Here is a 59,585-nt window from a genome sequence, read left to right on the forward strand (position 1 = left end):
CCCCGGCCCCCTCCCTCGATTGTGTGGCATCTTCTTCAACACTCCTGTGCATCACGCAGCCATGACACAACTCAAACCCGTGGCCGGGACGGACTACTACCTCTGGAAGTACCTCCCGTCAGTCCCAGCTTCAGCCGCAGCCATCATCTTGTTCGCAGGCGCCACCGCCGCTCTTTGCTTGCGCATACACAGGACGCGGACTTGGTTCTGCATCCCCTTCGCCGTTGGTGGACTGTGTAAGTTTATCTGCCCAATTTGGCATGTCTGTATCCATGGTTGACCCTCATGTATGGATGGGGGGAAAATCTCACCTGGGAAAAGAAGACATTTTTGGTTCTTGCTCACCTTCTTTCTCTCCAGTTCAAGTAATCGGCTTTGGTGTTCGCATATTCGCTCATTACCGTACCGATCTCATTGCGCCGTACGCAGTCCAGAGCTCCTTCATCCTATTGGCGCCGGTCTTATATGCCGCCTCCATCTACATGGTCCTCGGTCGGCTCATTCGCAGCGTACACGGCGAGCGCTTCTCCGTCATTCGGCCCGCCAGGATGACCAAGCTATTCGTCGTGGCGGATATTCTGTCTCTGAACGTGCAGGGAAACGGTGCCGGGTTGACAGCCAAGGACAAGACTCAAAAGATTGGGCAGTACATAGTGATCGCCGGTCTGTTTATCCAGTTGATTGCCTTTGGATGCTTCGTCGCAGTCGCGTGGGTATTCCACGCGAGGATGCGGAGGTCCGGTGGGAAAGACACAAGCTCATGGCCAAATATCCCATGGAAACAAGGGTTGAGGATGATATACTTCTGCAGTGCGTTGATCATGGTGCGATCAGTCTTTCGGGTGGTCGAGTACATCATGGGAGTGGATTCGTATCTGCTGTCCCATGATTGGCCGGCCTACGTCTTTGATGCGATCCCTATGTGGATTGTGCAGATGACTTTCTTTCTTTGGTTCCCAGACAAGTTCAAACCCGGGCGACGTGTTGGCAGTGAAGATGGGCATGTACTCGTGGAGAATGAGACGCCGATGCGGTAGGGACAGGGGCTCTCGCAAAGTTCTTCAGGCTAGGCGCAGGTTCTGGGAGCTCCATTGGAGTGCTGTGTTGTTGGAAAAGTGAGGATTTCAAGTACATTTTTGGTTTGAGGAAGTCTGTATACCCGTCCGAGGGAGTTCTATTGGCCCTGTGTAATAGTGAGAAGCATGCTTCGGCGTTGAGATGTGAATGGAAATGGTCTTGTGTCTCTCGACACCCGAGTTTCAAGTATTGAATTGTTTTCAGTCCGAGGTACTTGTAGTGATGTGAGACGCCCGAACGGCAATGCTCCAAAAGTCTGGAAGCAGTGACGCTGTTTTTACAATCTAGTTCTCCATCGACCCCGAATTTTGTGTTAAAATATCACGTGAGTTTCAGGATGATTTGGGCTAGCTCATGAATATTAAAAAGCAGCGCCACTGCTATCGGATCGGAATAAGTGCGACATAAAGTTACCGAGTTCTTGGCCAAAATTTTGGAAAATTTATGTGGTCCGTGGCTAAAAAGTTGTCGAAGCGTAGAACTTTTGCAGTGGTAGGCTGTTTCCACCTTTTTGCCTACAACACCCTCGCATCTTCCTTTTCCTCTTGTGTCCTCCTGCAGTCTTGGTTGAGGGGAAATATCTTATCATACCGTCAATATGGCAGACGAAGTCTATGAGGGTGCCATCGGCATCGATCTTGGTATGCTGCTTGCTCCCCGCTCTCACCGACGTCTGCGGCCTCTAACAAAGAATTCCTACAGGTACCACTTACTCCTGTGTCGCCGTCTACGAAGGCACAAATGTCGAAATCAGTAAGCCCACCTCTTCTACCTAGCTGCGAAGCCGAGTGATATGCTAACAGTCGCCGCAGTCGCCAATGAGCAAGGTAGCTTCACCACCCCTTCCTTCGTCTCCTTCACCGATGAGGAGCGCCTCATCGGCGAGGCTGCAAAAAACCAGGCGGCCATGAACCCGGAAAACACAGTCTTTGACGTCAAGTCAGTGGGAGCTATCCATAATATACTGAATTCTTCTTAACCTCGGCGCAGGCGATTGATCGGAAGACGGTTTGATGACCCAACGGTCAAGAAGGATATCGAATCATGGCCGTTCAAGGTCGTTGACCAGGGCGGCAACCCCATGGTTCAGGTCCAATACCTCGGGGAAACCAAGACTTTCTCACCCCAGGAAATCTCCTCCATGGTCTTGATGAAGGTGAGAGCCCTCATTTTTCCGCGCACCAGACCGCACACCACTAAAGCATTGCGCTACAGATGAAGGAGGTTGCAGAGACCAAGCTGGGCAAGAAAGTTTCCAAGGCCGTTGTCACGGTGCCTGCTTATTTCAATGACAATCAGCGACAAGCCACCAAGGACGCTGGTGCCATTTCCGGCCTCAACGTCCTCCGTATCATCAACGAGCCCACTGCTGCCGCCATCGCCTACGGTCTTGGATCTGGCAAGTCAGACAAGGAGCGAAACGTCCTCATCTACGATCTTGGTGGTGGTACCTTCGATGTTTCTCTCCTAAACATCCAAGGTGGTGTCTTCACCGTCAAGGCTACTGCTGGAGATACCCATTTGGGTGGTCAGGACTTTGACACCAACCTTCTCGAGCACTTCAAGAAAGAGTTCACGAGGAAGACCAAGAAGGATTTGTCTGGTGACGCCCGTGCTCTTCGACGACTTCGGACCGCCTGCGAACGCGCTAAGAGAACACTGTCGAATGGTACCCAGGCTACAGTTGAGATTGATTCGCTGTTCGATGGAGAAGATTTCAATGCTACCATCACCCGTGCTCGATTTGAGGATCTCAATGCCAAGATCTTCAATGGTACCCTGGACCCTGTTCAACAAGTCCTGAAAGACGCCAACATCGAGAAATCAAAGGTGGACGAGATTGTGCTTGTTGGTGGTTCAACCCGTATCCCTCGTATCCAGAAATTGCTGAGCGATTTCTTCGACGGCAAGAAGCTGGAGAAGGTTCGTTACACCTTAGACTGACTTGGATTTTTGCTAACACTGGAATAGAGTATTAACCCTGACGAAGCCGTTGCCTACGGAGCCGCCGTGCAGGCAGGTATCCTGTCCGGCAAAGCCACCTCTGCTGAGACTGCCGACCTTCTCCTGCTCGATGTCGTTCCTCTATCTCTCGGTGTGGCTATGGAAGGCAACATTTTCGCTCCCGTTGTTCCTCGCGGCAACACGGTGCCTTGCGTTAAGAAGAGGTCAGTTCATCTCATTTTCTTTGTCCTTCATTTTTGTTTTATCGTCAATCTCCTCCCCACCGGACTCGGCAATGGCACCTGCCAGACCTAATCACCAACCGTCATTTGCACACCCATCATCTCTCATTCGTCACTTTACCTGGATGCAATGTGTTACCTGATTCACATTGCCATGTCTGCACCTGGACTCATCGTTCTGCATCTTCCATCTACATAATTGTTTTGTTCGCGACTATTGGTATTTACTGACAAATTTCATGTCTGACAGAACCTTCACCACTGTGGTTGAGTAAGTAGCTTCCCGTCGTTGAATTACCTTGCGCGCTGACAAGTGCTCTAGCAACCAGCAAACCGTCCAGTTCCCCGTCTACCAAGGAGAGCGGACCAACTGCGAGGACAACACTTCTCTGGGCGAGTTTACTCTGTCTCCGATCCCCCCACAACGTGCTGGAGATGCTGCTCTCGAAGTTGTGTTCGAAGTAGATGTCAATGGTATTCTTAAAGTCACTGCGACCGAGAAATCCTCCGGTCGAAGCGCCAACATTACCATCTCCAACGCCGTCGGCAAACTCTCCACCACTGAGATCGAAAAGATGGTTGAGGACGCTGCTAAATTCAAAACCAGCGACGAGGCATTCACCAAGAAATTCGAGGCCAAGCAGCAACTCGAGTCATACATTGGTCGTGTGGAGGAACTGATCAACGACCCGGGATTGTCGATGAAGATGAAGCGTGGCAACAAGGCCAAGATCGAGGAGGCCTTGAGTGACGCTATGCAACAGCTTGAGGTGGATGATTCGACTCCGGATGATTTGAAGAAGAAGGAATTGGCTCTGAAGAGAGCTATGACCAAGGCCATGGCTACGAGGTAGACGGCCATCTCGTCGACGATCGGTTGAGCCTATCAAGCTACTCTTGGGTAGGCCACCAAGTCAACCGAAAACCTCTCGGAGCGCTACCTCTCCCCATCCTCATGACAGTATGCATGGCATTTTCAAAAGAAATGTGGCTGGCGTCGTTTTCGGATAGTTGTCAGGCGGGTCAATCGGACCAGCAGCTGCTGGTTGGGCTCGTCAATAGGCTAGGAAAATGTTATTGCCTTAGTATGTTTAAGATAGAGCGGCAATCTCGTTTCTCGGCCATGAAATCAGAATGAAGATAGTGTTTGGTTTGCCGCAACTGTGCTTCTTACACGGCTTAAGCGCAGGGACATTTTGTTTTCGCCTACTCGGGAGCAAAATAAAAAGCACTTGGTTTATTTGGTTTCTTGTCCGGTTGCAGTCACAGACACATTGAGTATGCGATTCGCTATCTCGAAGCTCAGCAGACCCATGTCCAGCGAGGTCTGACTTCTCAAGCTTTGTAGCACCTATGCAAATGGTCTACTAGACCCCCTTAAGCCTTCAGCCTCGTGCTATGCAGAATTGCCAAATGTTAGCGCGAAGTGGGTCGCGCACCTGGAGCTTCTCCAACTTTCGCATCACAACTGAATCAACCGGGCGAGCAAAAGAAAATCTACGTTCCAAAATCCAATCAACTCGACGTGTGGCGGACTGTCAAGCTCGTCGCTCGTCCTTCGCAACATACAGATACCAAAATGCCTCCACGGAGCAGAGAGACGGCACAGGCCATTCAGCAACTGCTGCTCCCTGCGCATCGGCAACTGCGCCCTTCCTCATTGTCGCAACAGCAGCAATCTCTATGCTTCCAATGCCAGACCCGACTACTTCGGTCCTACGTACCTAGACGGATACTCCCAGTGAGAGTGCCAACACAAGCACGTCAAGTCCCCGCTCGAACACTCTCGACCTCGACATCCCTGCTCAAGAAGTCGTCGGGCTCGTCCAAATCGTCGCGAAAATCCCCCTCGGTCGACTCCCTCCGGCACAAGGACGACGTGCACATCCCGGACAACAAAGCCACGCGCAACCGCGACAGTGAGATTGACCCGTACGACTTCTCCGAGCTCGAGGCGGCGATCGCAAAGGCTGTGGCGCGCCTCAAGGAGGCGCTGGTCAAGACCAAGGACGCCGGCAGGGTCACGCCGGAGATGATCGAGGCATTGCCCGTGGAGATCAACGTCAAAGGGGCGGAGACGGGGAGAGGGAGCCCGCACAAGGAAAAAGTCAAGGTCGGGGATCTGGCCAGTGTGGTTGCAAAGGGTGGGAGGAGTGTGCAGATATTCTGCGCCGAGGAATCTGTGAGTGCCCATCTTTCCGTGTATTTGCTTCGTCTCCCTTTTTTCTATATTCAGGGCCATGGGTGTCCCATCCTCGGAATGTGGCTTTTTGGGGGGGCGTTGAGGAATTACAGAGTCAAGAAGCGCGTGAAACTAACGGGATTTTATTTTCGGTTCTTTTATAGCACGTCAAACCAATCGCATCAGCCCTCCTCGCAAGCCCGTACAGTCTCGTCCCGCAGACGACCGCTCCACACACCCCAGGCACGACCTCAGTCTCCCAGTCGAACCCGCCGACCGCCTCTAACCCCTTGCTGATCACGGTACCCGTTCCGCCCATCACGGCGGAGACGCGCAACCTCGCGCGTGCCGAGGCCAAGAAGATGTTCGACCGGGCGTCCCAGGACGTTCGCAACGCGAGGGGCGACGCGCAAAAGCGGTTCCGGAAGATGGAGCTGGGGAAGCTGGTCATCCAGGACGAACTGCGCAAGGCGCACAAGCAGATGGAGGAGGTGGTGAAGAAGGGTCAGGACGAGGTCAAGAAGGTCTACGAGGCGAGCTTGAAGGCTTTGGAGGGGTGAAAATGTATCTCGGACGAAGCGAGGGCGGACGGTCCATTAGAATCTGTGCTGCTGGCGGTAACGAGACGGGAATCTGTGAGGTGAAGGGAGAGAGAGAGAGAGAGAGAGAACCATACAGGTGTATCACTACCTTGGGTCCGTGGAATCTGGTGTACATGGGTATCAGGAGAAAAAGTTGAGACGAAAAGCAACCCGGAATAGGTCATGGGAAAAAAAAAGTCATATCGTGTGCCAGTATCCCCCTTTGTGGGCCATTCACCATCAATCTATTAGCTCTTCGAATATGGAAGGGGAAGCACGGACCGAGTACCTCGAACTCGGTATCTACATCGAAAATACGTAGAAGCCAGCCTCCGCTTTCCGCCAGTTTTCCTTTGAGGATGCTGTGCCATGATTCGGAAACCCAAGCTTTCAGCGAGTGAGGCAGACAGACAGTCGCTTGGTCGCAAGGCGAATCTCTTGTTCTGGGCCTGTTCTTGCCCTCGGACGATGGCCAGCCTCGCTTGTCCATATCAGACACTCCCATCCCGACGCGACGCATGGTAGCAAGTTCGATCGAACGGGAGCGATTTGCATCAAACAGGTCACACGATGATAGCTGAACATGGCTTCTCTAATCCTGCCTCCGCTTTGTTCCAACCGAGTCGATCCCCCGATGGTATTACTCTTCGAACCTACTTTCGATCGGTGAGACTGTTTTCACAGCTGGAGCTGCAGCCCCCTCCCTATCCAACCCAGCCTCGTTTCTCAGAGACGGCGTCATCTCCCACCGAATCCCGTCTTTGTCTCCGCTTCGTCCGTGCGCTGGCAAAGGCGTACCAAATCCCTCCGACGGTCGTGATCAGGGAACCCACGATGACGGTGTTCTCTCTGGCGCGGCGGTCGTGTGCGTTGTTGGTCGCCCCGGTGACGTCGCGGAGGCATATCACCATGAGGAGAATGACGACTTGTTTCATGTTGGTGGCGATGGCCATGGTCAGAGGGCCGCAGCGCTTGTTGGCCTCGAAGGACGCGAGGTTCAGCATCGCGGCGGCGAGGGCGTTGAGCAGCCACAGCCACGGCCACGGCACTGCGACTCGATGCGATCGACCCCTGAGCCTGAGCGTCAGGGTGGGCGGTGGCCCATGGTCCACGTTGGTCGTCAGCCCCTTGATCTCACCGGCCCAGCTTGCGAGGAGCACCGCCTGATTCACGGCGTAGAGTGCGAGATATTGCACAAGTCTCGTCGAGGGCAGACCCAACCCCCAACGACTGGCGCGAGGCGGGCGCTGCAGTTCATTGGTAAAGATGGTTTTGAGCACGGCCAAGACGGCGCTGAGCAACGTGACCGTGAAGCCGGATGCGGTTGTCCGTGATGGGTCGACAACGAGACCTGCTCTGTCGTCGCCGACGCCTTTGGTCGACGACGCAGCGTTGGTCGCGATGATCACGCCGCAGATGGTCAGACCCGTCGCGCCGTACACTCCTGCCGGGTATTCTCTCCACGTGCTTCCAAGCCACACGATAGAGACCAGCACGGTGATGACCGGGGCTGTCGCGCGGATGGTCTGGTGCATGGACAACGTCACCAGCCCCAAGGCCAGGTTGGACAGGGCGATGTTCAGCGTGTAGAGGAGAGAAAAGGGGAGAAGAACTCGTAGGTGCACGCGTAGACTGAGATTGGTGCCATCTCCTTCTCTAACTCGGTACCTGTGGTCATCCTCGTCGTCATCATCGCCCTCTTCTTCAAGGCGTCCATCGTTGACCAGAGAACGTGACACAAAGCTCGACGTGGTCGTAGTTGTCGAGGGTGCGAAGGCGGATTTGGGTCTCTGGAGCCGCGAAATCGCCCCCGTAGTGACAAACGTAGTGAATGCGTGCGACGCCGTGAGGAGCCAGGGACACGCAGTCCGGGACACGATCTGCTTGTTCGTGACCGTGACGAGCATGTTGAGGACAAAGTAGAGCCAGACGGAGACGACGCTGGATCTGAGGCTGTGTCCCAGCATTGTCACAGGAGGAGTTTACACTGTGGCACGAGTTCCAAACTTCAAGGTTCCCTTGCTGTAGAATGGCAGTGTCAGCGTGCTGGGCCTGGATGAGACTGAGCCAAAGAAAGGAAAGACATGGGAGAGGGAGAGTGATTGAAATGAATTCACTACTAACACTTTTTAAGAAGTCGCTCGCACGAAGCAGATGATAACTTTCAGGAAGCAGCCTCTGCCAACACTCGGGTCAAAATATCATGGCACAAACATCATCTCAAGAAGTCCATCAGAATTGCCCTAAGCTCCAGATCATGAGCAACGCCTTGCGCTGTGCATAAAGCAAGGGGATATCAAATCATTTCTCGCTATCCTTCTCTTCATTTTCTTCGGCCGAAGGAGGCTTTCCCGCCGTCCGTGCTTCATCAGGTTCTGTCGAAGGTTTCAGAGTGTCTTGAGCAATCAACTTCGTCTCTTCTTGTCTTTCAGCCTGCGGCAGACCCTTGCCCTCGGCCTTGGCCGTTTTGTCTTCCACCCACTTCGCTCGGTCTGGGACAACATACGCATGTTTGAGGAGGGGTGGACCGATGAGAGAATCGGTCTCAGGAGAGTATACCGCCACGGCGTGCACAAAAAGCGTCCCCCTATCCCCCACGAATGCTATCTCTCCGACCATAAGTAGGCTGTCTCGAGTGTACGATTGCATAACCTTTTCTTGCCCATGTATCCAATATGCTCGGAACACTGCACACCCTGACTCGATTGCACCCTGGTACGTCATGGACTTGACCAGATCGCGGTAAGCCCGTCTTGAGTCGTGCTCACCGTAATCACCACGAAGAAAAGGTAACCAGACTGTCTTTTCTTCTTCAGATACTTTCCCAAAACTCAACCGTTTGTGGGCCTTCTCGTCTTCGCTGAGGGTTTGCTGCTGCGTGGTCGAGTCTTTAAGGCTCGCGCTGAGGGAATTGAGTCGATCCACGAGACGGGCCCGGGTGATCAAATATGAAGCCCAGGCAAATTCCCCAAAACCATGGATAAAGGCCTTGGCCAGCACAATTGGATGGAAGACGCGGTCCATCTTTCCCCCCATACTATTCGGTAGCTGCCTCCAGCCATAGCTGATCTTGTCGGGCTCTAAGAAGATGCATGGGACTTCGTACGCTGTCGGAGCATACAGAGGCGGAGCCAGTCTCCATCCGGCGTGGAAGGCGAAATTTCCTCCGAGCTCTACCATGACACGACCATACTTTTTGACGACCTCTTGTTTCAGTGATTCTTGGATCGCCCTTGTGATTTCACGCAGGCGTTTCGTATCTTCCTGGAGAGCTTGGAACGACTTCCAGGTTGGATCATCGGGTTCCCATGGTTGGGGCTTTGCTCGCCGAATCCAGATCGGCAGCATCAAATGGATGGCTTCGGGAGAAGTCGTTACGCCACTCGCTTTGGCCTTCTCCAAGTATTCTTGCCATAATCTCTCGTGATCTTCAGATTCGTGCGTCTTCTTGACAGACTCAACATGGGGCCTAGATCCGTGCGCACTGTTCGGGAAGTAGTGATTGATTGTCTTCGCAGCACAGTAGGTAAGTGCAATCGTCGTGAAAAATCGGTAAAGGATAGGGCTGTCGACTGTTAGCAATATTCAACATCTGGAAGGCTTTCAGATGCGACACCACGCACGTTGATCTAGATCTCCTGGTTATTGCGACCCTCTGAAGATCGACTGGCCCATTCTGGAGTGGCACGCGAACGCTCCGCGGGCTACGGAATAGATACCGAAGCATGTGGAGGGGCAGCTCGAGGCATCAGTTGGTTTCATGGTAGCGAGGAGGAATTAATGTGTGGTCGACAAGTGGCCGTGCTCGGTGACATTGAACCTATGCGCAATATTCTCTCCCTAGGAAGCGCGGAAGTACGTCGGAGCAGTGACCCCGTACGGGAAAGGAAGAATATGGCTCGTAATAGATGAAATCAAATGCTGCGCGGCCAACGAAGAGAGGAAGACTGGAATTTCACGGCCTTGAATTGGAAATATCGTGATGGGACGAGGGGTTGCTGCACGCTGCACGTGTCAGGGTCCAGTCCTTCGCTAGCTCAGGCCGAAACAATTATCCGTGCCTTTGCCCCCATACGTATTGCTGCTCTCTGTCTTCTGTAGTGCCGCCAGCTTCAATCAACAGCTCAATATTGGGCTCTCAGCTGGCTACACTGACCATGAAGCCCCTATCGGTCTTCCTGCCCTGTGCAGCACTCGCACATTATGTCGCTGCTCAAGGCGCATACCTCTTCACCATCGACCGCTCCATCGCCGCCCCTTCGACTGGCATGATCGATTCAGAAATGGCCAGCGCTGTTATCGCGAGAAGAAGAGCCCTTACTGCGGATCGATACCTCGGGATCACAGACTCAATGCTTCTTGAAGATCTCAATACCTATGGCGGATACCAAGCACCCCTGTTTGGAGAGAGCCATCCCAAAGATGCGCCAGGAAAGCTATTCATCAGAATAACGGGGGTGGATATGCAGATCAGTGACTTTGATATGGCCATGCCTGATCTATGGATCTCGGATCCGACAAAAGACCTGCTCAGTGACTTCAAGGCGGTATCTGACGGAAGCCGAAAAGAGAAAGACGGGCTCTGCGAGTATGCAGTTCCGCCGTCTCGCAATGCTCCCCAAAGCAAGGGTGTCGAGGTGGTCTTCACCTATCCAGCCGAAAATGGAAGATGCCTGGCGGCCTCAGAGATCCCAAATATCCCAATCATTCTCTCCCTCCATAGCTTTCTGCCCACGGACCCGTCGGGTGTCAAAACCCAGCTGAACGGCCTGGTGCGCATCCTGAAGCACTTCTCCGCCACAGACAACGTCGAATCCACCATTCTCCTGCTTCCCTCCGCGAAGAAACTGAAGAATCCCAAGAAGAAAAATGCCAACAACCACAAGCACGTTGCCCGCTCCGCACAAACGTCCGAAGAGGAACGCCTGGACCTGCCATCTACGTCGCCCACCCCATCCTCCGTCTCTGGATTTGACACAATCACACCGGCCAACACTTCCTCAAACTTCACCCTTCCCTCTGTGATCCCCGCCTGTTTTGCTTCACAGTCCGCGTGCGAGAACACCACAAACTCGTGCTCCGGCCACGGCTCCTGCTACAAAGCCCACACCAATTGCTTCAAGTGCCGCTGCACGTCTACTCTTGTCCGGATCAACGAAGACGGGACCAAGAAGACGGTGACATGGGGCGGAAACGCGTGTCAAAAGAAAGACATCTCCGTGCCTTTCGTCATGTTCGCTACCTTCGGCGTGGTTATGACTGCATTGGTAGCCGGGGCCATCGGAATGCTCTACAGCATGGGTTCGCAAGAACTACCCAGTGTGATTGGGGCTGGTGTCGCGGGGCCCAGGGCCGCGAAGTAGGACAGGGAACCTGTTATACTGTTGTTTGTACTCTATCATTTTCACGAGATGGGCTTTCAATTCAGAAAGAAGGGGGGAGTTCGGTTGAAGATCGGGTCGAGCCAGCTTGAACACACACATCCGAAGACTCTGTATAGATGGTTCAATCATATGAAGGAAACAGGTACGACATTAGTGTGCGGTCTGATGGTCGTCGTTCCATTGCCCTTTGGTCCAAAGAAATATTCGAGTGGGTGCTTACCGGACAAGAGAAACAGCGGTAGGATTTGTGAGTTTCAAGGCATTTTTTCAATCTCATTGATAAAACACTGGCGCTGAAGCCCCTAGAACGCACGTACTTAAATGCAACTCCATGCATGTGTCAAGCTCGTTGAAAGCAGTTCGCCGCACTGCCAATTCCTTTTTCCGAGTCATTTGAACCGAGACATGTCTTTCCTAATCTCATTGCAAACCCTTCCCTTATGTTAGGCTGTGTTGAGATGTACAATCAAGGTGCACCTCTCAAAGTCAAATTGCAATTGACTGGGTGCATACGTCTTCTTCTCTCCCTCCCTCAGATCTGCCAACACCTCCACAACAAGAACATTCTCTCCTGGAACGAGCCTGACCTCAAAAGCCCCTTCCACATGATTACTGTTGCTCTCTTTGTAAACAGTTGAGTTATGCATGAAAAAAATGCGATGACGGCGACGATTTGCTAGTTCGGGAGTGGTCGAGGGGATGATGCGAAGATCGCGGTAATGTGCAGGTAAAGCGATGAAGCCACTTGTCTGGGTCTTGGTGGCCGAGCCGTAACGGACCAGTTTCCAGCGTGGGTCATTCGGTAAAGAAGGGTTGGTCATGAATGTCACAGAGGCGAGTAACGCGTGGGACCAGCCTGAGAGTGTAGCGGACTCAGTGTCAGCAGGATGACGCCAATGAAAAGATTAGATGAGAAGAGTGAGATTGAACTTACCTCTGCCTGGGTCACGGTAACGTCGCTCCATGGGAATCACAGATTGATTCAAGTAATTGTCATTGGGTGCCGATGGATTCGTGCTCACTGTAGGGCTAGATGGCTGCTGCACAGAGGACTCGATATGCCCGTTTCCATTTGTGAGAGGCAGTGTATTCGGGAGGTCAATGTCGACTTCTTGAACAGGGGTTGGCAGCTGCTGTGCTGGGGTTTGCACAGGGGGTTGTGAGGCTTTCACAGCTTCTTGAGCTTGGGGTGTGCTTGCGATACCGTTGACTTTGACGTCGTTCGCGATTGCATCAGGTTGCTCAGTAGTTGTAGCCAGTGAGGCGCTTCGACGAACGCTGGGAGCGGCGCTTGATGGCACTGGGGTTGAACCATTGGTTTGTGCCACCTTCGAAGTTGCCCTCTGCGCTTTGCTCAAGGCTTGACCCATCTCTTCCTTCTGTCGTCGGAGTGACTCGCTGTCGATCGTACCACCGACCACGTTGGGTGTAGGCGTAGACGAACCCATTGTCAGTCGCAGAGCCTTTGGTTTTGGTTGTGACAAAGAAAGCTTGAGATTGCGTCTTGGTTGAGCACCAAGTGACTGCATCTTGGATTCCGACCAGACCTGTTAACACGATAAAGGATATTAGCGCGTTGTCACGTTACGCGATTCACGCCTAGAAGTCAACATACCTCGAGTTTTTCTGCCATCAGGTAGATGTCGGACCCTTCTTGATTGTAATCTTTTGCGTTGTCCCAGATGAGTCGCACTTCTTTTGCCAACGCGTCCCAATCCTGGATCGTATCCCTCTCTACCATCGCCCGCACGTCTGATATAGACGTCGGCTTCTTGACCAACCTGTAATAGTCGGGATAGTCCTTTTTGGAGACTTTTTCCTCAAAGTTGCTGCGCAACAAAAGAAATGTCAGTCTGTGTGGTCACCATCAACAGGGTCTTCAATGGAGTGAGTTACATTGCATCGTCTTGTTCAGACAGTTCCCGCAGAAACTTCAACTGTTCTTGCCTCATATCTTCCCTCGTGTCGGTGAGGGTGTCAGTGGATGGCGTTGCCTGACTTTGGCGTCGCCTCACCGCAGGATTGGGAAAGACCAGCTTGACCCTCTCTGGAGCCATTGTCCCCTCTGATGAGACGGACTGCTGTCGCACCCGATCAAGCAGGTCTTGTGGAATCGGAGTCGGATAAGCACGATAATCTTGTCGCAAATACGCCGGATTGTGCTTTGGCATGAAATTGGACAAAGCCTTGCGTATGCGCTCGGCATCCTCGAAGATTGAGGATCGACTATTGTTATAGTCCTTTGCATTTTGTACCATTCTCTTCAGGTCTGACTCCAGAGCCTCCAGGTTTTCATATTCATAATTCTCCAGCCGCTGCTCGATCATGTTGAGGGAGAGAGGCATGGCAATTTGCTGATAATAGTCAGGGTAATCGGCCCTGCTGGGCAGGTCCAGAAAATGGATTGCGACGTTGCGGCCATTCTTGTCTTGCGACTTCTTCAACTGCCTGACGAGTCTCAAGCCAATGTCTGCGGTGGTCTCTCGGGTTTCTACCTCAGGAAAATGGGTATCCTACATACGACTGGATTAGCAAATCTCTGTCCAGATGCATCAACCATTGCGAATGCGGTCGATGCAGAGCACTGCGGTCATCTCAAGTGCAGGCGACGCTGCACGTAGCATGAGGTGCACAAGGCGGGGGTTCCGCAACTCTGCGCACGGTCGAGAAGTGCAGTGGTAAGTGGGAAGTGGGAGTTGAGCGAGTGAGAGAGGATTATTTTAATACTTACGTCGCTCCGCTTGCGTCGCTTGGGATCAGGCGTGGCTAGAAAGTCGTCGGGGTCGCCTGCATGGCCGCTTCTGCGCTTCGAGCTCATGATTTCGCGGCCTCACAAGGTCTCGAGATTGGGCGAGGGATGCGGGTGCAGGAGGGGCCACCATCAGGTGCAAAATGCAGGGAGTTGCTATTAGAGAGGTGAACAGGGCAAACGGGACCCTTGCGAAAGCATTCAATGGTGTAGGAGTTGCATGCGCTTTGGGGAGACTTCCATCGCTCGCCCTTCACGCTTTTTGGGGGTGACAGGATCTCAACGGGGACGCGACACACGCAACTGTCAGTCTTCGCTGCGAGAGAGGAGGGCGAAAAACCCAACACACGTGACAGAGGCCGGATTATCTGGCAAGTCATCGGCTTGATCCGAAGTTGAGTTTATCCGCGAGATCTTGGCAGACGCACCTTCTCCCATAGGCTGGTGTTTTGGGTTTTGGCTCCCCCAATCTGTGTTTACTTCGGCGAGCCTCTGGGACTATCCGCCTCAAACACAAACGCAGGTCGCAGTCCTCTGCTCTCCCCCCTCGCGACAGCCCGTTTCCAAACGACCTTCTCCGGGTCGAAACCTGACACCGACACATTCCACAGATCGCTCGGTCGTTATTCGCACCTTTCACTTGCGCGTTCTACACATCTACGGCCCTTGCATGCTCAAGAGCACGAGACCATTTCGCGAATTCATTTCCGCAGCTACCTAAGCACCGCTAACGATTGTACCGCGTGGTACTCCTTCACTACCCCTCATCACGTCTCCCGAGCGAGAGACACTTCGCCTCAAGAGTCTTCACCACCGATCGCGTCTCACAATCCTGCAACATGACCGAGATTGACATGTCAAGGCGGAATAAGAAGCCTAGGTTATTGCTCGAGTCCGAGAGAGCGCGACTGGAGGAGTTCATTGACAGTATTGGATATTCGGCGAGGTGTGTATTCACCAAATTTGCTCATTGTTCTGAGGCTAACAGGCGCCAGATATTCTGACAGCGAATTCGAATACCGTCATGTGCAACTCCCAAAGGCCATGTTGAAGGTCATCCCAAGAGACTACTTTGACGACTCGAAGGGAACGTTGAAATTGCTATGGGAAGAGGAATGGAGAGGACTGGGGATCACACAGGTATTTGAGACGGTCACGATACGTATTACACTTCAGCTGAACATTCGGCAGAGTCTAGGATGGGAGCACTATGAAGTTCACGAACCCGAACCACATATCCTCCTGTTCAAGTAGGTCTGGCGAACCTCACATTTGTCCCCAGGTGTTAACACGATGAGCAGACGACCGATTGGATACCAGCCTCCTGCCCACTGATCTTGACACAATTGCATCCGAATCACTTCTCCAACTAGCGCAGCATTGGGAGGGCGTTTTCTCCGGAAACACAGGAACCGTGTTCAAATGTGCATTCAGCGGGTGTGCTTAGTACCAGTTTGTGTATGTCTTGACGAATGGATCCAACGGCGGCCAAAGAATTTAGGCACAAAGATGTTGGTGGTCAATCAGGTTTAGCATAGCCTTTTCAGCTCCACCACCAACTTAGCTGAAACCCATGAAAGAATGGATGGTGTTCTTGTACGCTACTCATCATGATCTGCAGGCGACTCTGGTCCCCATGTCAGAATTCCGTCGACTCTTTGTTGGGCTGGCTTCTCTTTTTCAACTCGCGTTCTTTTGCAGCCACTCCTCCCATTGCTCTATCGTCCAACCGGAACTGATGCTGCGTTCCTCTACGCCATTGAACAGGACAGTTGGCGTGACATGGACACCGGTAACTCTGTTCGCCTTGACCATGAACTTGACGTCGTCAGTGACCTTATTCCCGATGTTGAGTCCGCCGTCCTTGTCTGGCTTGTCGGGGACCAACAACAAGTCCAAAATGGTCTTCTCGTCCACCCCTTCCACAGAGCCGGCCAGCTTAGCAAGCCGCTTGTACGTCTCGTTCCGACTTTCATTCACCAGGCTGACATCGAAATAATCCTTTTGTTGTTCGAACAGCTTTTCCGAAAACGACCAAAAGGAGTTGGGCGCGGTCTTCAGAACGGCAGCACCGGCTTCATGAACGAGGGTAGAAGAAGGATGCCAGGGCTGGATCTGTTGACGGAAGATGACGCGGACGCCAGGATTGGTGTACTTCTTCTCAATGACGGGTGCAACGCTCTTGTAGAAGGTCTTGAACAACTTCGCCGAGAAGGGACAGACATAGTCCAAGTAAAGCTCGATGGTGTGCTTTGCTTCATTGCTGGAGGCCGAGGCCAGAAGCTGACCGGAGAACTTTGGTGGGAGAGCCATGTGGATAAGGATTCTATGGTACCCTGATTTCTCAGAAAGGGTTACTGAGTGAAGCTATCCTTATATACTGGGTATGAGGGGGACAGGTTGAGATTTAATCAGAAAGCGACCATCGTTCACATGCATTGATTCCGTCATCAAGACAAGCGATGAGGAGAATAGGGTCACGTGGTGATAGCGATAAGGTATGTGCAAAGGCACGCGCTGTACAAGATTGTTCTCAAACTAGAACCTCTAAACAACCTTGACGCAAGAGGTGTCACTATGGTAAATCGTCAGTGGCCGTCAAAGCCATCGGCCAACTCCTTTTAAACCACCTGATTCTTGTGCCGCCGCCCATTTTCTTGACGCTCTCTCTGTTGCAGCTTCCACATTACCGTTACACCTGGTACCACACGATGGCAGTTACGTCCTGGCCCAGGCTGGATCTCTCCATGGATATACCCTCTTTGCGCATCTGTTCTCCTTGGCTGAACCTGTCATCGGCTTGTCAAGCATTGCATTTCAAGAGCCTTCATTCTCTTATCTACCGATTTACCATTTCATTCGTCTCAAAAGCGTTAAGAAACATCTACATTCAGCACAATGCCTCCCTTCGTCCGCTTTGTGGCCCCCTTGATCCAGGTCTGCATTGTGTTTGTATCGTTCTGTTTGTCTCACTCCACCCAGAGCATTGTCATCTTCTCAATAAATTCCACGCGGGTCATGAATGGTGCGCCTTTGAAGTTTCCGCAAAGCCAGGTGGGAAGGTTTCTTAAATGCCTCCCCTTCGTCATCCACCACTTCTTCCTTGAGCTTCGATTGCTGCGTCGGTATCTAGCCTCTGCTGGGATTCAGTTGTTTGACGGCATCATCTCAGACGCAGTCCTGTGTCTTCGGAGAATAGGCGCTGCGATTTGCTTTTATTTTATGCTCTTCGTGGTCCTGGCTCTTCCGATGTTGACAGGCTGGTTGGCAAGCTGGATGGGTCTCCAATGTATGCAGTTCGGTCAAAATCCTCACTTTTTGTCGTGCCTTTCGCACGCTTCATTCTTCTGATGCCGCATTATTGTCTTCTGATGCCGCATTATTTTCATTGCTGTCGATCTTCGCTAATCTTTCACAGTCCTTTCGCGACGGCTCGGCTACCTCTTTACTACTGTAGTAGCCTTCTTCAAAAGATTGAATGCGAACATCAGGATGATGTTCTCACGACTCGAAGATGGGAACGACTCTCTCGATGTAATACCCCTTCACTCAGGATCCTCAAGACATTTCCGCACGGACACAAAATTCCAACAGTGGCTTCTAGAGGCTGGGCCTAGCAGGGCTGGCACAGATTGTGTGCTCTGCTAGAGGCAGGTGGTCGATTGCGAGACCCTGTTATACCTCCCTTGCAGCAAATCCCACTGGTTTCATTTGCTATGTGGGAGGATTTTGTTGCCAGTTTCAGCCAATGCCCAGTATGCCATGAACCTGTGTGTGTGTCTGACGTAGTCGTACGCATCAACACTGGTGCACCTCTGGGTGGCTCAATTGCGAATCAATCAAGGAAAAACGATATCAGAAAGCCTCGAGGACAGATGACTGGAGTCGACGAGAGCAGCGCAGTGCAAAAACAATCAGATCATCGCCAGGGAGTTGACGGGAGAGAACGTCTGGTCGGGTCAACCATGGAAAGTACCAAACAAGTCCAGTCACCAAACAAAAGGGTGAATCGCAGGAGAACTGGGTTGGTAACAAAACAACGCCCTCGAAAGAGCCATTGGCGTCTGCACCGCGAATCAGACGATCTTCCCTGAAGTGGTGGTCAGTGACCATATACAAATATGGAGGACGAAGGATAAGGTAGGAACATGGGTTTATGATGGACTGGCATGAAATGAAAATGGAACCGGAAGCATGTCTGCAGCCTTGAAATCAGTATGTTGATTTGTCGTACGTCTTCCCATGCTGCCGGTCTGATTCCAAAACGAGCTGTAGTCCCTCTTCAACATCAGGGATAAGTTTTGAGCTGATAAGACGGTCATGAGGTTGGAATGCTCCTTCCTCTTAGTCTAAACAGACAATCCTTTATCCTCTATCCGCGCATATCTTCATCCACCTCTCGGATCTCTTCACAACAGTCTTTAATATCGTTTCACTGCTCATATCTTCTATAACCCTGTTTCATTTAGTCAGTTAGTATCGTCACTCGTTCCCTTCATTTACTTCTGCTGTTTACATCTCCACCATCGTCAGCTTTTCCCTTCACACCAGACAATATGGACGAGGCCAAAATACAAGAAGAAGACACTCTCTATGAACTCTCTATATGCATATCACCTTGCATCACGGCAAAAACAAAAGGATTGACTGACTATGCCCTTCGCTATCATCTACATTCCTTGATTCGCAAAGTCGGTGTCCTATGCAAAGTGTTCGATGGAGTTCGATTCTCCAGAGACGACCATGAGCTGAGTGGTCAGGATCAGTTCTGCCTCAAATTCATCACTCTGGCACCCGTCCTTACCATGATTGCTTTGAACGACATGAAGAAGCTGGTCTGTTGCACCGCGATCAATACTGTGCAGGTTCCTCAGTTTACAGCAAAATGGAGACCTACGACTGTGACCACCTCTGAAGCGATCAACTACGGTGTCCTGGTGTCCTGGGCCATTTAGATACATGTCCTACGAATCACGTCAGTCACCATGGACGGAAATATTTTGCCAGCAATCTGCTTTCTTGGTCTGTTCATGCTGGAGCAACACCGCTTTCTTGAAGTCCAAGAGGCATGCATATTCGACAGCGAAGAATACGCGATGAAACCATGCCCACTGGTTACATTCAAAGCACTTGAGGGAGATACCGGCGGTATAGAGGAGAGGGTCTTCGAATGTTCCATTTGCCAGCTGGATCCCATTGGCAAAGCTGAATATGTCTACAACTTGTCGTGCAGTCACATATTCCACAGGTGGTGCCTGGTTGTCTGGTTGATTCGCGAGGGCAAATCGACCTGCCCATTGTGTCGAGATGAAATTCTCGTCAATAATGTCTGCCTTCCAGCATTACAAGTGAGCTTGGGACATAACAGCGATCGATGTGTTAGTTGATGGGAGGACTCTGAACCTGTCGAAGGCATGGAGCTGGATGAGAGAGCCAAGGCCCTTCATGTCTTTGAGGTCGACTGTGCCAGGAAGGATGTATCGACCGGTACGGTCATGGACGGCTGACTAGCACGTTACCTTACGTTCATTTTCACGTTGACCATTCTCTTTGTTGTTGTTGTTGTTGCCTTTGATGGCGATGACCACCCAGGGTTTTGTGCGGCTCAGCTATGATATTTTCGAGGGTTGCAGTTCTTCCACTCCAGGTTGAGGAGAATATGTACCTCAAAAAAAAAGGGGATCTCCATTCTACTATTCTAGTTGCATGTGTGTGATATTTTACAGCGACTCTACTTTTCGGCTCTCTTTTGAGTCCCCCCTCCCGCTTGTGCACGCGACACGATGACCTTCTGGACCGTCTGCATGAACTGCTCCGTCTTTCCGTGGGGAAACGTCGCGTTATTGTTGAGATTGCGCACAATCTGGTCCAAGAACGGCATCTTCTGCTTCTTGACCTCGGGATACACGCCACGAGCGTAGGTGTCGGCGAGGCCCTTGCGCTCGGCGGCGCGGGCAACCACGTCCTCAAAGGCCATGTCCTTGGGCTGGACCTCGACATTTGTCTTCTCGGTCTCTTTGTCGGCCTCGAGCTTGGCCACTTCCTGCGCGAGCTTCAGGACCTCCTCCTTCTCCGCCTCAGACTCGAAGCGGGTAAAGTACCCCTTAGTGTACCACTCGGCTAGCTGGCCTGGTGTCTGGTAGCCGTGCGGGATCCGATGCGCGAGCCACTCGATCCTTTGTTGCACGCTTTCCACGAGGCCCGAGTTGGTGAGTGGCGTGTTTGGCCAATCCTTGCGCAGTTCCGTCACCGAGAGCTCTTCTCCAGGCAAGTGAGGCAGTTCCGTTGTTGGGTTCGCTGGAGGGTCGACGATTGTGTTGATGTAGTTCTCGACACGGCTGGGAAGGTCTTCGGCGGCGAAGGCAGCCGCGTCTTCTTCCTCGGCGAGCGAGGTCTTGGTCTTCTCCACGAGGCGGCGGACACGGCGGTCGGTGCGTTTGCCAGCGGGTGCAGATCCCCTGGATTGGCCTTGTCGTTGAGCCTGTTGCTGCGCGCCATACTGTATCTGCTGTGGTTGTTGACCCCGCCCAGCAGCCGGTCGTCGGACTGGAGATTGTTGGCCTTGACGAGGAGCTCCTGTGCGTTGGAGAAGACGACCAGGTGGTGGTGCACGCGTTGCTCCCCCTGCTCCAGGAACGGTCCCGGTGCGAGCAGCGGTCCCGGGGGGACCAGAAGCTTGTGTTCGTGGTGTAGCTGTGCGTCGTAGAATCGGACCTGCAGGTCGACCTGCCTGCGGTCGGGATGCCGATCCACTGGGAGTGCTTCGATCGAGTGCGCCGCGAAGGGAGGTACCAGGTAGAGGCCTGTCATTTGGCTGGCGGGGTGGCTTTTGATCGCCTAGATAATGTTAATGTCAATTGTCACGACGTCTCGATGATGCGGTGCGACGGGGGAATGTGAGTGCTACCTTGATCGTGTGAGACTGTCGAGCTCGAGAACCCTCTAGCACTGGTGGCTAGTGGAATGGAGAGAGCAGAAGACCTGGGCCTGAGCCCAAGTCGCGCACAGCGTGCGCATACTTGCTCCATGTGAGCCAGATAGAAATCTCTCGTAGTGGTGACAGTGAGGATACCGTGGTTGGTGTAAGAGTTTCAATAAAGCTCCAGAGCATTGAAAATTGTGATCACGTGAGAGCCACAATTACCCAAAGTTTCCCCGCTGCCTCAAAGATCCATTGCCCACAATTTATTGTGACTTATTCAGATATCATTGTCCTCGAGGCTCTTTATCTCCTTCCGAGGACTCAGTCGTGTTGGATTCACATGTTGGAAGCCAAAACACACAAAACAATGTCTATCTGAGGAATATGGGGCCATCGATCAAGGAATCGTAGGAAGGAAATTGACTGACCAGGGGGTACCAGAAGCCGGTTCCGCGTCGCGGTTTCAAGGAAGTTGATGGCCACGCCAACGACAATTGCCAACTTTTGCGATGTCGCGGCAGGCAACTTCGCATCCGCAGTATCGCTGAATATTATGAAGTGTCTTGTCATGTCAAGGGCTTACATTTCGTTGAGATGAGGACTTTGGTGGCCCTTCCCTCTCTCCCCAGAGCTCTGGTGCTCGCCTGTTTGATACTTACTTGCGTGCAAGCTACAGCAAAATTTACCATTGTCAACGGCCAAATATACACACCAGGCTTAGCGATAATTGATGCGCCTCAACCGTTCACGCCTGAAGGAGGTGGTGAGTACATATGGGCATGAAATTTACACTGGCACACGCATTATAGGATTGCTCAATGTGATCTCGACGCCACTGACTGCGGTACACAGATTTCCTCCAAGTCGCCATCGATATCTCCGGAAATGGCCGCATCCCTCAGCCTCCGTACTCTCCCAATGTTGAGACCGGCATTCTCAATATCACCATCTTCCTGTTCAGCTATGCGACAGGCCTCAACTTGACGATATCCAATGGCACCAGTCATGGCTGGTTGAGCGATGGCCCGGAAGCACCAGAGTTCCGTTGTAACTCCACGACCAGTCAAGGCTTTCAGAATGCGGGATGTGAGGAGATCATGGCGCAAGAGAATGGCAGTACTGTGAAGCATGTCAACTGGGCATGGCCTGACTGTTTCGTCGGTGATGGTGACAAGAATTCGGGTGCTTCCTCTGCCAGAGGCTCGTATAATGTGCGATCAGCCACGTTCCTTTTGCGCTTCCCAGGATACTGACAGTGCGGACAGGTCTCGATTCATCAGTCCTTCCGACTCAATGGAACCGCATATTACACGATCTTCAACCTCCCCATCCAAATCACCAATTCCATTCCCAACACCACGCAGCTGGCATCCAGAGGCACTCGCCCATCGTGTGCTCTCCGAGAAAATGTCCTGCAGAATCAGACGAGCCAAGATGCGAGTGTGTCTCTGCCACCTTCTCAGCCATATCTCGGCGGCGCTCTCAGCGTTGAAGGCGGGACGCAGAATCAAGCAGTTGCTCAGCTGCACGGCCTTGATCGCCGTATAACAAGACTCTCAACCATACTTGTCATCACTCTTATTTCAGGCTTGGTGTTGTGACGGAAGGCCTGAGCTCCAGGGTGGTGATACCTTGTCGAAAGAAACGGAAGCTGGTTCAAGATACATAATTATGTTACTTGGTCAGCAACCGGTGGATGCTTATACATAGTTGTCTTACTGTCCTAGGCGACACTCCGCCGGTGATGATCTGTGGGATCATTATTGTGAGGGCGGAAGCGGTCCGACAACGACTGCATTATTATTGTCCGACGGCGGCCCGGCCATTTTTCCTCCGCCATGTCATGTCCGAAGGCTTTTTTCGTCCTTCTAGGGGATACATGACGCTAGCGATGCTGGGGTAAGTCGTACCATGTATGTACCTTGTACGAGTATGCAACCCCACAACCGTTTTGCCGCCATGTGCCGGGATCTCTTCGATTGAATCGTTGCGCCTCTTGACTCGCTTGTGTCTGAGATGAACCAGTTGGGCAAGTGGAAGGTGGAGAAGGCCATCAATACCAACCTCGACACCTATGTGGTTAGCAGGTTGTATCAGCAATTCTCTTCCAGGTCTTCAATGTATATACTCGGTACCGAGTAGTCAGGTAGATAAGCAATAATGGCGCACTGACTCCTTCTCGGCAGGCCCCTTATCAGTAATTAGCACCACCTCGTATTCCAACAGAGCGAGTAATCCTAATATTCTGCCAATGTACTTTGACTATAGCATCACTTGGCGATTTCTTGGACTGCCAAATCTTCTTTGAACTTCATCTCTTCATCTCTCGCACATTCCTTGACTCGTTACACTTCAGAACCACATTAACTCTTCCACCGCCTTCTGAAACTGATCCGGCAATCCACCAAGAAGCTCTCTTTGTTGTCCGCTAGTCTCCCCACCCCCATCTCCCCACAAGCTGCAACGTATGATGTGGCGTTTTCACTTCCGAGAAAGTCCAATGCTACGTCTTTCTCCAACTCGAATACCCTGACATGCGCTCACCCGGGTATTCCAGAGAATCGAACTTCTACCCAGGGGCAAACCTAGCCGGGAATTGGGAATGATCGTCGTGACAAGCAGAGATCTCAGGACCCTGGAGCACGTTTGGCGAGCAAGCCAGGCAGCCTACCACTCGGGTCTCTTTCGCTTTTTCTCGCGGCTATGCACTGCTTCGATCGAGCGAGAGTTGTCCCCAGTGATGCTCATACCACTCTGCATACGGCTGCATAAATCCTTGCAGCCACTGGACAGGTCCTTTTGACGGAGAATGAACGACCGATTCCCCCTTCTACCCCAGCATCATCAGCTGTGACCAACCGTGACAAAGGCTGCCCTTGCCTAGCTAGGTAGCCACCCCCACAGCCCAAGGGACGCAAACCCGCTTTTCACCGCAGAATGCCCTTCCTTCCCATGCCTACTGGCTCCTCGACGCGATTCAGGGCAAAATTCTACAATCCCCACGGGGCTCAAAGATGTTGTGTTATCCAGTCGCGGTCTGCCGCTAACTCCCCGCTGCTGGGCCGCACATGGCGGGCTTACGAGTACTCGTATTGTCCTGAACGGAAGCACTCCAACCAGGGTGTGGATTCATTGCATTTACCGTGTCGACTAGGCATGGAAGTGGAAAGTCCGACACATGTTTAAAAAGTTTGAAGAGGACCGGCTACCCCAAAGGCTCCTCTTGCTTCTTGCTGCTCTCTTTTCCATTCCCTAGCACTTTGACTCTGTTTCTTACTTTCAGCTTCGAAGAACCCAGGAGATAGTCGTTTTTTCCGTCGCTCTACTCAAGGACAACGCCGTACACACTCTATTGACAATGGAGGACAACAAAGTAACCCCCTTGAACCACTTGAATTCAAAGGAAGATTTCCTCCGTCGTGTGCAGACTGCAGACAGTGTTTTCCTCCCTCGCGATGTCTTCGAAGCGCTCTACCTCTCACCTGAGCGAAATGTCCCCGGAGACTTGAGGAAGAAGGTAAAATCCCCATGCACGAGTTCTAGCTGGCCTGTCTCACAATTACCCTCTGTACTAGTTTGGTAATCCGACACCCGCCGCTCTGATTGGGTTCGTCATGTCCGCAACTCCATATGCTGCCGCAAACATGGGCTGGCGTGGTGCAGGAGGTTTGGGAGGTGCCCTTATGTGAGTGAGCCAACGCCTCTCGTTACTTTTCAGGAGACCTCAAGACACCATTGATGGTTCCAAAGGGGACGTTCCTGCTGCGAGTCTATCTCAGAATGACTGACAGTGTCCCCTACAGCCCAACAATGATCTTCTTCGGCGGTATTCTCCAGATCTTGGGCGCTATCGGCGAATGGATTCTGGGCAACACCTTCTCGATGTGCTTGTTCTTCACCTATGGCACTTTCTGGATCGTGGCCGGCACTCAACTCGTTCCCTGGTTTGGGGTCGGGGTTCAATACTCCACCACAGGAGACAACTTTCATGGAATGACTGAACCGGCCTATTTTGCCACTGTCGGTACGTGTCTTTTGTTTGTCCTGGCCACAAACCATCTACCTGCCGCTAATTCAGTCCCTTCTGTGAACAGGATTTTACTATGTCTCTCTGGCTATGATCACCACCATTTTCGCCATCTGCGCTTTGCGGACCAATGTCGTCTTCTTCTCTGCCCTTTTCACCCTGATTTTTGCCTTTGGATGTGCCGCTGGCGCTTTCTGGCATCTCGCACTCGGAAACGCGGACACGGGCAACAAGCTGACTATAGTGAGTTTGTCCCGAGTTGTGGCATTGCGTCTCCTCTCCTTGCCCCGGACCTGAGCACAAGCTTCCTCCATACTCTGTGGCCTCCGCCACACAAAACTCGACTCCTCGTACGTTAAACAAGCCTCATGCTGACATTTTTTTACCCAAATTTAGGCAGCGGGAGCTTTCACGTGGGCCCTTACGATGATGGTGTGGTATCTGCTCGCGGTTCAATTGCTGGAATGTGTCGACTTTCCACTCACGCTCCCCGTGGGGGATCTGTCGGGATTCATCAAGGGAAAGTCTGAAAGGGCCGCGAAAAAGGTAGCAGGGAGTGCAAATGATAGTGGAAGTTAGGCGATGAAAGAAGCATGTTGCATGGGCACCACGCTGCAGTTGGGAGTCGATTCGAGAGCAGACAATGGCACCTAGACAGTATCTGGGTAGAACGACCCGCCAGTTTACAAATCAGAAGCCCTGCATAGCTGGAGGAGAGAGACGCGTCGTCGAAAGAGGGCCAAGACGTCAGGAGACAATATCATTAGCCCTACTCAATAGCAGACAAACATGTGCTCCTTACATAAACATAATGCCGGTGTTGAAGTCGAAGGAAAAGTACATTACTCCCTTTCAGTTCTTACAAGTACTCTCCTCTGAATTTTGCGTTGAAACCGACATTCTTGCGTTAGTTGAAAGAAGGACATTGTGAGGTTGCCTAGACCCGTCCTGCAGATCCGAGATACACCCAGATGGCTTATAGGAAACCAGGGGGTGAAATGTTCCCTATTCTTAACGAAGCACTGAGCCCGTCGCTTCGGAAGCCGCAGTGACATCGAGGCTCGTGCCAAGACATATCGCACTAGTCCCAACATGGTAGTCAACTTTTCGACTCCCGTTCACCTCAATTGTTGTCATGGTCGTCGTTTGTATCCGCCCCTGCACCCACAAACAGCATCCAAGAACCCCCCCAGTGGTGAATCATGGTCCATACCCGTGGACAAGGCGCCCGTCCCGAGGGCTTTTCGGAATACCAACCTCCCAAACGTGAGCGAAAACCGCGTTCAGCTGGCTGCACTGCGTCCCTGGCGCCTCTCATTTTCTTCTATTCTCCCTGTGCCCCTTCTGATTGTCCTACCCGCCCATCTCTCGCCGTGGACCCGTCTACCCTGACGGAGGTGAAAGAAATCGGGACATCTGCCCGAGCAAGACCCCAGTATAGAGATGCGTGGACCCAAACGGACGCTGAGCTGACGTGCCAATGCCATCTAGAGCCCCCGAGCACAAAACGGCGACGAGAAACAGATGACGGCGCCGACCAGAATGTGTCGAAGCGGCGTAAGGCTGTCACACCCGAACAGCCAAAGTTCTTGTTCTCGAAGACTCGAAACCGAAGCCTCTTGACCTCTGCGCCCCCCAAACTCACCTCTCGCCACGAGTCTCCTTTCTTCCAGCGCGCTTTCGAGCCCACGAGCCCCGAACCCAGTCCGACCAGTCAGGAAGAACGTCCTAGGTCACAAGAGCGACAGAGACCTCAGCGACCGAGAACACCTACTCCAACTGCTCCGACCCCAACCCCAGCTGGCATTCTGGGAAGTGTGAGGAAATTTCTAGGCTACCTCACAGGCGGTGGTACCCAAGGTCCGGCAGAAGATGAGATTCACCAAAAACAACAACAAAGCAGCCTTAGCGGCTCAGATCAAAGCCAAGACCAAGCACAAGACGCAGATACAACTGCCGGAGAACAACAGGACTTCTCAGATCAAGGCAGTCCTACTCCATCACAACGAATAACTCTTCGCGAGTCTGGATCTCCCTCTCATGACTCTCCCTCCGTGGACAGCAGAATTCTCACTCGAGAATATTTTAAGAAACGCAGAACAGCGAACACCATTGCAGGTCGGGAACAAATGGCCGCTCTCGCTGATACCACTGAAAGTAAAGCAGCCGAGTTCAACCCCACCGAAACCCCAGGCACCAACAAGCGCAAACTCAACTCTGTCGAAGGCCAGATCCCAGGCCCTAGAAGAGGCGGATTTGGAATTGATGACAGTTATCTTGATATTGACAATGAGGTCGAGGGGATCGGCGAATCATCAGCAGAGACGCAACCTGCAACGCCCGCAAGCAAACTTCTACCCCAAACTCCTCTGCGCTCTGCAATGAGACAGAACACCACAAACCTCGGTTCAGTCGGACGATCGGTAAAATCAGTGCGTATCAACCCAGTTGACTCGGTCAAAGCTGTCTATGGCCAGTATGGCCGGTCCGGTGAGTATCGTGGCAGCACATTTGCGGACCTTTCAAGTCAGTCTCCGGACTCGACATCTTCTCTTCCGTTTGACGTGGACAACATACACTCTCCGACGACTATGCAAAATACCAGAGGGAACGTGGCTTCCAGATTCCACCTTGATCCCAATGTTACCGATCCAAACGATGACACCTGGCGTCCATCCCTTGCAAATCCTCGACCTGGCCACTTTCGTGTTCCTGATGAAGATGAATTTGAAGATGAAGATGATGATGACACACTCACGACACATCAAGCGACGGCACAGGAAGAAGTACCACCTCAGCCCAGCACCCCTCGCATGTCACATGCAGAACTCCCCCAAAATACTCCGCTCGAATATTCGGGCTTCACTGGACATACAGACAGCATCATGGTGAACGAGACCCAAGAGATCAGGCTTAACAAGGCGAGATCCGACGCACAGAAATACAAACCCGCGAAATCTTCTCGGCTGTCTCTGAGCGAGCAAGCACGATCACTTTCATCGTCGCCACCCAGCTCCGAATCAGAATTCATCGAATCACAACTCGAAACAGGCGCGCTAGCCGCAGAAAGAGCCGCCAGCAGACAATCGCGTGGAACACCCGTCAAGACTGGCAGACAACTCGCTGAGGAGAAACCCCTGAGTCGCGAAGAGCTGGACAACACCCAAATTGGGGAAGACGGCATGACAGACTACCAGCGCGAGCACCAATATGACTCGTGGGCGGAAGACCTCCTAAATGGCGCTGGCGCCCCGGCACCACACACATACGTTGAAGCAGGAATCGCCTCATCGTATGTGGACTCTCTTGTACAAAAGACATGGACGGAAAGAGATACCAGAGAATCCATTAACTTCTGGGAGAAGGAGTTTGAGGAAGGTATGAAAGCAGCACGGGACGCAAGCAGTCAAGGGAGAGTGCTGCTTTGGGTGACAGACCCTGACGAAATTGTGGAAATGGAACAAAACGGGTACTGAAGAGACGAAAGAATCTTGTCTTGGTCATTCCATGGTCCAACAAGTCAACCACGCATTGGAATACCATCCACGCACTGCTTGAGTACGAGGGCGTATTAGTGTTGGATTGGAGGTGTATTGTTTCGAACACGCCGGTTCGAGCTCTCGGTTCCGCTGGACAGCGACATTGTATCAATCATTCTCTAATAATAAAAAAAGTAACGAGGCCCGGTTTGGTGGAGTATGAGATAAATCCGAGTCAAGGCAGACGTTTGGGAGGGAACTACGTTGAGCTCTTGTGTGTCTCCGTGGTGGACGGACGACCTGTGGGTTTTGGTCGTATGTCAGTGTTGGAGCTCTCGTGTTGTCTCCACTGGTCTGTTGGGCAAGAACCTCGAGGGATCCATTTGTAGAAGTATGATTAATACATTCATTCATGGTTGAACCTGTATTTTTGTTTTCACTCTGTAGCTGTCTACCTCCAAACACTGCCATCTCGTCACTGGTTTTCCATTCCGGTGTGTGTGTGTGAGAGAGAGAGAAAGGCCGCAAAGTTCCCCTTCCTCCCCCCCTCCCTTGCAAAACAGATCCTCAATATTCAAAGAGTCTTATCCTCCGCGACGACTTCAGCCTCGGGGGCACCATCATCGACGAACCCGACCTCGATCAAACTCATCATACTGCCCGGCGGGGTGCGCACGGCCACAATGCCCAATTTCTTGCTTTTGCCCGCATCGGGCTCTCCCGTGGCGGCGGCGAAAACGTCTTGGACCAACCCCTCGCCCGCGCGGGCCATCAGGTCGGCCCACTCGGCCTCGTCGCGCTCCTTTGCGTTGAGGAGCAGCATCATCTGCAGGTCCTGGGCGCGTTTGATGCGCTCGAGCGGTTCCGGGAGCAGGCCCGCGGCGGGGGGCATGACCTGGTCCATGATGACGATGCGCGATTGCGGAGTCATGGCGGGGACGATCTGGCGCAGGACCTTGACGGCCAGGGCGTCGCTGTGGTTGTGGACGATCATGCGCAGGAAGTAGACGGCGGCGCCGCGCACGGGCTGCGGCGTGAAGTAGTCGTGGGCCATGAAGTCGAAGCGGGCGCGCAGGTGTTGGGGGATAACGCTGGTGGCTGGGTCCCGCGCCGCGGCCACCACCTTGGGCAGGTCCTGGACCACGATGCGCACGCTGGGGTCGGTGCTCTCGGCGATGGGCACGGCGCAGTGGCCCGCGTTGCCGGCGACGTCGACGACGACGCTGTCGCGCGGCAGGTTGCCCCAGTCAAACCCGCGCGCCACGTGGCCGTTGGCCATCAGCGGGTTCGCCGTCAGGTGCGTCATCAGGCGGCCGAACCGGTCGCGCACGGCCGGGTTGGTCTCGTAGTAGTCGTGGCAGGGCAGGTCCGTGTCGTAGTAGTAGCTGAGGGCGGTGCGGGTGGGCTCCGGGCGGCCGTGGCCCCATTTCTCCAGGGCGTCGACCTGCCGCGCGCACAGCGGGAACGTGTCCTCGGCCAGGAACCCCATGAAGGTCGCGATGCCGCCGTGCGTTGCCAGCAGCCGCGACGACGCCGTGTGGCCCACCCGGCCCGGCTGCGGCTCGCGGAACACGTGGATCGGCATCAGCTGCCGCAGCATCTGCTTGAGCTGCGACGCGTCCACGCCCAGCTTGCCCGCCAGGTCCGGGTAGCTGATGGTGCCGCCGTCCAGGGGCACCCCCTCGGCCACTTTGTACCGGTACACGTAGCGGAAGGCGTTGAGGTCATGGTTCTGTAGAGAATATCACACATCACCGGCTGCTGGTGAGACACAATTGTCTTTTGATGTGTGAGGAAAAGAGGTAGAGGTGGGGAGGAGGGGGTCATGTCATGCAGATGGATTTTGAAGCAACGGGGAGGAGAGGAAGCGGGACAATATATCGTCGATTCGAGGTTTTGCTTTGCATTTTATTGGGCATTGGAGAGAGAAACAACCCACACAGTGATAGAGATGCCAAGTCACAATATCGTCCGGCCCCGAGGCCAGATCATACAGGCGCCGGGCCGCCGTGCGCAGCTCGAGTCTGGTCTGTTGAAAGTCGGGCGTCGCGGGCGGGAACGACGACGGCCCATTCTCGTCGAAACTGGGCTGTGGGTGGTTGTTGTCGGCGAGGTACTGCTTGATCTGCTTGGCCGCGGCGAGGCACGTCTCGGCGAGTTTCTCGAGATCTTCTTCTCTCTGACTCAACATTTTTTCTTCTTCTTTTGAGTAATCTCGGGGATTCTTCAAAAGGTAGACCGACAACAGAGGGACAGAGGGGCACGTGAATAGTGAGGAATAAGAATGGTCTCTTTTGGGGGGGGGATGAAAAAGAACAACCTATAGAGGACAGAAAAAGGAGGTAGAGACGTTGTATCCAGTACCTTGTGTAGACTTACGCTGTGAAATGTAGATGTGATGGGATGGGACTGTTTATGTGAACCAGCATCATTGGATTGGCGGATGGTGAATGGCGGATGGCGGAGGCCGTTGACGGTACCGAAGTGACAACGCAGCAATGCAGTAGTTTCCCATGCGGCAAGCCAGCAACAAAGTCTAGCTGCTTATCTGAGTTCATTATCCCCGGCTGTCATTGACCTACAACTGGAGAAGAGTTGGCAGCCGGCCAAGCGAGCGAGGAGGAACTCGGCGCATCGGATCGCGGTCAGGTGTGATGGATTGTACTCGTGTCTTGTCTTGTCTTGTCGTGAACCTTGGATATGGGCAAGTAATACAGAAAGAGGATGAGATGGGAGAGTGAACCTAAGTCCTGTAAGTGCCCATATGCGCAGCTAATAATAATCTAATGCTTAATGCCCACGGGACAAAATGGATGATCTTTGTTTCTATGTGCATGCCACCCATTCGCATCTCTGTGTAACCAACCGTCCAATACAGTCTCATCAACCCCGGATTTCAACTCTTGCCCTTGCATGCTGGATTCTAGACGGACCATTCATCGATCTTCTGACCCTCCACACCCATCCATCAACACGATCACATCATGACGACTTCGGCAGGAAAGATATACACAACCACCACAAACACTGGTGCTATCCTTGCTCAAGATGCTAGACCGCAGTCCCTCTCAATCCTTGCGCTTCCTGAAAATCCACACCCAGCTCTCGTCAACAGACTGTCGTTAGATTGTCTCTTCTCAAATAATGCTGCGATGATGCTCAATCCGAGCCAGTCTACACTTCAGCTTCCCCTACTGGGTCAGATTGGCTGCAAACGAAAAACGCTGCCCTCCCGACTCTCCTTCAACCCACACGGATCCTCTCACGCACCGTCTTAGCTTCTTGTGAGTAAACAAAGACCGAATAGAAGAGCGAGGAGTCTGTTAAGAAAATGAACGACTGGGCAAGAGGATGAAGTATTTGACCTGTCTGTTCGTGCTTTGGCCAGCAAATCTAAGCAGCCTTCAAACCCTCCTTCCACACTCCGACGATGCCCTCACCTTCCCACAGATTCTGCAGCTTCTCGGTCACATTTCCTTTGACCAGAACAAGATCAGCTCGCTTGCCCTCTGTTACCTCTCCACGGTCAGCAAAACCAAACCTCTTCGCAGCCGCTGCCGTTGCAGAAGTCAAAGCTTCCGTGCTGCTAAAGCCGCATTTTTGAGTGTACAACTCTAGCTCCATCCACAGGCTGGGTCCGATTCCAGTGCCCTTGAGGCCCGCTACGGCATCTGTCCCAGCAACGACATCAATGCCTTCTTTCTTCAGCTTGGCCACCGTGTCGTATGCATATTCCAGCTTGGCAGTTGGGGCCTTCATCCCGAGCACTTCAATCATGTTCTGCTTGGTCACCTCGTCGATGACACCCTTTTTGAATGCGAGATCAGCAAACCTCTCCCGCACGTCCTGCAGTTCGTTTGTCAAGCTAGCCAATACAACGAATGTCGGGATGACAAAAGCGTTCGTCTCCTTGTATAGCGCCCTGATGTTCTCCGGCAATGGTTGATCGACGAAGGTGTGCGTAAGTCCGTCCGCCCCGGCCTTGAGAACAATCTCGGTCATGTCAGCGCTCAATGCATGACCAACACAAGGAAGACCATTCTCGTGGGCAGCCTTGACAACCGCAGTCTGGAGCTCAAGGGTAGCAACCGGTATCGAGTTCGTGGGGAGGGCGAGCGAACAGCAATTCTCCTGCATTAGCTTGATATAGTCTGCCCCGTTCGCCTTGTGATTCTTGACATAATCAGCCGCGGTCTCTGGTGTCAAATTGGGCCATTTCTTGACCATTTCAATCACCTGTAAGTAGTCAGTGAGGTGGACGTTGAGACGCAGTCTCCTGCCATGGTTCGAATTTGGCAAGTACTGGTGAAGTAAACACTGACCTCTTCCGTGGGATGGCCCGACAGGACGATCGGTTTAGGCCACCCTCCCTCAATCGTGGCTCCATAGAGCGAGCTCTTGAGGTCGGATAAAGCGACTGTCCCGCCAGCTCGCTTGGCTTGTGCAAGCTCCTCAGCAATGGCCGTGCGCCATCTTTGTACCAATGACAGGTCAGAATGCATGTCGCAGACGGTCGTGACGCCACATTTCAGAGGAGATCGCAAGATCATCGAGTCGTCTGCTCCTGGAGGCAGATGCACATTGGTGCAATGTATGTGAGTATCAATCAGCCCTGGAATAAGACTGTGGCCTGTCCCATCAATGACCGTTGCGCCCTGAGGATATTGATCGCTGCTAGAACCGCTCGAGACAGATGTGATGGTGCCGCTGTCCGAATTGAAGACAACAGTTGCGTTCAGGTGAGTTGTATTGCCGTCAAACAAGACGACGGAATGGATAACTGTTGGGGCCATGTCGGATGATGTAGGAAAGAGGAAAGCCTGTTAGTATAGGGATATGATGTGTAAGAAGTTCCTCAACGGAAGTAATAAAAGCAATCTTGCGAGGGGCCGGCAGTACAACGATGCTCTTGCAATAGACTTTTGTGCGACGAAAGTGTGTACGTAGAAACTGCGATGTGCTGCTCGATAATATGCTCTTGCTCTTTCCAATGGCGAGGGTCCGACACGTAGGTTTAAACCTTCAGCCTTGTAAATGCTGGGTGAGCAAGTAGGAAGGAGAATGCCTAATGTACACAACCAGTGGATTGAAGAGGGGTAGCGGAGTAAGCGTCTGCCGAGTATTTCGCGTCTGGAGGCTCGTACCAAGTCTGGGGGCGGGAGCGGTGAGAGCCTAACAATCACGGCCGATTGGTCTCGAGTTGAAGGACCTGGATGTGCTACGATGAATACAGTAACAGGGCATAGAAGAGCTCACCTCAGACTTTGCTTGGTCTTCCCAACTGGGCGGAGTGCTTGCTGTCATTTTCACCGGCTCGAGCAACTCGACGCAGTTGTCTGTCATTCGAATCTGCATCTCGCATGGGCATTGAGCGCACTGGTGATGCTGCAAGCCTAGTGGTGGTCCCAAGGAGCAGATACGTCCCACAACAGATATGGTCCCACCTCTTGACTGAACCACGGCAGAATCAGGGCAAGGCTTCTGAGCGTGGTGCGTGGCACGCCCAGAGGGACTGCCGTTGGCCGAGACCGCGGGGTGTAAAGATCCGTGTTTGGAAGAAAGCTGATTTGTGCATAGAATCTAGCATGAATAGGCCCGTCATTGAGTTCGAAGAGAAGGTGAATCTCGATTCTTCTGACAATAGGCGCCGACAAGGAGAGGTGAAGCATTCCTATTGTTGTCACCAATTCAATTCACTGAGTTCTGACTGGTGCCACCTGATTCAATTGTTTGTCATGTTTGCCATGTTTTGCACCTTTGCACCTCGGCCTCCACGACCCACTGTGCGTCAACCCCGGAATCGCATCTCTCCTACTCCCCTTTGACCTTAATTTTCTCACACAGCACATGTGCTTTGTTATCTCATACCTAGACACTTTCTTGCATCTCTTGTAGGTCGTCTGGGGGACGATCTTATATTCGAATCTGTCGATTTGTCTCAAACAATGGCCTACTCACCCTCCCCAGCGTCTCCCTTGGCTGGTCCAGACGGAGCCGCCGCATACTCCCACCGTCGGTCGCCCACTCCTCCTACACAACCAATGTCGAAGCGAGACAAGCGCAGGAGTCAGCATGTCGCGCAGCAGCAAGAGCTACACAATGAGTTGAATAGCAATCGTGAACAGCACTACCGAGAACAGCTCATTGCTCTGCAGCATGACATGAGCCTCATTTCGCAAGCCGATCCCTATGAACCCGAGCCTCTGGAAGATTCACCCGAAGAGGTGGCTAGGATTGCTGAGCTGGCAGCTTCAGGTACACCGTATCAGTCTCAGATGTCTTCGTTGGCCGGAAAATGGTACGCGGAATTTGTACACGAGATCAATGATGCGAAGGAGGCCAAGGAACTAGCTCTCATACAACTTATGGTACTCTACATCTGATGTGGTCCGCCAGACCGTGATGCTAACCACGAGACAGAACAATCACAATGCCCGTCTTGAGAGACTGAAATACGAATGTGATTACCGTCTGCACCTTGCTGCGGAAGAATGCGAACACATGACCTCGACGCTGCGAGAACGATTGTTTCAAGCACTTTCTAGCAAAAGACAACGGCTGATGAAGGAGAAGGAACAACTTGATATTGCGGACACCAATGCACTCCTCCTTCATCCCAGTCAGTTCAGTATCACCAACCCAGCGAGTCCTGGGGGCCACCACACGAGTCGCAAGACACGCTTTACCAGGCACCGTGAGCAAGAGGACATGAACGGGGTTGCAGACGTTACAAACAAGCGTAAGCGCAAGCTTGTGGATGATGATGTCGGTTCCCCGTCACGGAACGGCATTTCTACGCCGGGAGACCGCAGTCGTGCAGCACTGGCAAATCAAACTGCACCCTTGTACTCTATCCACTCACTCTTCACTGACAAAGAACTCAACTTTCAATCGCACCAAGCACAAATTGCAGCCCGTCATTTCTTCTCGACCTCACGGAAGGAAGGCGAAACCAGCAACACAAGACGGCGCCAAAAAGTCGACGATGACCACGGATCTGCTGACTCGGGGTCCGAAGAGGACGAAGAACTTGAAGCTCCTGAGATGGATCGTTCTGCCAGTCAGACTGTGCATGTCACAAGGTCTACCCGAACGATAGGTGCGATGAATGGGCTCAATGCTCTGAGCGACCTGGCCGAGAAAGCGGCGACACGTCCCGCACTCCCATACGCGACATTGCACACCCATCAAGGACGCCAAGGGACATTCCTACCTCAACCTAGCCGGTTAATGGCCGAAGAGCTTGAGGAGGATTTGTTGAAAATTGCTCAAATTGAGAGTCAGCCCAAAGGCCAGATGGATAAGAGGGCCGTCGAGGATGCGCTCAAGCCCTTGTCAGAGTCACGAAGCAACTTGGCACCGGATTGGCCCGTGTATCTCGATATTCACCTGGTGGATGTGGATCCGAGGAAGACTGCAGGGGTACCATGAGAAAAAGTACGATTGGAATGGACGATGAGACTTGGCTCACGATCAACATGAAGGGATGGGGCGTACAACCATGTGGGCAACAGCAAATCGATACTATTAAATTGGAGATGGCGAAAGTACATGCCTAGAATCTACATACATGCATTGAATCAAAAACATAGTGAACTTTTCCCTCTTATCCCAGCATGGCTGCAGGACTCAAGTAGGCAAGATGCCGGTGGGTGCTTTCAAAAGGAGCCTTTGTCCGCATCCCGGCCCTCAATGGACCGAGGATGACAAGGCGCAACACCTTGTGACGCCCAATCAACAATATGATCGACGGCGCCACCAACACGACCAGCACCACCACTAGGAAAGGTGTCATTGATTTCCCCAGACTTGGCCACACACCTCCTCTGTCTCTTGCTTCCCCACAGTTTGTCCTTGAGGTTTGGGCTTTCACCATCAGGTTCCTAGAGGATCAAAGTACAAGCCTGCTGGTGGAGAGCCATACAGCTCCACCACCGGATCATCATCAACCCAACCTGCTGCAGCATCTCGGATGGATCACTACAATGTAACCTGCAGACCAACTCCATGTACAACTCCCGCCAAGTATAAATCGAATGGTTTCTCTGCCTCTACCTTGCCGTTCTCCTCGTTCCGCTGGCTTTGAGATACCTTTGATAAACGACTGAGGCACGAGCCTTCTTGTTGAAATGTGGTCGCAACTTTCCTGGTTTATCCTGGCATCGTCAATTGCAGTTCCTGCTTTGGCTCAGAATAGCTCCAACTCTTCTGTCCCCACAGGAGCCTATCCTTTCTCCGTGTATACCTTGACCGCGGAGAATATCACGGCGAAATTCATTCCCTATGGAGCTCGCCTGACCTCACTACTGGTTCAAGACCGTAACGGGGACTATCAAGACATTGTGGCCGGTTACGACAATGCCACTCAGTATCTGACCGACACAGAAACGAATCACGTAAGTTCCGATTTTGACCAGTAGTCGTGCTGCCCAAGTTGAGATTTGAGCTTGCTCTGCTTGCTGACACGAGGTTTCATTCGACTTCAGACCTACTTTGGCCCTGTCGTAGGCCGTTACGCAAATCGAATCAAGAACAGCACCTTTACCTTGAATGGACAGACTTATCACATTCCTGCCAATGAAAATGCCGGCGCCGACACTCTCCACGGGGGCACAGTTGGATATGATCAACGGAATTGGACTGTTGTAGCTTCGTCCAGCTCAAGCATTACTTTCAGTCTACTTGACACTGGCTTCCAGGGCTTTCCAGGCACAGTATTGACAACCGCCACTTTCACACTGGACACATTCCCAAGTGGTCCGCAGGGTGAAGTAAGACCGCGATTGACGAGCAGCATGGTTTCGTCAGCCCTGGATCAAGAGACCCCCATCATGTTGGCAAACCACATCTACTGGAATCTCAATGCTTTCAAACAGACGACAATTCTGAATGATACTACTTTGTGGATGCCATATTCCGACCGATATATTATCGTGGATCCCATATTGATCCCCACCGGCGCTCTAGGATTTGTTTCGAACGTGTCAGCCCTTGACTTCCGTTCCCCTAAGCTTTTGGGGGACGCCATGGATAACGCCACCGGAGTCTGTGGCGAAGGATGCACCGGAATCGATAATGCTTTCATCCTGGACAGGCCAGGCAATGCAGGGCCGACATCCTCAAACTACCCAGTGCTCACATTATGGTCCGAGACTACTGGCATCCAGCTGGACGTATCAACCAACCAACAAGGCCTCCAGATATACACCTGCAACGGCCAAAACGGTACCATCCCAGTCAAGCAAAGCCAGCAGCAAAGAAACAACGGCACACAAGGGGCAACCAAGTTTGTAAATCAGCACGGATGCATTGTGATTGAGACGCAGGCATGGATTGATGGGGTCAATCATCCCGAATGGGGGGTCGACAACTACGAGATCTTTTCTCCCACGACTGGACCGGCGGTGAATTATGCAACATACGATTTCTCGACGTTTTGAAAGTTGAATGCCACGTGTTACATGGCGGAGTACAAAATGACCATGGTAAGGCGAGTGTTCGGGGCAAGGCTGAGGCGCCTCCGCTGTAACCAATCAGGAGATGCAGAATTAACGTCATTGTAAACAAATGGGAGTAAACAATCCCATTGCGACCAACTCCCATGATTTCATCTTAGCGGACCACTGCACATTTGGCGAATAAACAAACGCATTGATTATTATTGAACACTTAGCGTCCTATACTTCCTCAAACCGATTGATGCTGGTGGTGTGCTTGGAGAGTTGTATATTGATCGTGGACGGAAGAATCCGTGCATACCTACCCCGGCCTCCACACAAACAAAATGTCCCGATCGCCCTCCGTGGCTTCCTACGCAAATCACGATCTAAGCTCGCCCGATCCTCTAGCAACATCTATCAACGATGAACGCTCACATGGCAGCACCCCATCTGGCAATCGACAATCCGCGCCGAAGCGCCATTCCAGCACGTCCATGAAGACCACGAGCAGACCTGCCAAAACAAGTACCTTCACCTGCGACGCAGTTCCGTCCTCTCCATTCCGAGCCGTTTCACAACAGAATTTGAGTCCCTGGAAGATCAGGGTGACTGTAGAGGCAGAGCCGGAAGACGGCGACATGGAACACCACGCAACACTATTCAAGACGAGGTCGCGCACGACCCAAAGATCAGTACAGAACGAATCCTTCGAGGCTGGACAATCGAAGACCTCTGGGAGAGGGCGAAAATCTCATTCAACAAAAAGCAAAAGAGGCGAAACGCCCCTTCATGATCGCAGGAGTTCGGGTCGAAGCAGGAGACAGAGTGTGACAGACTTGGACATAATACCTCTAGGAGATGATTCGGAAGAGGACGATTGGTTGAAACAGAAGACGTCGCCACGGAAGATGAGGAATTCGCGCAAGAGCGTCTCCGGGGCGGTGTCCTCAACGCAGAAAGCCTCCCCGTCCAAGCCCTCAAGGTCCAATTCCGATGCTCCAAGGTTCGAGGTGCGAACAGATACAGATGTGGAAGATCATGAGGCCTCTGTGGACCACGACAATGCTATCGCAGATTCTGATTCACCAGAACTTCGCAAAATCGATCCAAATCAAGTATCGTTAAGACCTCGAGCGCTTTCAACCAAGTCAATTGAAGAGAATGATTATGGAAACCAAGGCTCGATCTCAAGTGAAAAGAGAATAGGGACGACAATGAAGCAGCAGATGGAAGTTCGGAAGGTATCCGTTAACAGCGCGCTGAGCTATCCGACTCCTTCACCTACTTCCTCCTACCATGGGGACTCTGACGACGCGGGGAAACCTCTTGATGTTGAAAATGCTCCGGGTCTGCATGACAATGGGGTCTGTGATACTATGCTTGAAAGTGAGGGATTTACTATGATCGATCTCGACACTTTGCCCTCGGTCAGACGATACTTGAGTAGCCCTATTGATGAGGCATCAACCACCAGCATTCATCCTTTGGACACGAATGATTCCAAGCCAAGAACCGAATCAGAAGGGACAGGAAATAGCGATCCTACAGCTCTGAATTCTTCCGCTGCGGACCAGGTTGTCGCTTATCCTACCATCATGCCAGATGAGACTGAACTATCAAGCACGGTCCCATCTTCGCCGCCAGCGACAGAGAAGAACCAAGCTCTTTTAAAAGTCCCTTCCTCATCCGGAGTTGTGGGACGAAAGGTAACACCACTCCCATATTCATCGCCAAAGCTGCCGTCGCCACCAAGACCCAATGTCCGAAGGACGCCGCATCATCAGCACCGTGCTTCCGCTGGTGCTGTCTTTGCTGGTATTGCGCTGCAAGACGTAGTGTCCCCAGATCATTCGCGCGATAGGGTATTGGCAGTCAAGCAGGAAACTTCCTCCAGCAAACCTGGCCTGGAAGAGGATGGAGCTCTATTTGTGGGCTTTGACTGTGGAACCCAACGCGAGCTCAGAGCTGGCCTCCGCTTTGGCGAGGAGCTTGCAAAGAGACTGGCATCGATGCCGGCGGAACAATCGGCATCTTTCAACGATAAAAGCTCACAGTCCAACAAAGTCTTGCAGACGAAGAAGCTGGGGAATTCTGAGCAAAATTCGCGTACAAAGGTCTGGCGAGGCGAAAACCTCGTTCAGCACACTCCGGTCCAGGGGAGTTGCAGCACCGGGCCAAGTGGCGAAGGAGCTGCGGTACATACGCCACAAAACCTCATACAGAAGTATCCTGAAAAGTCCATTCTCGACACACAAGGAAGGAGGGAACGGGAATGGCAGCTAGAGAGAGAAGCAGTGTCCAGGCAGATCCAAAATGCTAGCGAGAGCCAAGTCATTGTGATTGACAGCGACGGGGAGGAGGAGCAACCCACTCCAAGGGCAGAGAGTCCAGAAGGATCTCTTATTGAACCCGAACTCGAAGCAGATGATGAGACAGATATTTGGCTTGCGGAGGCCAAGAATTCGTCAAGTCCAGGCTCAGCCGTCCAAACCAACACCGAGAGTCTCTTTACCAACACGGAGCAAATCAGACAACGACAGCGGGCCCAGGAAGTTGTCAGCAGACCTCGGAGAAGTCTGATACCAAGTCCCTGGAAGAGGGGCGAGGATGTTGGTGCTCTGCAAGAGCAGAGCACGTTCTTGTCTGCTTGTACGGAGGACATGAGCGGCTTGATGTTTTACCGTGAGCCTGAGACTAAGATCCTGTTCGGCGCTGGCGAGATCAAGAGACAGCAGTTAAGGCATAGAAGAAACAGCGGAAAGTTCGACATAGAGCTCATGGCTGGAACGCCAACAGGGAAGGCCTCTGAACATGAAAACGTCGAGAGCATAGATACGATCTTAACTGGCGAAGACGAGCTAGAAGGAGACGCCCCGGTCGCACTGGGTATGTCCAGTCCTACATCTGAGTCGGAATCACCAACAACGCTTGACAATCTGGATGTGGCTCACGAATCGGCAGACGAGCTGTCCAAAACGTCGGAGACATCCTATTCTTCTCCACAACCTGTCAAGATACCTGTCAATTTCAACGACTCTTCGATATCCATATCGACGCCTCCTCCGCGATCCGAGCAAGCGACAGCACAGCCACTGGATCACGAGGAAGCCAGAGAGAGCTCTCCAGTACGGCCTCCCACACCTCGCTCCGCAATGAAAGGCTCTCGCTACAGCTTCAACCAGGCACTGGGCGTTGCGAGGCTTGACGACACGAACATGGCCAGAAAAGTTGTCTTTAGCCAAAGGCACCGAGGAGTGGATGTTGATGGCCAAGAAAGCAGCTTCAGCATGCGATCTGCAAGTGACGACTCTTTTGAGGATTCTGTTGACTTGCAGTTGAATCGAGAACTGCAAGCTATTGAAATCAAACCGAGACAATCCGACGACAGTCCGCCCGCATCTTCTGACGGAGCCATCGAAGCTCGACCGGCCATGAGCATTGAAACAAAGGCGAAAGACGAGCCCTCAATTGCCCATCCCACCGAGAGTCGGCCTAGTTGGATCTGGGGATCAAATCAAGCTGCGAGCATCGACTCACAAACTCGTGGCTCGCCCAGTGATGACCGAATCCATGTCTCCGTAAAGCACTCAGTGCCTTCAAGCGCGTCCGTCGACGACAAAGACCGGTCTCAACACTCAGGCTGGGAGAAGACAAAGGCCTCGATTCCTTCATCGACCGACTCTCATGAGAAGATCGAATCGAAGGCTCAAACCATCCCATCATACCTCACCCCACCGTCCTATCCATCTGACCCCGTCCGCTCCACCAGGAGACCACTTGCTCTGAGCGGCGAATTTTCAAACACCCACTTTCGCACTCTCCACATCATCTACCGGAAATCACTTCGTCCTAAGTTCCACGCCCCCCCTCGCGCGATGATACGTCCTGAAGTGCTCGCGCTGAGGGACACGGAGATGGTGATTGACGAAAGCGCCAATGGACTCGTTAACGGCGAGTTTGTGTGGACTGTGGGTGATGGTGAGTGTGAGGTCCTTGAGAGGTTTATGCAGGAATGCGAATACAGCCATGGATGGTACAAGGGTCGGCAAATGAGAGCAGATGCGGCCCAGGAGATCAGATGGGGGTGGAGCGTGGAGCAGTTAGCGGAACGGCTTTGTCGGATTGTGGTTGGTGAAGTTGTGAGGGAAGAAGAGAAGAAGGCCAAAGGGCAATGAAACCGATTCCTTTTCCTTACCCTGCATCAACATCGCACGGACGTCGACTGTGACTGTAGGATGTTGTTGCAAATGGGGTACAGATAAAGGTTGGGTATATACGAGTTGGGTACAGTGCACAACAGCGACCAGGAGAAGCTGGATCTTCTGGGGTGGGGGAGTGTATTAGTGTTGGATTAAGGTGCTTAAATCGGGAATTATACATACCTACCTATGTACCTAGGCACATATCACGACAGTTTCTATCCACATACCTGCGGTTGCAGCTCCCCCACGGCGGAAAGGGTATCCAGCGTCTGGTATTATGTGATGAGGCTTGTTCAATGTGGAAGCACATGAGAACCAGGCGAGGAGCGGCGCCAAGACTAATTGAGATGGAAATGCGCAGGGAAAGAGCGCAGGGGGCGCAGGTCACTCGAGGAACTCGATACTTTCTACTCACCCACTGGACTCGGTGATACAGTATGTAGGCTCCTTGTTGTTGTTTGGCCAAAGACGCGACAGGGACGTGCCGTGGGCGTCTTCCTAGCTCGACACTACACATGCACATCTCGCCCTCCCCTATGCGAATCACTTTTGCGTCAGGCTTCTCCATCCTCCCCCCAAGATCCAATCGTCGGCACCGGTTCCCAGTTTCCGCAGCTTAGGATGCTGAGGGGCTCTTCGATCAATCAACATCGGTGCTAACGAGATGTCGCCATACCAGTCAGCTGCCCTAACACTCCTACCACGAGACCAACAATTTCTGGATATCTGTCTCCCATCTGTCTCTCAGACGCCGCCCATGGCGGCACACATTCACCCAGACTGGTGAGCTGTGTTGTTAGCATGGCCGACGATGATGTGGAAGAAGCGGTACCAAACGAAACGCAGCTGCTTCTCAAGAGATGCCACCGGCACATCGACTTCGATACCACGAGTGCCTCATCGAAAGACCACCAGCTTCCGCTGCCAAAGTCGGAGCGGACTGCCATGTCACACGCCCAGAGACAAACTCATTGGGGACGTACGTGGACGCGTCTGTCGCGCTATCTGCCTTTTATGAAATGGATTCCCGAGTACCAACGGATATGGTTTCCCGGGGACTTTATGGGCGCTTTGACGGTGGCATCACTTTACGTGCCCATGTCCATCTCGTTTGCCCTCCTCGGGCACGCTCACCCTATCAGCGGGCTGTACTCGTTTGTGATCACCCCGCTTCTCTACGCATTAATAGGATCTTGCCCTCTGATGGTGGTCGGACCGGAAGCGCCAGGCTCTCTGCTTGTTGGAACAGTTGTCGCGCTTTCAGATCGAGGAAAGGACGGTGAGGAGGATCAGACCATCAATGGCCAGATAGCCGGCACCGTCACTGCCTTTACGGGGACGGTGCTGTTCCTGACGGGCCTGAGCCGGCTTGGATTTGTGGACTCTGTGCTCAGTCGACCGTTTATGCGAGGATTCATTGGCGCTGTCGGGCTCAACGTGGTGATACAACAAACGATCACAGGCTTGGGTCTTGAGGCAATAGCAAAAGAGGATCCAACCGTGTCGGAAGGAAGTCCTGCGAGGAAACTTCTCTTCATCCTGACAAGCCTCAATCAGACACATCTTCTCACTGCTGCGGTCTCTATAACCAGCTTTACGATCGTCATGGTGATAAGGCAAGTGAAGCCAGGGACCCGAAGCCTAGAGACCTTTGACTAACAGAGTCTAGACATTTTCGAAGATCCTTGGAGTTACAGTACCCTGTGGCCGCGTACATCCCGGATAGATTTGTGGTCGTTGCCGCCGCGACGTTTCTCACTTGGTTATGTGGCTGGCATGAGCACGGTCTTCAGGTGCTCGGGCGGATCCGAAAACCAGAAAATCTTGGAATACCTTTTCGTTGGCCATTCACCTTTCACAACATTGACGACATCTCGAGTCTCATCACCACGGCCTTTGTGATTGCTCTATTAGGCTTGTTCGAATCTTCTTTGACAGCCAGAAGCCTAAGAAAGGCGAATGCAGCGAACAAGGCGTCCAACGTGCCTTTGAACTCCAATCAAGAACTCATCGCGCTCGGAATTGCCAACATTGTTGGTGGGTGCTTTCTTGCGTTGCCCGGCTTCGGCGGTTACGGCAGAAGTAAGTTGAACTACTCGGTAGGCGGAAGGACTCCGATGAGCAACGTCCTTCTCAGCACCATTACCTTGGTCTGCATTTTCTTCGCCCTCCCAGCATTCTACTACATTCCAAGAGGGGTTCTCGCGGCTATGATCGCCATTGTTGGGGTTTCAATGATTGAAGAATGTCCACACGAGATTGTGTTTTTTGGAAAGATAAGGGCGTGGCCTGAGTTGACACTTATGGCGCTAGTCTTCGGGGCCACGATCTCCCATTCTATCACACTGGGAATGTCTCTGGGGCTCGCATGGTCAATTGTGGCTTGGGCGACGCACCGAGGTTGGAGGGCCGAAGTGCGAGTGCGGGATTCGTCAGTACAAGCATTAGAGGATGGCGACCTGGGACACATAGCATCGCTTTCATCGATGCGAACACTCGTCGTCACCATCGTCGGACATCTGACCTTTGCCAATTCCAGCGATCTGAAAGATCGCCTGGAGGTCCTCGATCACGAAGCAATTTCTGTACATCAGAGGACCGGTTCCCGATTTCACCACCGACACGTCGACACAGAAACCGTCCTCATATTCGACATGCGCCACTGCACCAGCATTGACGGATGTGCGATCCAGGCCGTGACAGAGATCATCGAGCACCACGCCGCCAAAGGGACGCGCATTGTCGTCTGGAAGCCCCTGCAGTCCCACGTCGGAGACGACATGGAGAACAAACTGGCCCTGAGCGGCGCCGCGAGTCTCGCAGAGGATAATCTGATCTTCGCGACCACCTTGGACGAGATTCGAGCGTTATATGGCGAATCTGGGGAGGGACGTCCGGAGTCGGTCTTTGAATCTTTGGACATGTCCGACGTAGACTCGGAGGGATGATGACACAGCTATCTTACACACACACACACACACACACACATATATATATATATTCATATACACAAGCTATATACACACAGGCATATATGCTGCATATGCATTTCAATGCATTGATTGAGCAGTGATGGGGAAATAGCATATCAAGATTGGCTTTTGTTTCCTTTTTACCATCTTATTTTACCTACCTACCTACCTGCCTGCCTGCCTTCTTAGCTATAATATATACAGTTCCGTTAGGAATAAACTTGAGGAGATGACACGACATACATAACAAAACAGGACAAGATTGGGAGGCGGGGAGGAGTGGAAAAAAAAAAACAGAAGGACGATCAGAAGAAGTAGAAATAGAAGATAAGATATTGTTTCATTGCATTGTATTGTATTGTAGTGGACGGAGCTATCTCGTTTGCAGTTCGCAGCTGGGTATCAAAAAGAGTTTGGGGTGGTTTTGAGGTTGTTGGTTTCGGGTTGCTGAAAGAAAGAATCCCGCTCCGCTCCGCTCGCTGTACCGAGTACCGCTGGTTCGTGTCTCCCGGCGCTCTGGGCCTGGAAAGACTGATAGTTCGTCATTAAGCACTTTTGTGTCTAGTCAGTTCCACCGGCAGTCGGACCCAAACCAGCGCATCAATTCCCCGTGCCGTCGAATCGTGTGTGGCCAAGAGGGTGTCCTGCGTTCGTAGGCGAAATTGTCCTTCCGGCAGACGAGGTTGAATCTGGCTCGGTCACGCGCGCGGGTGACGCTGAAAGGCTATTCAAAGACGCGCAATGCGGCTTGCTGGGAGGCGGACGGAGCGAGAAGCGAAGTAAGCTGATGAACAAAAGTCTATTGTCGTGCTTCATTTTTCGCATCAAGGAATAGCTGCGTGGAAAGTCGTTATAGAAGGCTTGCTGGCTCAAGGAGGCTGATGCAATCATGATGAAGGGCCACACGCTGCGGCCATGATGTTTTGGGGAGGACCAACGGTATAGTAGCCATCGCCGGCATCACCGTCAAGTGTGGATGAATAGCCATTGTTGCCAACGAAGCTGCAGGGGCCATATCCCGCCACTACGCCAATCTGGTCGATGGTTACGTCGTTGCAGTCGCCAATGGCATATGCAGGCAAGCCGAGACATTCGATGTTCCCCAGTTCATACCAAGTCCCGTCGGTGGGAACCCAGAAACCATACGTCTGGGATCCTCCGACCATGACAACATTGGTAGGCCAGTCTTCTGAGAAAGCTGCATTGCTAAGAGGTGATCTGGTCCTGAGGAAGTTGGGATTGAGCGATTTCCTGACCACTGGCGTTGCGGAAGCAGTGGCGAGCAGCGAGGCGGTTATCAAGACGGATAGCAAGGAGATAAAATACATGTCGACGACTGCGAAGCGTTAGTCCCAACAAACATCAAGAAATCAAGAATGCATATGAATGTGAAGCTCACAGAGGTCCGAGATATAGAAATTTTTGTCTGTAATCACCGAGATGATCCTCCTCTGGGGCTAATATTCCCTTGATATGCACCGCCGATCCTCGAGGCTGTCTTAAACCAAAAGTGAGAAGACACCACACTTGGTGTCCCCCTGAGGTGCTTTATAGTACTTCAACAGACGTGGGAGCTATTCCTCCTGTCCAAAACCAAAGTTTCTGAAGGAAAAGCCGGTGAAATCCAGTGGCGAGTGTGTGACGTATTCACAGTTTCATTTGTTCAAGAAATGCTGTACCGGATTTCCTTCAAAGGAGTGAGTGGCGGGCAAGGAAAGAGATTGAAGGACAAATAAATTTACAAGTTGGAATTCTGACGGATCAGATTCCAATGCCACCTAAATACCCGGATCTGGAAGTAACGAGTGTGAGGACCGACGAGGAGCTTTACAAGGAGGTGAGGTCGCAAGGAAAGGCAGGCAAGACAAGATATTCAAAGCGCCTAGTTGGAAACGCCCAGGATGGTCGAGGGGTCGTGGGCCATGGATTGAGGTTTGAGCGGCGCACAACGATGCCAGTGGCCGCGTGGCGTCGATTGGGACCAACAGGAGGATTTTGGTGCCAAAGAAGCGAACCAAGGCCCCTCTGCAAGATGGTTAGCCGGATGTATCGAGCCAATGTAGGGGACGGATGGACTCGGCAAGACGATAGCTATCCACACAGAATCGATAGGCCTTCGAGAATGTGTGCTCAAGGAAATGATTGTCGTTGGCCGGTGCGGATCGCCTGACCGCAATACTACTCGTACTTTAGCGATGATGAGTGTGTTTGGTGGCTTTTGGGACGATGCGAACTCTTCTGGCATGGAATGGGACGGGCAGACGGGCCACTCAAGGTGGAGTCCTTGTAGTGGCTTGGACATTCGTAGGACGCAGTCTTGGGGGCATCGTGACAACTCGAAGGAGGAGGGTCGTTGAGACAGGAGGTGAACTTCAGCGAGCTCAGGGATGGACTGGCGGGTGCATCAGATTGGGCTGCTTCCTCAGGTCATTCTCAGTTCCTCTCTACCCGTTGCCGGGTCTACGATTGACTGGCTTTACCAATCAGTAAGTGAAACATGAAATCAAGGGTGGGAGAAGGAACCAAGAGGGTGGTGAGTGACTCACTGGGAAGCACCCGATTTGCTTGGGGGCCATGCATGTAACCCCTTGCTCCCTGGTTTGAAGCTTGGACGTACAGAGGTACCCATGAACTTTCACCCCCTGGTCAATGGAACATGATGTGAGAGTCAACTGGGCGGCGGTTGTGGGTTGATCACGGACAGAACCTGCAGAACGTGGCGCGGAGAAGCAAAAGAGCACCAGTGATGGCCCCGAACCATCTGGCCTGAGTTGTGGAGCTACCTCCCTTGCTGGCTTCTAACCATGTCTCACGAGCTCTTGGGTTCGACAAGGTTCGCATGATGGGAGCAAGCAAGCTGTACCTCGTAGTGGAGCGCCGGCAAGTCGTGGGAGTTGCAGGGAGTTTAAAATCTAGCCACAGCAGTGGTGAGTGAGGGTGAATGTGCGGTTTCAAGCAGAGACTGACTGCTGTTAGGACTGCCAAGTACGAGTATGTTCTGTGTACAGTCTCTGGGTACTTTAGGCACCTTCCTTGGTACCTACCCGGACACACTGCTCTTTCCTGGGTAGCGAGCCGCCCATCCTCCCTAGTGAGGGAACTATTGCCAACATTACCTCGGTAGCTTACCATGCTTTACCTAAGTGCTGGTGGTGCCTAGGTACCCAAGAAATACACCGTGTTGGTATGGAGTACCGGTACATAAAAGTATGTAGACGATGCAGGTGGCACCGACTCACCTCGTACTCTCCATTTCATCATCATGCCACCACCGTAAACGAATTCTGTTGAAACCGATGCGCATCTTACAGCTTTCCTACCATTGCCAGCGTACTCGGTGCTTGTGCAGTACTCCGTAGGTACGAGGTACGAGGTAGAGATGCTTCTGCACCAACGCGAGCTACACAGCAGATGCAAGACAAGCGCTGCTTGGGGCGTCGGTAATGTACATATCGGCGCATCGGCGGATGATGGTATCCTCTCTCCGATGCTTTGGAAACCAGCCACTCCAGCTACCTACAGTAGCATAGTGCGGGTACCTACTTGTGGGAATCCAGTAAATGAGGGCGATTTTGTTAGCCTTGCAGCTATATCAGATGCGGCGGCACCGGACAAGACTGGGATCAGGTCGTCCGTAGTCTAGTTTCACACCGGATGACCAAGCTGCCTGCAAACAGAAATAGAAATGACTACCTAGTATTTGTGTGCGAGGTACAAGTACGCCATTCCAAGACACAGTTGCGATCTGCCTTGGAGTCAAAAGACGTCTGTGCATTGAATTTCGTCATAAGTATTGACCCGATATTTGTGCGAGCTATCTAAAGCCCACATGTGGTCAAGATCGTGGTTCTTTTCGCAGCCAGCTCCCTCCTGTACCAGTGCGAAAGAATATGTATGTGCGAAACCATGCGCAAGACCAGCTCTTCTTTCTTCTCGACTGGTGAGACCGAGCTGGTCACTCGTTAGATATGTATTTATCCCTGTATCCTTCTTGGCGGCGCTCAAGACAGTACGTGCACTTCGTAGAATTGATTGTGTTTAGTACACCACATCAAGACGGAGCACGACGGCATCCATGGTCGAGCGCCTGCCCCTCCTGAAATCCCTTCTGAAGTGTATGGCAATGTCTTGAAAGGTGGTATCTCCATATATCTTTCGACACCCGCCCTGCTTGGATTCGGCTCGGGGTGGGTTTCTCGATAAGATCGAGAATGAGGCGGAATTTGCCACGCCTTGCTGCTGTTTTGAGAGATAAAGTACCGCGTCGACATGCTCTGATATGTACTGTATGGAATCTCGGCACCACTCAGCTCTTCTTCGTCAATTGCCATTCTGCCATCTTCACTCGTTTCGAGGGGAGGAGTGCAGGACGTCAGAGAAGTGTCGTGCAGCCCGCTGCGGGAATTCCACTGCTGCTGATCTGCGGACCGACTATGAGACGGTAGGGTATTGTTATGAAGGGCTCTGGTGGTCACCTCGACAATGTGGGACACTTCACATTTCGGAAAGGTGTACTCAGCATCATCAGCACACTCGAGGAATGTTCGAAGCTGAAGATTCATCAAATGGCGGCCGGGGTTGACGAAGCTTCGAGGCAAGTGTGCTGAATCACTCTCTGCCACTGGACAACAGAAGAGCGATGGGCGACTGATCAGCGGTGGAAGTGCAAAGGTGGTACGAGGGTGGTTGCCGCTTGGGTAGTTCTTTTGTGTGTTACCATTCGATGAGGGCCAGCTGGCTCCGGAAGGCGCCATTCTCGAGGGCTCGTTGTCACGGCGGTAACAGCAAGGTCAAATTGGAACTGGTTGACGCTCAGGTTAGCACTCGTGGAGAATAGGAGAAAATAAGACGAATCCAGACGATTAGAGCTGCTGTCGTAGGGGTACTTACGGGATTTGTTTGCGATCAGGTTGGTTCAAGGGCAAGAATTATAAATGAAGAGCGTCGCAGTTGCCTCAGATAGCAGTCAAGGCCGCGTCCAGCAGTCGCCTAGTCGTTGAGTTTATCATAATACTCCCACGCCTCATTTTGGCCTCATCATACTCTCGATGCCAATGCACTAGAATCCTCAGTTGACTCTGGCATAGGGGTCTTTTTGGCAGCCTGAATCCGTGGGCAGTGTGTGTCTCTGTCTACAGCCAACGTATCCGCCGTATCTTCTCCGAAAACATCCTTGTCCACATCTTTTACTGGTTTTGTACCACTTGGATGTTGTTTTTCTTCTGTAGTCATCCATCAGCGAGAATCCAAGAGACGCAATGGTCGCCAAACTTGCCTTCCACTTATCCATCTCATCCTGCTTGTTTTTATACTGTTTGAGTAGTTCCTCCAAGACCTGCTTGAGCCCGTCGGAATTGGTCTTCAGCGCGGGTAGGACGTCTTTCACTGTTCTCTCAACAAGTACTCCGTTTATCAGGCGGAAGCACTTGCGGTCCTGAGGAAGTGGCTGAAGCGTCTCCATAACAAGTCTGTCCAAAAGCCAAATGTCAGTATCTTGCATCGCCTCTATGGGAAATACTCGCCCCAAACAAGACTTGTAGTGCTAGTATGGATATAACTGACTTGTGTTCCTCAATCTCTTGTTCAATTTCGCCTACCTTCTGCGCAAGCGACTGAAGGGTGTTTTTGTAGTTGGTGTACTGCGATTGCAAGTCTTGTATACTCTTAGTAGGAGTTTGCGATGTATCAGGACTCCAAATACCTTGCTGTTTCCGGAGAGCTGCTTCCTGCCCTGACGCCATTCTGTCGATAGGTGAAGTGATCAAAATGTTTACATGTAGAGTTGCGGAGGAGGCGGGGATGTCACGATGTGCATAAATCGATGTTAGTGTCGTGTGGAAGTCCTCCGCATAAACCCCGGTAAAACTTTTCCCTGCACCTAGACAAGTGCCTGGTGGTGCCTCCGTGTGTACATATCATAGATGGTTCAGGGTGGTTCTGTCAATTGATGTCTGGCCCGCTTCCCTTCTGCCAGACTTACCAGACGATCCCCGACAACTTCTTTCTCCCAAGCAATGGAGCGCGGTAATAGTCCAAAGCGGCGGAAACTTGCAGGAGGTTTCCATCATGCCCATCCCGATTCGAGCGACGATCTGGGACCATCCTTAATGCCTCAATATGCATCCAGAGGCCGCTCCGCAAGGCCATCCGACAGACACCAGAGTCGCTTGCACGATCCAAAGCCGCACCAACAAGAGTTTGACGGCCCAGAGCCTTTCTTCAACGATGAGGACACCGCGGCCATGGACCGCGACTGGTATACGGGAGATGAGTTTGGCCACACCTTCGGCGACGAAACACATAACCCTTTCGGCGGTGCAGATGCTACTTGGGCAGACAAGCAGCGCGAGCAGGCGCTGTTGGACAAGAAGTTGGGCAAGAGGTTGACAGCTAAGGCGGCGCAGAAACAGAAGGAGGTTGATGCCTGGGAGGCCAATCGAATGCTCACGTCCGGAGTTGCGCAAAGGCGCGATCAGCTTCAGGATTTTGATGACGATGATGCTGTCCGGGTGCATCTACTTGTGCATGACCTCAAACCTCCATTTCTAGACGGAAAGACTGTCTTTACAAAGCAACTCGAGCCGGTGCCAGCAGTGCGGGATCCTCAAAGTGACATGGCCGTCTTCAGTCGCAAGGGCAGCAAGGTTGTACGGGAGAAGCGCCAGCAAAAAGAGCGACAGAAACAGGCACAAGAAGCCACAAATATTGCCGGAACCGCTTTGGGCAATATAATGGGCGTGAGAGAAGACGAGGGAGACAGTGCTGCTGCGCTACCAGGTGAGGACAGTGGCAAGAGCAAATTTTCTGCTCATCTCAAGAAGAGTACCGGGAGCTCTGCGTTTAGCAAGAGTAAGACATTGAGGGAGCAACGAGAATATCTACCGGCCTTTGCTGTGAGGGAGGAGCTGATGCGGGTCATTCGAGACAACCAAGTCATCATTGTCGTTGGCCAGACCGGCTCGGGGAAAACGACGCAACTGACCCAGTTTCTCCACGAGGAGGGCTACGGTAAACACGGCTTGATTGGATGTACACAGCCTCGAAGAGTTGCCGCCATGAGTGTCGCTAAGCGGGTTAGTGAGGAGATGGAAGTAGAGCTGGGTGGATTGGTGGGATATGCCATTCGTTTTGAGGACTGCACAAGCGATGAGACGGTAATCAAGTGTAAGTTCTGCCGTTCCGATACCAGACGACTTATTGATCGTGGTACAGATATGACGGATGGCGTTCTGCTTAGAGAATCCCTCACTCAACGAGATCTAGACAAATACTCATGCATCATCATGGACGAGGCTCACGAACGCGCTCTCAATACCGACGTCCTCATGGGTCTGATCAAGAAGGTTCTTGCTCGACGCAGAGACTTGAAGCTCATCGTTACGTCTGCCACTATGAATTCGGAGCGTTTCTCTCGCTTTTATGGAGGAGCACCCGAATTCATCATTCCCGGCCGCACCTTTCCTGTCGACATCCAGTTCTCTCGTTCACCGTGTGAAGACTATGTTGACAGCGCCGTCAAGCAAGTTCTCGCTATCCATGTCTCTCAGGGCGCTGGAGATATCCTCGTCTTCATGACAGGCCAAGAGGACATCGAAGTGACTTGTGAGTTGATTGAAGAGAGACTCCGCCTGCTAGTTAATCCACCGAAAATCATGGTGTTGCCGATATACTCCCAGATGCCTGCAGATCTCCAAGCAAAGATTTTCGATCCTGCCCCGCCCGGTGTGCGTAAAGTCATCGTTGCCACCAATATCGCAGAAACTTCGTTGACTGTTGATGGGATCATGTACGTTGTCGACTCCGGATTCTCCAAGTTAAAGGTTTACAATCCCAAGATGGGAATGGACACCCTGCAAATCACCCCCATCTCGCAAGCCAATGCCTCTCAGCGAGCTGGTCGCGCTGGTCGCACTGGACCAGGCAAAGCATTTCATTTGTATACTGAGCAGGCATTCAAGAACGAGTTGTACATTCAGACAATTCCTGAGATCCAGCGGACGAATCTAGCAAATACGGTCTTGCTTCTGAAGTCGCTGGGTGTCAAAGACTTGTTGGACTTTGACTTTATGGACCCTCCGCCGCAAGACACAATTACCACCTCACTCTTCGATCTATGGGCCCTGGGGGCGTTGGACCACGTTGGCGACCTGACACCGATCGGACGCACGATGACCGCATTCCCAATGGATCCTTCACTTGCGAAGATGCTGATTACATCATCTACCGAATACGGCTGTAGCGAGGAGATGCTCACCATTGTCAGTATGCTGTCCGTGCCGTCTGTCTTCTATAGGCCGAAAGAGAGGCAGGAGGAGTCAGATGCAGCGAGAGAAAAGTTCTTCGTGCACGAGTCGGATCATCTTACGCTTTTGCACGTGTACACTCAGTGGAAGAGTAATGGCTACAGTGATGGTTGGTGCGTTCGACACTTTTTACATCCTAAAGCACTACGTCGTGCAAAAGAGATTCGGGAGCAATTACACGACATTATGGCGGGCCAGCAAAAGATGGAGCTCGTGTCGTGTGGTACGGACTGGGATGTCATACGAAAGTGCATCTGCTCCGGATATTATCACCAGGCCGCTCGTCGGCGAGGAGTCGGAGAGTACATCAATCTGCGCACTAGTGTCACCGTCCAGCTCCATCCTACCTCCGCTCTGTACGGGCTTGGAGATCCACCCGACTATGTCGTCTACCACGAACTTATCCTGACCAGCAAGGAGTACATGAGTTGTGTTACGGCTGTTGATCCGCACTGGCTGGCAGACCTTGGTGGTGTCTTCTACAGCTTAAAATCAAAGGAGTATAGCGCCAAGGACAAAAGGATCATCGAGAGTGAGTTCAACCGGAAGATGGAGATCGAAAGACAAATGGCCGAGGACCGAGAAAAGGAGGAAATGAGGCGGCAGGACGATGAAGAGAAAGAGCGATTGCTGATTGGGAGGGCCAAAAGTAGCGGACCCGTGGTTAAGAAGATGGGCAGCAATGGAGTGGTCAAGAAGCCGATAGTCCCAAGAAGGCGGATGGGGTTTTGATTCTTACTGCTACCACTGTTTGCGCTGGACATAGGTAGCATATATCCATTTCTTGGTCACTGGCTTCACAGTATTCCGTCACACAGTCACATGGAGACCGCAGCCTCGTTTGTCGCTAATAGCCTCACAGCCTTGTCAAGGTCACGCCGAGGCTGAGTGGCCCGTGCACGCTAGTATAATATAGGAATAGCGTCCAGACGCCAAGCCCATTCCCCTTTTCCACGCTAGTCGCTGTTTCCTGTTGTAGTTGTGCACATCTCTGTATCGAGGCGACCACTGCTGCCATATCTTCCCGACCGCGGCTGCTACCGGCACAGTATACGACGGAAGGATGCTGACGGTGTTTCTGTCCAGATTGAAGCCAAGAGTGGTTGAGAAGGGCTTCAGACCGGGTGACTTGAACAACGACAGCCTTGCACCGTTTGTGTCCAATCTCCAATAGCGATGGCGCGGTAAGATATCAATTGGAAAACCCACCTCTGTATCAGAAGGATATAGCGGGGTGTCGCAACCTTGCGTTGGTTTGGGACGGTGCCGTACATATCGGTGCTCTTCAACAATCTGCACGAGAAAGCCCTCCGCCAACCCCCTTGACCAGGTAAGTCTACGATTATCCAGCAAGAGAGCCGACATGGAAGAACTCTGTCTTCACCATGTCACTGTTGCCCTCGTCCTTCTCTCCTTCACCAGCTATGCAACCTTGACAACTACTGACAACCATGTCTCCAGGCGACAAAAAGACAAAGTCCCTTGAGGACAAGGCTCCGGAACCCCTTTGTAAGTGGTCCAGTCGGCCAAATGAACATTCATGGCGCGTTGATGTCACCGGCGCCGGGTCATCCACCTAGCAACATGATGTTGATCTGACAGACAAGTCCCCGGACCTGGAACTCAGTGACAATACTAACGAAATGCAGCATCTCCGCACAGCCTCGGCGTCGTCGAAGAGGACAGTTGCCTCTCTCAGACATCATCTTCCGCTTCACCCCCGTCGTCCAAATCGACAAGAACCCTACATTCTCAACAGTCTCGACCTAGACAGTCCCCTTTCTTTGCAGGCTCCCGAAGAGACTACGGGTCCGGTGGATACCCATATCGTCCTGCTCGTCTCTGCGACTCAACTCCGTCCCCTCGAGATAAACGTTTCCCAGAGACATTCAAGTCCGCAGTCACAGCTTCATCCGACGTTTCAAGCTTATCTTCACCCCTTGTAAACGGAACAAAGGATTCTAGCAGTCCCTTTTCACCTTCCAGTTTCTCATCGCACTCTTCCCCAACATCACTCAACGAGAAGGACGGTAATCTTTCACTCTCTCGTGCACCAAGACGAGTTCTCCGGCCAGACAACTGGTGGCAGAAGCACAGCAAACAGTCGCCAAGTGATTCTGAGTCTGCCAGACCCTCTCTTCTTTCTGTCAAGTCTCCACTCTCACTTGGTGAAGATCTTACAGGGCCTCCTACCCTTCCCCGGAAATCACCTCTTCGACCGGCAGGCCTTCCACTTCCTGCTCCTACCAGCCAAACTCCTGCCAGAAAGTCTGAGTCTGAATCACACGAAGATCGAGCACTCTGGGAAGAGCTATCTCCGCCTCCGCTTTGCGTCCGCAAGACTAGACTCCCGGTAACTCCATCACAACCTGAAGCAGAAGATCGGCAGCCAAAGACTCTCGATTCCGCAGGTTGCCAAGAGGTCCTTGAATCTCCAGCACCAGAGCACACACCACTCACCCGTGAGTTTGTTCTTCGACGTCTCCTTTCAGAAGAGTCATTCAAAGAAGCGACAAGAGCCCGCCCGGGAGTACGCGAAGAGGAGGAATTAGACGCTGAAGTCATTGCACACCGTAAAAAGACCCTTGAAATTCTTGAATCTTCTCCAGAAGTGTATGAGTCTAATACCCCGTTGAAGAGAACCAAGACTTTCAAACAACGACGCCGAGCAGGCGCGACTTTCACGATGGATAGCCTTCATCCCGACTCTGCCTCAGGTATGACAGCTCATCGCCGCGAGGCAGTTCGGCTTGCCCAGGAACAACAGCGCGCAGTTGTGGAGAAGTGCAAGAGGTCGAAGCAAGCTGAACCTGATTATGCTTTTGATGAGTTGATTGGCAAAGGTAGCTTCGGTAGAGTGTACAAAGGGTGAGCCAATCTAGGATTTCGAACCTTCGACTTCCCTTCTCTGACTTGTTCATAGACGACAGCTTTCCACCTCCAAGGTCGTTGCTATCAAAGTTCTTGACATCGATGAAGCAGATTTTCATGCCTTCGGCGATCACAAGGACGAACAGATCCGGGACTTCAACCGGGAAATCAGGATCTTACGGCAAGCTCAAGAGAGTGGAGCAGAAAACCTCAACCAAATGATCGAAGCTTTGCCGGTGCACAGTCAGCTGTGGTTGGTGTGTGAATATTGTCCTGGCGGCAGTGTTAAAACTCTGGTAAGTTTTAGTGATTGAGCATTATATTTCCGCCATACATCCTCCTTTGGAGTCTGGCCTTTTGAAGTTGTATGTTGTTTGACTGACATATGGAGCTGTAGATGCGGGCGACCAACGACAGACTTTCTGAAAAGTATATTGTAATTGTCGCAAGGGAATTAGCCAAAGCCCTCAAAGGTCTTCATCAAGCAGGTATAATGCACAGAGATGTCAAAGGTAGGCTATATCCCCTTGCTTTGCATGAGTCTCTTCTTCGTCGACGCAGCCCTCTTCGCTGATACATGGCTCTAATACTAACTCGTGGTCCTTCCAGCTGCCAATGTTCTTATTCACCAAGAAGGTCGCCTGGAATTGTGTGACTTCGGCGTTGCCACAATCCTCGATACCCAAACAGACAAGCGAAAGACATTCATTGGAACTCTGCACTGGATGCCACCGGAGCTATGGACAGAGAATCCCGAGTATTCAGACGAAGTAAGTTGCTTGAATGGCCATCGTGTAGCGGCATTCGAAAACATACATATACCAGTTGGACCGAATGTCAAGACTGACACAAATTGCTAGGTCGATGTATGGGAATACGGCTGCACCATCTATGAGTGTGCCATGGGACGGCCACCAAATAGCGATCTCCGTGAGCGACAACAACTCAAAATGAGAATGAGACGCTTGAAGCAGGCCATCTCTCTTCCAGAAAATGAGAATTTCAGTGACGGCCTTCGTTCACTTGTCTCCTACGCATTAACTCCTGACGCCAACACACGACCATCAATGGAGGACGTGTTACAACATGATTTTCTAAAAGACACAGAAGAGACACATCCGACAAGTATGCTCACCGAGCTTGTTCAAACATATTACGCTTGGCTGTTTAGTGGGGGTCAAAGAATCTCTCTGTTCATGCCTGGTGGCGCGGCGGCCGCTTCTGCTCAAGGTCCAGATGCCGACTTGGAATCTGATGATGAATGGAACTTTAGCATGACTCAAGATTTCGAAAAACGCGTCTCTGCAATCTTGGAGATCCCCGACTTCTCGGAATTTTCTCCTAGCGACAGCATGACAGGAGAAGAAACACCAAAAGGATTGAACAGACCCGGAAGTCTCTCACCCCCCCAGGAAATGACAGCCGCTCAAAAGGCCAACTTTGAAGCCCGCGTCAAACGAGGAGCGGATCTCTCCAACCTTTTCGACCAGGACAAGCCTGCATATGAATACAAGACCAAAACAGATTTTATTCCGATCCCCGAACAACGGCGGATATCCGACTTGCCATTCCGAGCCATGGCAGAGGACCGGCCTAGCTCTATCGCATCTAATGTCATTGATCTCGGAGACTTTGATGAAGCCGACTACGCAGTTGCCGCTGCACCAAGAACTGATGACAAAATCCAAACCGCTTATGCTGCACCGCCATTGAAGGAAGAGACCATCAGACTTGCGGATGCATCTACACTTCGGGAGAAACGAGCCAATTCCAAAGGCCCTCGGGACCCCAATAACCAATCTCTCACGGCCCGAAGAGCGTCGTCCGCAGAAGGTGTTGCGCCCTCGAGTACATCCGCGCATGATTTTGCAACGTCTCAAGAGGAATGGACTATTAAGAACAGAACCAAAGCCCCTGAGCTGCAAGAGCCAGCCGAGATCACATCTTCCCGACCCGGTCACGCGACAATGGACTGGTCCTTCGCAAACGCAATGTCTGAGGCTGCAATGACGATCCCACAAATAAATGTAGCGCCCGAACCAGAGCCGACTAACGGTCATGATATTCCAGGACCACAAGAAGAGGAGATCGAGACAGAAGCCGATCCGGGCGACAAGACCAAGAGACATAAGACAATGGATTGGTCATTCTCTTCCGCCATGGCTGAAGCCAAAGTTACCGAAGACTACGAAGAGGAAGAATCCCTGGGATCGTCGCCCCCGACGACCGCTCTTACATATCAGAAGCCTCATCCCGGCTCCAGACCGACACCAACCCGTCCAGCCCCGTTGGCACGCCAAATGACCATGCCGGTGACGATTGGTGACTTTGCCCAAGCTGAAGAACAGGAGATCCCTCGACCATCAACCGCTCTGTCTGAAGCATACAGTGATGTTTCTGCATCATCGACGGACGTGGATCCGTTCGGGCTTGAGCGGGACAATGACGAAGACGACAGAGATCACCCGGGTCCTGCTACGATGGACGAAGACGTCAACATGGGTGGATTCTACTCTGGGAGAGGGAGGACGATGCTCGCCGGGTATTCCTCGGGAGCAACCACGCCACTGACGGCGTCCGGGCCGCGTCCGGCACCATATGCTTTGGGACGACCGGCGCGTATTGGCGAGGACGGCTTTCCGGGCCCAAGCCACTCTCACCCGGCAGCATACAACATGCACCGGGTCTCAAATTCGTCCGTCACCTCGAATGCAACGGCCATTCCGGCAGGTGGCGCCCAAGGCCCCCTCGTGGCCTTCGTCCCGCCTGCATCGCCTCCCAGCACCGCCGCGATGTCCGCCAACGCCTCGAATGACGAGGTTGAGGCGGAGTTGATGCGGTTGCTGGAGGGGATGCAGGGGACGTTGAATGCCGCGAGGGAGGTCGTGGGTGGCCTGGAGAGGAGGAGAGCGTGGGGGGAGGAGGAAGAATGGGTGTCTGAGGAGGAGTAGATGGGGGAGTGGGCTGGGCTGGGGAGGGTGGACGACGCAATGATAACGACAGCCTAGATAATAGAATCCAACATTTTGTTTTGCAGAATGCTCTTCAATGGTGTTCCATACAGTGTTTGCCTGAGCTATATTCCGTATGACGTGAGAGGTTGTAGATGTACGTGCGCCGTCCGAGCTTTGCCTCAGATACCGACGACGGTCTCTGGCTCGGCACTCGTAACAAGTGGTCCAGAACTGTAACACACTGACCTATTCATAT

At 52.3% G+C, this 59,585-nt stretch overlaps 23 protein-coding genes across 23 annotated transcripts; 15 read left to right on the forward strand and 8 right to left on the reverse strand.

Moving 5' to 3' along the window:
* Nucleotides 1–61: 61 nt before the first annotated feature.
* Nucleotides 62–1,037, forward strand: AYO20_06640 (hypothetical protein; the record flags this gene model as incomplete). Its single annotated transcript, XM_022644929.1, has 2 exons — nucleotides 62–236; nucleotides 361–1,037. The coding sequence occupies 2 exons, from the start codon at nucleotides 62–64 to the stop codon at nucleotides 1,035–1,037; spliced, it is 852 nt and encodes a 283-aa protein (XP_022499004.1).
* A 638-nt stretch (nucleotides 1,038–1,675) lies between these two features.
* AYO20_06641 (hsp75-like protein) lies at nucleotides 1,676–4,117 on the forward strand (the record flags this gene model as incomplete). The annotated part of the gene is made up of 8 exons (XM_022644930.1): nucleotides 1,676–1,718; nucleotides 1,780–1,830; nucleotides 1,890–2,016; nucleotides 2,068–2,233; nucleotides 2,293–3,000; nucleotides 3,049–3,245; nucleotides 3,514–3,534; nucleotides 3,586–4,117. 8 exons carry the CDS (start codon nucleotides 1,676–1,678, stop codon nucleotides 4,115–4,117), a joined length of 1,845 nt encoding a protein of 614 aa, XP_022499005.1.
* A 725-nt stretch (nucleotides 4,118–4,842) lies between these two features.
* Nucleotides 4,843–6,005, forward strand: AYO20_06642 (hypothetical protein; the record flags this gene model as incomplete). The annotated part of the gene is made up of 2 exons (XM_022644931.1): nucleotides 4,843–5,445; nucleotides 5,610–6,005. 2 exons carry the CDS (start codon nucleotides 4,843–4,845, stop codon nucleotides 6,003–6,005), a joined length of 999 nt encoding a protein of 332 aa, XP_022499006.1.
* Nucleotides 6,006–6,730: 725 nt separating this feature from the next.
* On the reverse strand, nucleotides 6,731–7,993 carry AYO20_06643 (hypothetical protein; the record flags this gene model as incomplete). The annotated part of the gene is made up of 1 exon (XM_022644932.1): nucleotides 6,731–7,993. The coding sequence occupies one exon, from the start codon at nucleotides 7,991–7,993 to the stop codon at nucleotides 6,731–6,733; it is 1,263 nt and encodes a 420-aa protein (XP_022499007.1).
* Nucleotides 7,994–8,327: 334 nt separating this feature from the next.
* AYO20_06644 (hypothetical protein) lies at nucleotides 8,328–9,753 on the reverse strand (the record flags this gene model as incomplete). Its single annotated transcript, XM_022644933.1, has 2 exons — nucleotides 8,328–9,591; nucleotides 9,650–9,753. The coding sequence occupies 2 exons, from the start codon at nucleotides 9,751–9,753 to the stop codon at nucleotides 8,328–8,330; spliced, it is 1,368 nt and encodes a 455-aa protein (XP_022499008.1).
* A 430-nt stretch (nucleotides 9,754–10,183) lies between these two features.
* On the forward strand, nucleotides 10,184–11,389 carry AYO20_06645 (hypothetical protein; the record flags this gene model as incomplete). Its single annotated transcript, XM_022644934.1, has 1 exon — nucleotides 10,184–11,389. One exon carries the CDS (start codon nucleotides 10,184–10,186, stop codon nucleotides 11,387–11,389), a length of 1,206 nt encoding a protein of 401 aa, XP_022499009.1.
* Nucleotides 11,390–11,853: 464 nt separating this feature from the next.
* Nucleotides 11,854–14,228, reverse strand: AYO20_06646 (hypothetical protein; the record flags this gene model as incomplete). The annotated part of the gene is made up of 5 exons (XM_022644935.1): nucleotides 11,854–12,266; nucleotides 12,345–12,957; nucleotides 13,026–13,239; nucleotides 13,307–13,854; nucleotides 14,142–14,228. The coding sequence occupies 5 exons, from the start codon at nucleotides 14,226–14,228 to the stop codon at nucleotides 11,854–11,856; spliced, it is 1,875 nt and encodes a 624-aa protein (XP_022499010.1).
* A 770-nt stretch (nucleotides 14,229–14,998) lies between these two features.
* AYO20_06647 (cyclin-dependent kinase regulatory subunit) lies at nucleotides 14,999–15,413 on the forward strand (the record flags this gene model as incomplete). The annotated part of the gene is made up of 2 exons (XM_022644936.1): nucleotides 14,999–15,105; nucleotides 15,155–15,413. 2 exons carry the CDS (start codon nucleotides 14,999–15,001, stop codon nucleotides 15,411–15,413), a joined length of 366 nt encoding a protein of 121 aa, XP_022499011.1.
* Nucleotides 15,414–15,839: 426 nt separating this feature from the next.
* Nucleotides 15,840–16,472, reverse strand: AYO20_06648 (hypothetical protein; the record flags this gene model as incomplete). Its single annotated transcript, XM_022644937.1, has 1 exon — nucleotides 15,840–16,472. One exon carries the CDS (start codon nucleotides 16,470–16,472, stop codon nucleotides 15,840–15,842), a length of 633 nt encoding a protein of 210 aa, XP_022499012.1.
* A 2,243-nt stretch (nucleotides 16,473–18,715) lies between these two features.
* On the forward strand, nucleotides 18,716–19,114 carry AYO20_06649 (hypothetical protein; the record flags this gene model as incomplete). The annotated part of the gene is made up of 1 exon (XM_022644938.1): nucleotides 18,716–19,114. One exon carries the CDS (start codon nucleotides 18,716–18,718, stop codon nucleotides 19,112–19,114), a length of 399 nt encoding a protein of 132 aa, XP_022499013.1.
* Nucleotides 19,115–19,890: 776 nt separating this feature from the next.
* AYO20_06650 (hypothetical protein) lies at nucleotides 19,891–20,969 on the reverse strand (the record flags this gene model as incomplete). The annotated part of the gene is made up of 2 exons (XM_022644939.1): nucleotides 19,891–20,658; nucleotides 20,682–20,969. The coding sequence occupies 2 exons, from the start codon at nucleotides 20,967–20,969 to the stop codon at nucleotides 19,891–19,893; spliced, it is 1,056 nt and encodes a 351-aa protein (XP_022499014.1).
* A 706-nt stretch (nucleotides 20,970–21,675) lies between these two features.
* Nucleotides 21,676–22,682, forward strand: AYO20_06651 (hypothetical protein; the record flags this gene model as incomplete). The annotated part of the gene is made up of 3 exons (XM_022644940.1): nucleotides 21,676–21,844; nucleotides 21,934–22,292; nucleotides 22,347–22,682. 3 exons carry the CDS (start codon nucleotides 21,676–21,678, stop codon nucleotides 22,680–22,682), a joined length of 864 nt encoding a protein of 287 aa, XP_022499015.1.
* Nucleotides 22,683–24,439: 1,757 nt separating this feature from the next.
* AYO20_06652 (hypothetical protein) lies at nucleotides 24,440–25,687 on the forward strand (the record flags this gene model as incomplete). Its single annotated transcript, XM_022644941.1, has 5 exons — nucleotides 24,440–24,598; nucleotides 24,657–24,747; nucleotides 24,800–25,105; nucleotides 25,176–25,351; nucleotides 25,505–25,687. 5 exons carry the CDS (start codon nucleotides 24,440–24,442, stop codon nucleotides 25,685–25,687), a joined length of 915 nt encoding a protein of 304 aa, XP_022499016.1.
* Nucleotides 25,688–26,310: 623 nt separating this feature from the next.
* Nucleotides 26,311–28,584, forward strand: AYO20_06653 (hypothetical protein; the record flags this gene model as incomplete). The annotated part of the gene is made up of 1 exon (XM_022644942.1): nucleotides 26,311–28,584. One exon carries the CDS (start codon nucleotides 26,311–26,313, stop codon nucleotides 28,582–28,584), a length of 2,274 nt encoding a protein of 757 aa, XP_022499017.1.
* Nucleotides 28,585–29,161: 577 nt separating this feature from the next.
* Nucleotides 29,162–30,778, reverse strand: AYO20_06654 (hypothetical protein; the record flags this gene model as incomplete). The annotated part of the gene is made up of 2 exons (XM_022644943.1): nucleotides 29,162–30,319; nucleotides 30,527–30,778. The coding sequence occupies 2 exons, from the start codon at nucleotides 30,776–30,778 to the stop codon at nucleotides 29,162–29,164; spliced, it is 1,410 nt and encodes a 469-aa protein (XP_022499018.1).
* A 1,202-nt stretch (nucleotides 30,779–31,980) lies between these two features.
* AYO20_06655 (hypothetical protein) lies at nucleotides 31,981–33,380 on the reverse strand (the record flags this gene model as incomplete). Its single annotated transcript, XM_022644944.1, has 2 exons — nucleotides 31,981–32,823; nucleotides 32,910–33,380. 2 exons carry the CDS (start codon nucleotides 33,378–33,380, stop codon nucleotides 31,981–31,983), a joined length of 1,314 nt encoding a protein of 437 aa, XP_022499019.1.
* A 1,152-nt stretch (nucleotides 33,381–34,532) lies between these two features.
* On the forward strand, nucleotides 34,533–36,018 carry AYO20_06656 (hypothetical protein; the record flags this gene model as incomplete). Its single annotated transcript, XM_022644945.1, has 2 exons — nucleotides 34,533–34,955; nucleotides 35,008–36,018. The coding sequence occupies 2 exons, from the start codon at nucleotides 34,533–34,535 to the stop codon at nucleotides 36,016–36,018; spliced, it is 1,434 nt and encodes a 477-aa protein (XP_022499020.1).
* A 698-nt stretch (nucleotides 36,019–36,716) lies between these two features.
* Nucleotides 36,717–38,027, forward strand: AYO20_06657 (hypothetical protein; the record flags this gene model as incomplete). The annotated part of the gene is made up of 2 exons (XM_022644946.1): nucleotides 36,717–36,983; nucleotides 37,074–38,027. 2 exons carry the CDS (start codon nucleotides 36,717–36,719, stop codon nucleotides 38,025–38,027), a joined length of 1,221 nt encoding a protein of 406 aa, XP_022499021.1.
* Nucleotides 38,028–38,371: 344 nt separating this feature from the next.
* AYO20_06658 (hypothetical protein) lies at nucleotides 38,372–42,202 on the forward strand (the record flags this gene model as incomplete). The annotated part of the gene is made up of 1 exon (XM_022644947.1): nucleotides 38,372–42,202. The coding sequence occupies one exon, from the start codon at nucleotides 38,372–38,374 to the stop codon at nucleotides 42,200–42,202; it is 3,831 nt and encodes a 1,276-aa protein (XP_022499022.1).
* An 828-nt stretch (nucleotides 42,203–43,030) lies between these two features.
* Nucleotides 43,031–45,177, forward strand: AYO20_06659 (hypothetical protein; the record flags this gene model as incomplete). The annotated part of the gene is made up of 2 exons (XM_022644948.1): nucleotides 43,031–43,837; nucleotides 43,927–45,177. 2 exons carry the CDS (start codon nucleotides 43,031–43,033, stop codon nucleotides 45,175–45,177), a joined length of 2,058 nt encoding a protein of 685 aa, XP_022499023.1.
* Nucleotides 45,178–46,088: 911 nt separating this feature from the next.
* AYO20_06660 (hypothetical protein) lies at nucleotides 46,089–46,529 on the reverse strand (the record flags this gene model as incomplete). Its single annotated transcript, XM_022644949.1, has 1 exon — nucleotides 46,089–46,529. One exon carries the CDS (start codon nucleotides 46,527–46,529, stop codon nucleotides 46,089–46,091), a length of 441 nt encoding a protein of 146 aa, XP_022499024.1.
* A 4,686-nt stretch (nucleotides 46,530–51,215) lies between these two features.
* AYO20_06661 (hypothetical protein) lies at nucleotides 51,216–54,236 on the forward strand (the record flags this gene model as incomplete). The annotated part of the gene is made up of 2 exons (XM_022644950.1): nucleotides 51,216–52,365; nucleotides 52,414–54,236. 2 exons carry the CDS (start codon nucleotides 51,216–51,218, stop codon nucleotides 54,234–54,236), a joined length of 2,973 nt encoding a protein of 990 aa, XP_022499025.1.
* A 719-nt stretch (nucleotides 54,237–54,955) lies between these two features.
* AYO20_06662 (hypothetical protein) lies at nucleotides 54,956–59,326 on the forward strand (the record flags this gene model as incomplete). The annotated part of the gene is made up of 6 exons (XM_022644951.1): nucleotides 54,956–55,013; nucleotides 55,154–56,372; nucleotides 56,428–56,671; nucleotides 56,773–56,887; nucleotides 56,985–57,145; nucleotides 57,236–59,326. The coding sequence occupies 6 exons, from the start codon at nucleotides 54,956–54,958 to the stop codon at nucleotides 59,324–59,326; spliced, it is 3,888 nt and encodes a 1,295-aa protein (XP_022499026.1).
* Nucleotides 59,327–59,585: the final 259 nt, after the last annotated feature.

Source organism: Fonsecaea nubica, assembly GCF_001646965.1.
Source record: "Fonsecaea nubica strain CBS 269.64 chromosome Unknown Scaff43, whole genome shotgun sequence".
Classification (NCBI taxonomy): Eukaryota; Fungi; Ascomycota; class Eurotiomycetes; order Chaetothyriales; family Herpotrichiellaceae; genus Fonsecaea; species Fonsecaea nubica.